Here is a 54912-nt window from a genome sequence, read left to right on the forward strand (position 1 = left end):
TAAATTAAATTCTCCAAAAATTCTCCAAAATCTACAAAAAAATCATAAAAAAGCCAAATATTTTATTTATTTATTTTTTACAATTGTAAACTTTATTATTTATTTATGTATTCATAATTAAATTAAATTAAATTAAATTAAATTAAAAAATTATAACTATAGAAAATAATATAATTCTAAAAATTCATGGAAATTGCAATATTTAAATTATTTTTTAACTGGTTCTAAACTTTATTTATTTATAATTAAGTTAAATTCTCCAAAAATTCTCCAAAATCTACAAAAAAAATCATAAAAAAGCCAAATATTTTATTTATTTATTTTTTACAAATGTAAACTTTATTATTTATTTATCTATTCATAATTAAATTAAATTAAATTAAATTAAAAAATTATAAATATAGAAAATAATATAATTCTAAAAATTCATGAAAATTGCCATATTTCAATAATTTTTTAACTGGTTCTAAACTTTATTTATTTATAATTAAGTTAAATTCTCCAAAAATTCTCCAAAATCTACAAAAAAAATCATAAAAAAGACAATTTTTTTTTTTTTTTTACGAATTGTAAACTTTATTATTCATTTATCTATTCATAAGTAAATTAAAAAAATTAAAAAAAAAATTAAAAATATGGAAAATAATATAATTCTAAAAAATTATTTATTTATTTATAATTAAACTAAATTCTCAAAAAATTTTCAAAAATCTAATCAAGGTAATTTAAGAAATGTGCAAAATAATAAAAAATGTAAAAGTTATGAAAATTGCAATACTTGATTTTTTTTTTTTTTTACCAATTCTAAATAACTATTTATAAATAATTGAATTAAATTCTCAAAAAGCTACAAAAAGCCCTTAATAAATCAATGCGTGGAAAATATAATTCTAAAAGGTAATTGAAAATTGCTCTTTTTTTTATTAATTCTAAACTATAGTTGGTTAATTTTGCCTTCACAAAGAATATCTAGCCTCCAATCTCTACAAAAATATACATATATTTTTAAATTTCCCTCAATTTTTAAAAACCATGGAAATGTATTAATCAAAAGGTGTGAGAGTCAGTCAGTCAGTCAGTCAGTATGTCTATTTTTCACCAGTTGTGCACATCTGCATTATCACTAATATACTGCACTACTGTTCAAATGTTTGGGGTTGTACTATTTAAAATTTTATAAATGTTTTGTTCACCAAGGCGGTATTTATCTTATAAAAATACAGTAAAAACAACAATATTGTCCAATGTTATTAAAATAATGTTATTATTTTTAGATCGTTTTTTTTTTATATATAATTTAAGAATAAGTTAAGAATTTAAAAGTCTTCAGAAATTATTCTAATATGCTGATTTACTGCTTAATAATTAATTGAAAGTTCAAAAGATCAGCATTTATTTGAAATTGCAAACCTTTAGCATTATAAATGTATTTTTCTGTCACTTTTGATCAATTTAATGCACACTTGCTAAATAAAATATAAATAAATAAATAAATCCTACTGACACCAAACATTTGCATAGTAGATAATGGTGTATCTGCAATAATAATAATAATAATAATAAACTTTTTATTTTCCTATGTATTATCAGATTGCTTTTGCTGTTGATAAATTGAAGTAGTAAGCCACTCATGGCTGTGTGTTACAGTGCTTTTTACCAAAATTTACCCCTTTGCATCATGCAACTATCTGTAGACACCTGGCGTTAAATGTCTTGCTGAAGGACATTGAGTTCATAGATAAACCCTTGTCCATGAACCTACAACCTTTCAGTGAGCAGCCTTGATCTCTAGTCACCAGGCCACACCGCTGGCAGATATTTGAGCTGAAGTCAGAGTTGTAACCTTGTGACGTCTTTCCTGCAGGTTCTGACGGCCGAACAGCAGCTGCTGGCTGCTAATAATGACTACAACTTCGACCATCCAGACGCCTTTGATTTCATCTTGCTGGTTCACACTCTCCGCAAGCTCAAGCAGGGCAAGAGCGTCAAGATCCCAGTCTATGACTTCACCACACACGGACGCCAGAAAGAATGGGTGAGTGGAAACACACACAGAGGGTGTGTAAAATCATTTAGATCAGATGAACAAAATATGTGGGTTTGATGTGCCTCATTTTTCTACTCTGATTTGCTTAAAGTGTCATGTTTATGTAAATGATCAGTGTTGGGAAAGCTGCTTTGAAAGCAGCTGCATTATTTTAAAATGGCTCAACTACAGTCGAGATACCTTTTGAACAAATGGCTAGCTATATTTATAAGTCGACTTTTTGTATTCCCAAACTAGCTTGTGATGAAAAGCTAAGAATTATGGAAATTGTTAAAGTGTAAAAATTACAATAATTAATACAATTAAAAAATAATGAAATCATACAAACTTAAAATGAAAAATGTTAAATAGTAATAATAATATAATAATATAAAATATAAATTAAAAAAAAAATGTTTTGTTATATTCCCAAAACTGGGTTGTAAGCTAATAATTAATTCAATTGAAAAGATATAAAAGTAAAATATATTATTTTTGAAAAATAAATAATGAAATCGTAAAAACTTAAAATGAAAAATCCAATGATAAATATGTAAATTTAAAATTAACTTTTTGTTATATTCCCAAACTGGTTGTTGTACTGCTAATAACGAATGAAATCGAAAAAAACGTAAACATTTAAAATAAATAATTAAAAAAATAATGAAATCATAAAAACTAAAAATGTAAAAAATAAATAATTAAATCAAAAATTTAAAATAAACATTTTGTTATATTTCCAAAACTGGGTTGTAAGCTAATAATGAATTAAATAAAAAAATAAAAATAAAATATATAATTTTGAAAAATAAATAATGAAATCATAAACACTTGAAATGAAAAATGTGACAAAATAAATGATTCAATCATAAATATATACGTTTTAAAATACACTTTTGTTATATTTCCAAACTGGTTTGTGAGTTGATGAAAAGCTAAAAATTTATTAATTCTTAGAAATGAAAAAATTAAAATAAATAATTTTAGAAATAAATAATTTAATTGTAAAAACTTAAAATGAAAATAAATGTAAAAAAAAATAAATTTAAAAAATAATTACATAAAAATATATAAATGACAAAAAGGTCAAATTAAAATTAAATCATTTGTAATAAAAGCATAAATTAAAATAATAATTACAAATAAATCAATTAAATCGTAAAAATGTCAACTGAATACCAATTATTTTAAACAATACTTAAAACCATGTCAAAGTAAATAAACCATTTTAAATACAAAACAAATCTAAATAAAATGCTTATTTAAAAAAGTAATAAAAGCATAAATTAAAATAATAATTACAAATAAATCAATTAAATCGTAAAAATGTAAACTGAATACCAATTATTTTAAACAATGCTTAAAACCATGTCAAAGTAAATAAACCATTTTAAATACAAAACAAATCTAAATAAAATGCTTATTTAAAAAAAAAACGTTTACCTGCATGTCATGTGACCATTAACCAACAGAGAGACATGAACATGCAAATATTGTTACATTTTTAAAATATTAACTTAAAATCTTGAAGTAAATATTTTAGGTCAAAGGTTAAAAACTTTGGTAAGCCCTGTTAGATACAAACAAAAAGTAGCTAACCTCTGGTTTTCAACTAACAGAAGCTAATAAACACTGCATCAGCTTTTTAATTAACTATAATATTACATCATTCAAGTCTGAGCATTTCAGCACTCAAGATTTATTTAAAAAAAGATTTATTTAAAAAAAAAGATTGTGTGGTGAAACATGTTTATAATAAAGCAAACGTTCTCTGTTAGAATCAAATGTAACTTCTTTTTTCAAAGTGCAACACAAAATAATTAAAGTAACAATTTTAATTGTTGATCTGCCTGCAGAAAACGGTGTATGGGGCCAGCGTCATTATATTCGAAGGGATCATGTCATTTGCAGATAAAGAGCTGCTGAAGGTAAATATCATCAAATCTGTCATATTGTGGTAATGTCTTGTTTTTCTCCACCATGATCTGATCTGGAGCATCATCTGTCTGCGTTTCAGCTGCTAGACATGAAGATCTTTGTGGACACAGATTCTGACATCCGGCTGGTACGGAGGCTCAGGAGGGACATCACAGAGCGAGGCCGGGACATCGAGGGTGTGATCAAACAGTACAACAAGTTTGTGAAACCAGCCTTTGAGCAGTACATCGAGCCCACCATGAGACTGGCAGATATCGTGGTGCCACGCGGTGAGTTTGCATTATGAAAGACAGCATGCTCTGTTTTGTAAAGTTGTACTAAAGTTGAACAACACTTTCACAGTTCACATATTGCATACTGCAGCAATAGTGCTAGTATGACTTAGTAATGCTTAGTTTGAGTTCCTGCTCTTTATTTCCTGTAGGTGGCGGCAACATGGTGGCCATTGATCTTATAGTGCAGCACGTCCACAGTCAGCTGGAGGAGGTAAGATCAACAGAAATGTTCAGAAGATTTATTGTAATATCTAGCCGTAGACAGCACAGTATTAGCGATCAAAGATACAATAACAATCATTTCATCATGGTGTTTCTGGTTATGAACAAAATGTCAGATGTCTAATATCGCCCCCTTCTGGATGAAATATTTTTTACTTGTAAACTGAATGTAGATCACCTATTTTAACATTTTTAGCAGAAATATAATATATAACTTAATATATAGTTACATTAACTATAATATTTAATTGTAAAATGAATTTATAGAACTGATAATATTTAAAACTACCATTTAAAAAAATAATGAAATCATGAAAATTTAAAAGGACTATAAATGTAAAAAATAATGCAATTAATTGTGCAAATATTAAAATTAAAATAACTGAAATTATAATAGTTGAATCCAATAAAAAACAATTATTTAAATCATACAAATATAACAATTCAAATGAATATTTTTTTAAATAATTAAAATATAAAAATAGGATAAATATTAGTGATAATTAAATTGTAAAAATATAAAAATTAAAATAATTTAAACATAATTAAATCAAAAATGTAAAATAAAATATTAACATGTTTAAATGTAAAATGAATAAATAATTGCAAAAAGTTAAATAATTGTAAAAAATAATTAAAAAATGTAGCTTTAATAAAACAAATTGCTAAAAGTAGTACAATCATCAAATATTTAAATTAAAATAGATATTAAAAATAAATAAATGTCATCCTTAAAAATAAGATGAAAATAAATGTAAAAATAAATCATGTAAAATGTAAAATAAAAATAAAATAAAAACAAAAATGAATCATTAAATCATAAAAATGGAAAATGGAAATAAATATTAAAAATAAATAATAATAAAAACGTGTCAAATAAAAATAATTAAAAATAAACCACAAAAATTTAGCATTAATAAATACTTGCTAAAAGTAATACAATCTGAAAATCTTTTAATTAAAATAAATATTAAAAATAAACTATTTAATCCTAAAAAATAAGATGAAAATAAATAATTTGAAACAACAATTTATTAAATCATGTAAAAATACATAAATCATAAAAATGTAAAATAGAAATAAATATAAAAAATAATAATAAAAAAGACAAATAAAAATTAACCACAAAAATGTAGCGTTAATAAGTAAATACTAAAAGTACTAAAATCATAAAATCTTTACATTTAAATAAATAAAACTGAATCCTTAAAAAAAGCAGAAAATAAATCATTTGACATAATTAATTAAATCATGTAAATGCATGTAAAAGTAAAATAAGCTATTTAAAAACAAAAATAAAATTTTAAATTATAGAATTGTAAAATAGAAATAAATAATAATATAAAATGTTCAAATGTAAAAAATATTTTTTAATTATTAAATAAAAAAATAAAAATAATAATTTTAAAAATAAACCACAAAAATTTAAAATTAATAAATAATTGTAAATTTAGCTGTAAATAAATAATTTGAAATCATTAAATCATGTAAATACATCAAGTAAAATAAACAATTTTAAAAACAAAAATAAATACTAAAATCAATTATGTAAAATAAAAAAATATTAAACCTAATTTGAAAAATGTAAAATACATTTTTTTAAATAAAGAAATTACAAAAATGTAAATTGTAAAATAATTATTAAATAAAAATGTCAAATATAAATAAATGCCGAAAAATGAAGCATTAGTAAATAATTGTTAAAAGTAATAAATTCTAAAAATATTAAAATAAATAATAAAAATAAAGGAAGCTGAAAATAAATCATTTAAAAGCATGTAAAAGTAAACTACCATTTATTATTACCAATTACCATTGTTATTCATTACCTACTTGTTTTTTTAAATATACAGTTTAATATATTTTAGATTATTTTAACAGATAATGAGAGTGTCTATATGATTTTCTCATACAAAGAAGACTCTCCTTCCTTGTGGGACATATTCAGCAATATTTCCTTTATAATGTAGAAATGTGTTTTGTTGATTATGAATATTAAAGTCATCTTCATTGTTTCTCCTATGATTGATTAAAGCAATAATCAGTAAATGCGCACCTCATGAGAAGTAGTTTTAATAACTCTTGTGCATTTTGGATTGGGAATGCTTTGTAGTGAACTAATATTTGACTTGTCATGTGGTTTGTATCACTGACTGTAATATTGAACGGCAAATGATGTTACTCGTTTTCAGGCCCACAGAGAATCTGCATCCAAAATGTCATCAAAATTCGAACACTCGCCCACGGCTTTTGTGTGTTTGTTGTACATTTTGAGAAATTTGATTATATTTTCATCTATCAGTACAAATCTAATAATGCCAGCTCCCTACAATTTCAGATTTCCTCCTAAAAAGGCCCCTTTAAAGCAGATTCTGTGTGGGCCTGTTCATTTTGTGTACTGTTATACTGGTGTGACACGTTTTGTTTGGCCGTGCTTCCTCACCGCACTGGATTGTTCTCTCCTTCCTCCATTCTCCCCTCTTCCTCCCCTCGCGGTGGCACAGCGTGAACTCAGCGTCAGGTAGAGTAGCACTGCTCGTCATCTTCTCACTTCCTGTCACTGCCTGCTCAACCGCCCTTCCAGAAGTTTCCCCTCTGCACTGACCTGAGCCCAGTCTTGACAATCAGATTGAGAACTGATAATGATATTTAGAGCAGGAACAAATGCAGGTATGAGGAAACTGGGCTGGATCAGTCTGTAGGGGTAACTTACGCCAGCCTCTCATGGAATCTTCCTCCTCCTGAGCTCTGCTGCACTTCCTGTAGGGACCAAAAGAGGGCAGTGTCTCTTTATGTTGACTACTAAGTGTCACATTGATATTTATGAGCATTGGTGTGGTTCAGTTTTGTAAATAATGAATCAAGTGAATTTGAATATCACGAAAGACACTTATGTCATATTTCACCTCAAAAAAAAAAAAAAAAAAATTATATTTTTAAATTAATAAGTTAAAAAAATGTATAAGTTCTATATATAGTTATATATATATATATATACAGTATATATATATATATATATATATATATATATATATATATATATATATATATATAGTTATTTATATATATAGTTATATATATAGTTTTAAGTTAGTTGTCAAGGCAGCAATTCTAATTTTGTATTTTTTTTCCATTTCATTCGTTTTGCATTTCTAATGCAATATTTATATTTTATTGCAACTTAAATTAAATTACTGAAAATGAGTTACAGCTAGTTAACAGTTACAACACTGGTTTATTTATTTATTATTTTGTTAGATTTAGTTTTTATATATTTATTTTTATATATTTTTATTTTATTCTGTCTAAGGTTTTTTGTTTGTTTGTTTTTTGTATTTTATTTTTTGTTTTTTATTTTGTTTAGTTTTTTTCTGGTTTTATTTTTTATTTTGTTTTTTTTATATTTTATTTGTTTTGTTTTAAATTTAGTTTTTTTGTTTTTTAATGTTTTGTTATTTTATTTTTTTGGGGGGAGGGGGTATTTTGTTTTGTTTATTTTTTTGTATTTTATTTTTTGTTTTGTTTTATTTTATTTTTGTATTTTTGTGCTTTTTAAATTTTGTTTTGGTTTATTTTGTATTTTATTTTATTTTGTTTTGTTCTTTGTTTTTTTGTTTTATTTGTTTTGTTTTAAATGTAGTTTTTTTTGTTTTTTTAATGTTTTTTGTATTATTTTATTTTTTTGTTTTGATTTTTATTTTTTTATGTTTTGTTTTTTTGTATTTTTTATTTTGCTTTTAATATTTTATTTTTGTTTTGTTTTTTTAATTTTGTATTGTTTTTTTTTTGTTTTATTTGTGTATTTTATTTTATTTTTTTTATTTGCGATGGTATTTTTGTTTAATTTCATTTTATTTTTTGTGCTTTTTAAATTTTGTTTTGCTTTATTTCGTATTTTATTTTATTTTTTACATTTTGTTTTGTTCTGTTTTATTTCGTTTTTTAGTGTTTGTTTAGTTTTTTTTGTATTTTGTTTTGACAATTTTAGTTGGTTTATTTTTATTTTTAATTTTTATTGTTGTTTTTTTCTTTTTTCTGTTTAGGGGTATAATATGACCCAGAAGTGTTCTTGGCTGGTTTTACAAGATCATTCTTGTTTTTCATTAACATAGAAAAAAATCTGGCATTGTCAAAAAATACTGAAAGGGCCAAGCTTTATTACTACACATAGACCCACACTGATATATTCACAGCTATGATGTTTGAGAAACCATAAACCACCACTGCTCAATCCAGTACTGACCAGCAGTAGAGCATGATGGGATGGATGTCTCATGTCATGATATAATACAGGAGGATAGATGCTCAGCGCTGCAGTCAGGAGGGAGGCAGATACCTTCTGTTTTTCCATCCTTCAGTGTTTAACAGCAGACACCCTCCCTGCATGCTGCGTCTAAAAATACTCCGCTGTCTTCCTCCCCTTGACCTCTCTTTCTCTTACTTTCTCTTGCTCTTTCTTTCTTTCCCCTCGCGTTCTCTCTCTCATGGTTGTCTCTGTAGCTATTGTCGAACACGGCGTCTCGCACGCACTGAAGTTTCCTATGTCTACTACAAAGACTTTCATTTTTCCGTTGGGCTAGAAACGACAGCACATGAGTGTGTGTGTGTGTGTGTGTGTGTGTGTGTGTGTGTGTGTGTGTGTGTGTGTGTGAGAAAGAGACAGAAAGGAGAGGAAGAGAGAGAGAGAGAGAAACATGAGGAAGTACAGCCCCCGACACAGGATGTAACAGACCTTTGTGTCAGTGAGAGTGAATGAGAGGATGACAGCTACTACAGGACTCACACCAAAACTGACATTTTCTCAAAAAAAAAAGAAGATGCGTTTGCATAGTAGTACCACAGCTTGCACAGCTTAAAGAAATGGTTCACTTAAAAATATCAATTCATCATTTATTCACTTTAACTCACAATACACGAGACAAATCTTACAATTCTATGCGCTGTGATACATAACAGTAATATGAATGGATTGTGATTGAAATTGAAAAATCACTTTTTTTTCCAACCTGATTTCATGACAAAAGCGGGTCTGTAGGAACTTTTTCGCAAGATGCGAAATATGTATGCATGTTCATTTCGTGACATATTTGATGTGAAATGTCCACTGAGTGGTGCTAAAAGAGTGTTGGTATTTTTCCCCCCAGAACAGATGAACGTACTTATGGTATGTTTTATGTGACGTTGGTTTTGTACATGAACCACAGTTCTGACTTGAAATGTCCACTGAGTGGCGCTTTAACTCTAATGTTCTGTTACGTTTTAAAATAATGTACCATTTGCACTACACCTAAACCTATCCGATAGTATGAACAAAAGTGAATGTGATGTAAAAACACAATCGCAAGCATGCCATTTTACCTTGTTTTTCAATCTCTCATCTTTCAGCTCTTTCATCGTAAATTTTTCACAAGATTCGTATCAATCTGTTGAAAACTGCAATATACAGTCAAGTCAGAAATTATCCATACCCCTGGCAAATTCTGACTTTTCAACCAGCAAGTTTTTTTTTTTTTTTTTAGATAATAAGACGATGTACAAGAGGCATCATTGTGGAAAAAATATTTCTCAGCTTTTTTTGAACAAAGAGTGGCATGTCCAAAATTATTCTCAATAATCAATAGAAAAGCCTTAATTGGCTATTACAGCAAACAAATTCTTTATATGATTGCTGATCAGCTTTTCGCATGTCTCCACTGGTACTTTTGCCCATTCATCTTTAGCGATGAGTTTCAACTCTTTCAGGTTGGAGGGTCTCCTTGCCATCATCCTGATCTTTAGCCCTCCACAGATTCTCAATTGGTTTTAAAGTCAGGACTCTGGCTGGCTCTGGCTAGCTTTTTACTATACTATGGCTGATCTACAAAACACAAATGTTGGTCTTTTTAATGAAAATTGAGAGATTTATGTCCAAAGTGATGACGCTTCAAACAGTATTTTATTTGAGTCAAGTGGATTAATCCAAGATTGCTTTATATAATGAACAGTAGGGGTGTCGCCATACACTGGAATTGATAATAATCGTGATGTTTAAATAATGAAATAGCATTATCATGTTAATTATGGGTGTCGCAATATACAGGTGTAGAGGTTTTGCACTTACGTCATGGATTCGATCAGTTACCTACATGCATTGCCATATTGGTGATACACGGATGTAAACAACAGCATGGATTGCACGGTTAATATACTACTGAATACGTTGTTCTGCTGTTTAAATTGTGGAAATAAACATGTGGAAGCTGCTAAATAACATAGAGAAGGGGCCCTATCATGCGGCTTCAGGCACGACACAAAGGTGTTTTGCTAGTTTCAGTATCATTTTCACGTCCTCGCCACATTGTTTAAATAGCAAAAGCATTTGCACCCGTTTGTGCACCTATGGGCGTGCTGGTCTGAAAACAAGGTGTGTTCAGGCAAATTGTTGGCTCGTTGCTATTTTGAGACAACTGAAATAGACTGCGCCATTGACCAACTGAAACTTGGTCTAAAGTCAATGGCGCAATATTTTTTTTATTATTTATTTAAAGGGGGCGTTAGGAAAGTAGTAAAGTAGTGTTTAGAGAATTTGGGAGTGAGGTGCAGACCAGAGGCACTTTCTTGAGGCTGAGGCTAATTCATTTTACTTTTGGTGCGCAAGGGTCTTAACAGTTGCCAAAAATAAACATTTGGGTTTTTCTGTTTGTTTTCTGTTTTCTCGGTTTGTTAGGACAGGACAATATTTGGCCGAGATGCAACTATTTGAAAATCTGTAATCTGAGGGTGCAAACAATCTAAATATTGAGAAAATCGCCTTTAAAGTTGTCCAAATGAAGTTCTTAGCAATGCATATTACCAATCAAAAAATAAGTTGATATATTTACAGTAGGAAATTTACTAAATAAATAAATATCTTCACGGAACATCCTAATGATTTTTGACATAAAAAACATTTTTGGCTGTTAATATACCTGTGCTGCGGGCCAGGGTCACATATGTTAAACACAAGCACAAACATGTGAGGGTGAATAAAGGATGACAGAATTTCATTTTTGGGTGAACTATCGCTTTAAGACAAAGTAAGTGATGTCAGCCTTCATTGGTTCCATTACTGACGTCAAACCTGCCATAACTCGGCATATTCGAATGTGCATGAAAGACAAAAATTTCCGTCAGCTCCCCACAAAAATCTACCGTAAGGCTTCAGACGACTTGCATCACATAACTTTTGTATGTTGGTTTTTTGCTATAAGCAGATGTGATATTTTACTCCTTTTGTATTCCACAATGACAGAGTGAACTGTACCTTTAAAAGGAGACTGAATGGCATAATCAGTGCAGGCTGATTTGCCCACAGAACATGCACACAGTGTGCCGAAGTGCCGATCGCAGCTGTCACACTCTTGTTCCACTCTGAGTCATGTGACCGCCTCATCCTCCCTCACCTGATAGTGTGTGACGTCTCTTTTCTTTTCCTTCTCTTCCTGTTGTCATTGTCTGTTTTTCTGTTGTTTGTCACTTCCCCCACAGAGAAAGCTCCGCTGGGATATGTGAGGAGATTTGCTTATGATTTATTTATTTTTTTGGTTTTATGTTTTTGCTGTTGTATTACAAGCCATAAGTAGAACAGCAGGGATCTTGGTGTGATTTCCAAAGACTGCATATTGTCACATTTGTCTTTTAATGAAGCGGCTAGTTTAAATGTAAAGCAATGACATTAATGTTCTGCATGAGATTACATTGAACGCAGAGTTTTGTTTGTTGACAGGATGCAGTCCTTGAGCTGACTGATTGTGAAATTGAATCATGGGATACTCCCAAACAAACCTGACCTACTCAGAGCTCATAAAGCTTTCTAACAGGTGTGATTAACAGTTTTTGTAAACTGGAGTGAACAGTGGCTTTAAACAGTATTTGAACACTCTGAATGTTTGGGCTCGGGGAGGGAGGGGGTCTGTCCTCGCCAGCCATTTACATTAGTTAACAACATTTATTGTGATCTAAAAATTATACTTAAAGGAAAATAAAATTTCACTCCTCAGGGGCCCTCCCCCCACTTGGGCTCTGGTAATTTAGTCCCCCTTTTCATCCAACTACAACGCCCCTGGTCACAGTTAAGCTCCACAATTGGTCAAAAATAAAAAATAAATAATTAAACACAATAACAATAGTTCAAAATTTGGTTTAAAAATTAAATAAATGAAAATAAATAATAGTTTTAAAATTAAAAAAAATATATATTAATTTTGTCAAATTAAAAAAAAAAAAAAAAAAATCAAAATAGTTCAAAATGTTGTTCAAGTCATGGTTAAGCCCCAACAATTTGTCAAAACTAAACAATTACAACAACAGCAATAATAATAATAATTAATTTAAAAAAAGTAAATAAATAAAAGTAAAAAGTAATATTGATTAAAATAAATACTAATTAAAAAATTTAAACTAATTCATATTTTGCTCAATATTTGTTAAAAAAAATTAAACATTTAATTAATTCCAAATGTTATTACAAATAAATAAATTAAATAAATTAGATAATGGTTTTTGGAAATTTGTGCTTATTTATATTTTTGTGGAAATTATGGTGACTAAAGGTCAAAAGAACAGCTGAGATATTTGTTATAATTTAAAGGTCTTTACTGTCACTTTTTTTAAAAGCTTTTTTTTTTAGCTTAGTTTTGTTTTCAGTTTTTTATGCTAGTATTTTGCTTTGTAGTTTCCTTTTTTTTGGTTTGTTTTTAATTTAGTTTTTAATTAATAAATGAATAAAAAGTATATAAAAGTAAAAAATTAATTAAATAATTAAAATGAATATTCTAAATAAAATAATACAAGTTTTGTTAAATATTTGTTAAAAAACAATGTTAATTCCAAATTGTATTAAAAATAAATAAATGAAAATCAATAGACAATGGCTAATAATGGTTGTCACCAATGTTGAAAACAGTTGTGCTTAATATTTTTGTGGAAATTATATTTGTCAGGATTCTGTGATGAATCGAACAGCATTATTTAAAACTGAGATATTATTAGAATTTAAAGGTTCACTTTTGATAAATTTAAAAAATACTTGCTGAAAAAAGTATTTCTTTCCAAAAAAAAAAATAATAATTACTGACCCCAAAACATTGAACTAAAATCATAAAATGTAAAATATAGTGTAAAAATACTTTTTGAGGCCACCATATGTATATAAAACACTAATTTATAGATTGGTCAGATTTTCATTTGGAGATTGTCCTTTGGTTCTCTGTTATATAAATCATTCCTGTATGCTTATAAATCCTCGCTTCACGCTTTCCTCTAACATTGCATTAACATCTGTGTGACACTAGTAGCTATAGCATGTGTTTCTATCTGCCTGTGTAGTGTTGGAATGAACATACTTCTTAATTCCACTGCGTTGACGACTTCCTGTCTGTTTCTCTCTGATGATGGTAACAGGGCGGCTCTAGCGTCTGCCCATCAGGCCCAGCCCCTTCCACAGACCCTCAGTGTTCTGGAGAGTACGCCGCAGGTCCGCGGCATGCACACCATCATCAGGTCAGACACACATTCATACTGTATGCCTGTGCCGCAGCAGTTTACCTCACACGTCTCACACTAGTGTATGCATTGTGTAAAACTCAGCAGTACTAACTGTACAGTATCTCATATGGATGTCCAGTGTGTAGTAACATGGAAAGACTTAATAGAAAACTAGAAAAATCATACTTTTCATATCTGTAGGCTAGTACAGTGTTTCTACCTCTATTGGTTTTGCTTTAGAACCCAGAAATGCTACATTTGACACCCAACCCAACTCTGTACAAAAGTAGACAAAATCTCCAACAATATGCCTGAATATTCAGTTTTGTCAATGTGCTATTGGAGATTTTTTTTCTTTAGTTTTGCATAGATTTTTATGCTTTTCTGCTTTTTAATTTTTCAAAGTTTTTTTAAGCCAGTTTTTTTGCTTTGTAGTTTCCTTGTTTTTTTAGTTTCATTTTTACTTTTTGTTGCTTTATTTATTTATCATTTTATATTTTTATTTGAGCTCAGTTTTGTTTTCTCTTTTATTTATACTAGTTTTTTTGCTTTGTATTTTTCCTTGTATTTAATTGTTCTAGTTTTGTTTTTTTCTTTTTTGGGGGTTGGTTGGTTTTGTTTTGTTGTTTTATTTGTTTGTTTGTGTATTTATTTTTTAGCTTAGTTTTGTTTTCATTTTTGTGTTAGTTTTTTGCTTTGTAGTTTTTTTGTTTAGTTATTTTAATTTACTAATTTTTGGTTGGTTGGTTGGTTTTGTTTTGGTTTGTTAATTTTTTTTACCTTTATTTCATGCTAGTTTTTTTGCTTTGTAGTTTTTTTGTTTGTTTGTTTTTTGGTTGGTTAGTTTAGTTTATTTTTTTATGTTTGTTTATTTTATGCTAGTTTTTTGCTTTGTATATTATTGCTTTTTTGTTTGTTTGTTTTTGTTTTTTTGGGTTGGTTAGTTTAGTTTATTTTTTATGTTTTTTTATTTTATGCTAGTTTTTTTGCTTTGTAGTTTATTGCTTTTTTGTTTGTTTGCTTTTGGTTGGTTAGTTAATTTTTTTTTTACTTTTTTTATTTTATGCTAGTTTTTTTGCTTTGTAGTTTATTGCTTTGTTTGTTTGTTTGTTTTTTTGTTTTTTTTTGGTTGGTTAGTTTAGTTTTTTACGTTTTTTTTATTTTATGCTAGTTATTTTGCTTTGTATTTTTCTTTGTATTTAATTTTTCTAGTTTTTTTCTTTTTGAGGGGGTTGGTTTTGTTTTGTTGTTTTATTTGTTTGTTTGTTTATTTATTTTTTTAGCTTAGTTTTGTTTTCTTTTTTGTGTTAGTTTTTAATTTTAATTTACTTATTTTTTTGGTTGGTTGGTTTTGTTTTGTTGGTTTGTTAAATTTTTCTACCTTACTTTATTTCATGCTAGTTTTTTTGCTTTGTAGTTTATTGTTTGTTTGTTTGTTTGTTTGTTTTTTTGGGTTGGTTAGTTTAGTTTAGTTTTTATTTTATGCTAGTTCTTTTGCATTGTAGTTTCCTTGTTTTTGTTTAGTTTTATTTATTTTGGGTCGGTTTTGTTTTGTCACTATTTATTTATTTGATTATTTATTGAATTCTTTTAGCTTAGTTTTTATTTAGTGTATCATTGTTGTTTTGTTTAGTAATTTTAATTTATTTATTTGTTTTTTGGTTGGTTTGTTTTGTTGGTGTATTCATTTTTTTACCTTCATTTTGTTTTCTTTTTATTTTAAGTTAGTTGTTTGTTTTGTAGTTTACTTGTGTTTTGTTTTTGTTTGTCTTTTTTTAGCTTAGTTTTGTTTTCTGTTTTTTATTTTATGCTAGTTCTTTTGCTTTGTACTTGCCTTGTTTTTGTTTAGTTTTATTTATTTTGGGGGTTGGTTGGTTTTGTTTTATGGCTTATTATTATTTATTTATTTGTTTGTTTTTTTGTTAAGTTATTTTAGTTTATTTATTTGGTTGGTTTTGTTTTGTTGGTTTATTTAGTTCTTTTTACCTTAATTTTGTTTTGTTTTTATTTTATACTAGTTTTTTGCTTTGTGGTTTCCTTTTTTTTGGTTGGTTGGTTGGTTTTGTTCTGTTGCTTTCTTTTTTTAGCTTAGTTTTGTTTTCTGTTTTTAATTTTATGCTAGTTCTTTTCCTTTCAGTTGCCTTGTTTTTGTTTAGCTTTTTTTATTTTTGGGGTTGGTTGGTTTTGTTTTATCGCTTATTATTATTATTATTATTATTTTATTTTTTTTAGTTTATTTATTTATTTGATTGGTTGGTTGGTTTTGTTGGTTTATTTTGTTTTTTACCTTGTTTTTGTTTTATGCTAGTTTTTTGCTTTATGGTTTACTTTTTTGCTTGCTTTGTTTTGTTCTGTTGCTTTTTTTAGCTTAGTTTTGTTTTCTGTTTTTCATTTTATGCTAGTTCTTTTGCTTTGTATTTATGCTTTGTTTTATCACTCATTATTATTTATTTATTTTATTTTATTTTTTGTTAAGTTATTTTAGTTTATTTATTTATTTGGTTGGTTTTGTTTTGTTCATTTGTTTTGTTTTTTACCTGAATTTTGTTTTGTTTTTATTTTATGCTAGTTTTTTGCTTTGTGGTTTCCATTTTTGGGGTTGGTTGGTTTTGTTCTGTTGCTTTCTCTTTTTTTAGCTTAGTTTTGTTTTCTGTTGTTAATTTTATGCTAGTTCTTGTTTTGCTTTGTAGTTAGTTTTTTGTTTTTTGTTGTTGTTAGTTTTTTGTTTGTTTTTTGGGTTGGTTGGTTTTGTTTTTTAGCTTAGTTGTGTTTTCTGTTTTTTATTAAACCAATATTTTCACATATTTTTTTTCAGCTTTTTTTGAGGGGGGGGGGTGTTTTGTATCATTTTTTTTAAGCTTAGTTTTGTTTTCTGTTTTATATATTTTTCTAGTTTTTGCTTTGTAGTGGTCTTGTTTTTTTGTTTAATTTTTTTTTAGTTTTGTTTTCTGTTTTTTATGTGTTATGTTAGTTTTTCTGGTTTGTTGTTTTTGTTTAAGTTTTGTAGGTTTTTTTTTTATTTTACAGATTTTACAGGGTTTTTTTCTTTCACAGGTTTTAGTTTTTTTCTTTTATATTGCTTTCGCCACCCTCTAAAGACACACCAGTGACCCACAATTGGGTGGAAATTGTCCCTCCCCCTCATACTACCTGCAACCAACTACCAAAATCAAAAAACAGAAGCCAGTGGCTGAAATTTACTCATTTCGAAAGTTTTTTTCGTTGCTTTCGTCCATGCCACAGGCTGTGCGTGGTTATGCCAGGCTCTAACGTAAACTAACAGCTATTGCATGCTAAAATAAGACAAGTCCTACTATGTGCCCCATGTAAATAGCTGTTAGGAAAATTACATTGGTCAGTTTCTTCAAAGTTCTTAAATGTGTTAATTTAAGTACGTCATCTAAAATATTTTGAATAAAAAGGATATAAAGGTCTTCTATTATGGTAACGTTTTGAACACAAACACACGACTGTTGTAAAAGTAATTTTATCATTCACGCTTGTGTTGCAGAAATAAAGAGACCAGTCGAGACGAGTTCATCTTCTACTCCAAGAGGTTAATGCGGCTCCTCATCGAGAGAGCGCTGTCCATCCTTCCATCTCAGGTGAGAAAAGACTTCACAGAGTGAAGATGGAGGAATTGCTGGGGAATCTTTAGATCGACCTATTAATGTCATGCAAACGGATTTGAGTGTGGGCATGGAGGCCTCATCTTCAACATGGAAACTTGGCTCACTTGTCCACCGCAGTGGAAATTCAGACTAACAAACTCAACGTGATAGAAATCGGCAGCAGCGACACAGCGACCTTTACACTTAAAACGCTCACAGGAGAAGTGCAGTGGGCTAGTGAGCTTCACGATGGTGCTGCTGACATTTTACTGTGGCTTTTAATCAGAGAGGAAGATCAGTTCAGCTACATATGATATGCCTGGACAAAAACAGCTTGACGTTGCAGTTTGTCTGTTATCTGCCGCAGGTTCACATTGTTCAGACCCCACAAGGAGAGGATTATGAGGGCAGGACCTTTTATGGAAAGAGGGTAAGAAAATAATGCACACTACTAGGTGCATTTGGATAATGTCTTTGGTAGTTTGGTGTCACCAGCTCATTAGGGGCTTTTCTCTGTCATACAGAAATGTCTTTGTTCTCTGTTGTGTAGCTCAGGCCCTAAAAAGGAAATCTCAGACTCACCCTTTTTGTTTTGAGCAGATTACTGGTGTGTCGATTCTCAGGGCGGGAGAGACCATGGAGCCCGCGCTTAGGGCCGTGTGCAAAGACGTCCGCATTGGCAAAATCCTCATCCAGACCAATCAGGACACAGGAGAGCCTGAGGTAACGCCCCTTTCCACACATCAGATCAAGTGAGAATGTATTTATTTATTTCGTTGGTAACACATAGTTTACGGACCAGTTCTCACTATTAACTAGTTGTTTATTAACACGCATATCACAAGCTATTGACTGTTTATTAGTACTTATGAACAGTGTTTGGGGAAAGTTACTTTTAAAAGTAATGCATTACAATACTAATTACATAGTTACTTTTTATGGAAAGTAATGCGTTATGTTACTTTTGTGTTACTTTTTAAATCTAGGCAGGGCTTGCTTGTTTGTTTTTAATATAAAAAGTTCTATTTTTGGCAAATGTAAAAGCCTTTTCACACCAAAAGCCTCAGGCTTAGAGAAAAGTAGACCGCAGAAGAAAAAATGTCAACTCTTCAGCAATAAAAAAAAAAAAGGAAAACAAATGTTAGATTATCTTGAGTCATTTTTGCTTATAAGTATGGATGAATTGGATCATCGAAGATCGGCAGCAAAGATATTAATTAATAAAATGGGATTAAATACATAAAGGAAATCTGTATTATTTAACATTTAATTTTTGTAGGTTTGTGTTGAATTTCACTGTTTTTATTCATTTTGAGGAATACTGTATAGTGGGTGAGATGAATTAATGCATTTTCACATTTATTCTAGAACTAAAGTAACATCTTATTCACAATTTCTCTCAACATGGGGACAGTAGAGCTTTTAATCAATAAATGGGGCGTAACTGGCGTTACTTATTTGAAAAAGTAACTTGTCAAGTAAAAAGCAATTAGTTACTTTACTAGTTACTTGGAAAAAGTAATATTGTTACCTAACTTGCGTTACTTGCAATGCGTTACCCCCAACGCTGCTTACGAAGCACATATTAATGGCGTATTCTGCATGATCATATTTTCAATCTCCTAATCTGATCCATACCTATACTTATTCGTTTCTTGAGGCAAACTTTGCAATTAATAGTTAATAAGGAGAACTGGTTCTCTAAATAAAGTGTTACCAACCATTCATCCATCATAAGTTTTATATTCAAGATTTTTGTTTTGTTTTATATTTTTTTCTGAGCAGTATTTTTGTGTAATTTGTTCATTAGTACAATTTCTAGGTATTTTATATTTTATAATTTTTTGTTGCTTTAATGTGTAGTATCAATTTTCATTTTTAAAATTATTTTTATTTTATAGTTTTTAGATTGCCAGTCAGTTAGGTAATTCAAATGATAATAAATCTCAATGTATTCATAGTTAATGTATTCAGGTAATTTCTAGGAAGTAAATAATATAGTAATAATAATAATAATAATATGTGAAATAATATATGATATTAATATATGGCTTAATTGATTTGTGTGGTTGATGGTGTTTTTTTTATTAATATATTTTTTATTTTAGCTTTTGGTTTGTCAATTACAAATTCTGATCAATCTTAATTTATTCATAGTTAATGTATTCAGTTTTTTTCTAAGAAAGAAAACAAAATATGTAAAAATTTCAGCGATTGTGTGGTTGACACGTAGTTATATATAATGTTTATTTATTTATTTTTTTAGTTTTTTAATTGTCAATCAGTTTAATAATACAAAGTATGATAAATCTTTATTTATTCATAGTTAACATATTAAGTTTTTTCTGGGACAGAAAACAAAATTATATGTAAAAACATTGGTTTCAGCAATTTGTGTAGTTGACGCGTATTTTATTGTATTACTTTTTAATTCATTTTTTATTTTTATTTTAGTTTTTGGTTTGTCATCCAGTTAAATAATACAAATTATGATCAATCTTAATTTATTCATAGTAAATGTATTACATTTTTTAAAAATGTAAAAATGAAAACTAAATCATATGTGAAAATCTTAGTTTCACCGATTTGTGTTGTTGACACATTTTATTCATTTAATTGTTATTTAAGTTTAGTGTTTACATTTTCAATCAGTTAAATAATTGAAATGATGATTAATCTCAATGCATTCATAAGTAATATATTCAGTTTCTTTTTTTGTTTCTTTAAAATTAATTTATTCATACTTAATGTAGTAAGTTTTTTTTCTAGGAAAGAAAACTAAATAATGAGCAAATATTGGTTTCAGTGATTTGTGTGGTTTACACACTTAATTTTTTTTATTATGTTTAATTAATTTTCCATTTAATTTTAGTTTTTTAATTTTTCAAATGATGTTAATGTATTAAGTTTTTTTTTTTCTAGGAAAGAAAACTAAATGTGAAAATATTGGTTTCACCGATTTGTGTTGACATGTATTATTTATTTATTTAAAAAAATATATATATTTTTATTTTAGTTAATTTTTGGATTGTCAATTAGTTAAGTAATACAAATTATGATAAATCTTAATTTATTCATAGTTAATGTATTACCTTTTCATTTCTAGGAAAGAAAACTAAATAATGTGAAAATATTGGTTTCACTTTATTTATTTTTATTTTAGTTTACTTTTTGGATGTCCAATCATTTAAATAATTAAAGTGATGATAAATCTCAATTTATTCATAGATAATACATTCAGTTTCTTTTCTAGGAAAGAAAACTAAATTCAGCGATTTGTGTGGTTGCCAGGAGTAGTGAGATATGTACACGTGTGTATATATATGTGTGTGTGTGTGTGTGTGTGTGTGTGTGTGTGTGTGTGTGTGTGTGTGTGTGTGTGTGTGTGTGTGCGTGTGTGCGTGCGTGCGTGCGTGCGTGCGTGCGTGCGTGCGTGCGTGCGTGCGTGCGTGCGTGCGTGCGTGCGTGCGTGCGTGCGTGCGTGCGTGCGTGTGTGTGTGTGTGTATAAGGCAGTGAAAATACAAAATCTATGTGCAACAGTGCTCTAGTCTTACTTGCATCTTTCTATTCTTCACAACAGTGTGGTGCATCAATGCAATTGTGCAATTTATGTTTGGAGTACCACTTTTAACATATTCCCGTTACCTGACAAATACTGAAGCAGCTGTTCTGCACAATATAATATAAGATAAATATCATTTTTAAAGAAATACCATTAAATATTTATATAATTGCTTGAAATACATTTCTATTTTAATTGTATTCATTCGATTGATTTATTTGGGTATATCATTGCTGCACATTTAAGCTGTCTTTTATCTTCCCGTCCAGTTGCACTATTTGCGTCTGCCCAAAGACATCGGCGAGGATCACGTGATTCTGATGGACTGCACTGTGTCCACCGGAGCGGCAGCCATGATGGCCATCAGAGTTTTACTTGTAAGTGTGCATCTGAATCTTTTTTTTCCTGCACACAACTGCAACACCTCTTGTCATCTAATGGAACTGATAATGCGCAGTGGCACAGACACACACGCCTACTCAGGCACCACATGTAGAGCGGCCCAGTTTGTTTGTCTGTCAGTGTAGGCGTAGCAGAGAAACCTCACTAGCTGACAGCGGCCGTACAGCATGACATAACATTACACATTCTCACATATTAATTCTACAGTTGATCCAAGGCTGAGCTGTATTTATCAGAGTTGCTAAGACCGTTTTTGGCATCGGTGGAAGATTAGCAAAGTAAACACTCTCACTAGATTAAATATCATTTGTCTACCAACACTGAAGATACACACTACCAGTCAAAAGTTTTTGAACAGTAAGTCTCTTCTGCTCACCAAACCTGCATTTGTTTTATCTAAAGTATAGCAAAAACAGTAAAATTGTGAAACATTTTTACTATTCAAAATAATTGTTTTCTATTTGAATATATTTTAAAATGTAATTTACTCCTGTGATTTAAAAGCTGAATTTTAGCATCATTATTCTACGCTGCAAAAAAAGCCTTTCTTACTTTTTTTTATAAATATCTAAAAATTACTCCAGATGAGTAAACATTGTCTTGTTTGCAGAAAAAGCAAGTCAAGTGAATTTTTTGCTTAAAACAAGCAAAGTAATCTGCCAATGGGATAAAAGAAAAAATAATATTGTTTTCTGTTTGAAATTAGATTTTTTGCTTACCTCATTGGCAGATTATTTTGCTTGTTCTAAGCAAAAATTTGCCTAATTTTTTTGTATTGTTTCCAGCCAAAATATCCAAAAATTACTCTATAGGAGTAAAAATTATTGTCTTGTTTTCAGAAAAAAAAAACAAGTCAAAACTAAGTGCATTTTTGCTTAAAACAAGCAAAGTAATCTGCCAATGGGATACAAGAAAAATAATCTTGTTTTCTGTTTGAAATAAGATTTTTTGCTTACCCCATTGGCAGATTATTTTGCTTGTTCTAAGCAAAACTCACTTAATTTTGACTTGTTTTTTTTTTTCTGAAAACAAGAAAACATTTTTTACTCATCTAGAAAATCCTTCTTGATTTAAGAATTTTTAGATATTTTGGCTGCAAACAAGATGATTATCCTTCAGAAATCATTCTAATATTCTAATATTATCTAATATTTGCTGCTCAAGAAACATTTACTTCACACTGAAGACTTGAAAGAATTATGCTGAAAATGTAGCTTTGATCACAGGAATAAATTACATTTCAACATGTATTCAAATAGAAAACAGTTATTTTAAATAGTAAAAATATTTCAGAATTTTACTGTTTTTACATTGGATCAAATAAATGCAGGCTTTATGAGCAAAAAATAAATAAAAATCTTACTGTTCAAAAACTTTTGACTGGTACTGTATGTTCTAAAAAAATCTAAAATGATGTATTGTATTTACTAATTCTGTAGTGGAAATGACTTTTTTGGAAACTAAATGCAACACTTTTGTCTCCTTGATAAGCAAGCACACAAACTTTTTGTTTATTGACTTCTTGCTTTAGATAGGAAAGTAGAGGTGGAGAGTGAAGGAACAGGAGTGTGTTTTTTTTTTTTCATGAGGTGTGTGTTTGTGTTTAGGATCATGACGTTCAGGAGGATAAGATCCTGCTGGTGTCTCTGCTGATGGCTGAGATGGGCATCCATTCTGTGGCCTACGCCTTCCCTCAGGTCAAAATCATCACCACCGCTGTTGACAAGAAGGTCAACGACCTGTTCCACATCATCCCCGGCATAGGTGAGACTCTAAACATTACTTTATCTGCTTGACTGTGACTTTTTGTCCTAAAGGTTTTACACAAACAAGTCATTCTTACAAAACCAGCCCAAGGACATGTCTGAGTCATATTTCACCCTTTTACAGACTTTTATCTTTAAGATCTATAGGGCCATTAAGGTTTTGTTTCATAGTTATTAGTTTATTTATTATTATATATTAACCATTTGACGTGGATAATAATGCTGGTATGATTAGAACGTGTAGTGTGTCACATGATCAACTGCTAAATTCAAATCAGCTTTCGTTCAGCGCCGAACTAGCGAGAGACTTGCTCACCACTTGTCATATATCACAACTCTGCAGTATTTTTAACCATGTGATGTTAATTTTAGGTTTTAGACATTTAAATACAATAGTAGCCTACTAAATATATTGTATAGAAGCAGTATGTATAAAGTTCACTCTTTAGGGGGGAAGTGGGTCAGTTTACATGTTTCAAATCTGACAGGCTTTGCGCTGCAGTGTAAAGCGCAGTATGACAGCCTAGAACAACTAACATTGCAAATGTGTTTGAAAGACAAAATATATATATATTTATAAGGATGTAATGATATAAAGTCCACAATACAATATTTATTGCAATATTTGAAGAAAAATGAAGACTTTTTGTACATTTTAAAGTTAAATTATTCAATCTAATGCACTTTGAGAGTTCAAAATTAAGAGCTCCAATCCATGTTGGAGAAACTAAGAAAACTTCAAAAAAAAAAAAAAAGTCAATGAATTGACTTTGAATACCTGACCTTTAAAGGGGACTCAACCCTCTTTTTAGTTGTGATATACTCTCTCTCTATATATATATGTCTAAATGACATATCACGCTGGTGTTTTAGGAAGCCAAACAAATTAGAATATAATAATAATAATAACAACAATTTTATGTTATTCCTATGACAGTAAAAGCCATATATTGTAAAACAACTGCACTGTAAAAAATGAAAATGAATTTTTCATAGGTATACTATTTTTGCTTTACACTACAGCAGGGAAATTACAATACTTCTTTCCTAATTTCTACACTTGAAAGAGATATTTTGCATTTGGACTGCATTAACGTTACTCATTTAAACCAGTAGCTGTCAGTAATTTATACTGCACTTTTAAGCTTTTATTTTGACAGAAATGAGAGTAGAGCTTTTATTTTGAAGGAAAACTCCAGCTTTAGTGAAAATAGGCTCACAAAAATGCATCTCACTACAAATATAGTTGAATCCAATGTTGAGATTTCTCTCAATGTGGGGACAGGAGAGCTTTCAATCAATAAATGAGGGGAGGAGGGGAGTAACTGGCGTTACGTATTTAAAAAAGGAACTCAGATATTTTCTTGTGTATTAAAAAAATGCGTTACATTAATAGTTATTCGAAAAAAAGTAATCTGATTACGTAACTTGCGTTACTTGTAATGCATTACCCCCAACACTGGGGGTGAATCTGTGAATCATTTTAAAACATTTAAAGCTAAGTTAACATGATTACTGTCAGACTTTCAAAATCCTAAATCACTCAAATTAAGATTATAATAATTTAATTTTAAAGCACAGTCACTAAAAATCTGCACTTTTTGTACTTTAAGATTGTTCTGGGGTTAAATACTGATTTAAAATTATAAGAAGATCTAGTTTAATAGCTATGATACTGTTTTTGCACAGCTGTGACAGGAAACATCTGGTATCTAACAATGCTTTGGAAAAAAATAAAGCATATACAGCATATACATTGGGAAAGAAATCAATTAAATCTTGAAAATCTTCAGATGTAACCCCCTTTTAATCATTCACATTTTCATAAGTAAGTAGCTCATAGATGCTGGCGTGGCATTAAAAGCTGTATTACTATTACCAGTTTGTAAATATTTTAAATAAAAAGGAAACTCGAAAAATTCACACAGGGGGCTCAGCTTGATAAATAATCTATTTTAAATGTTGTAAAGGGGTTAATTGTATGTGTGGGTGCATTTACTTAACCATATTTTGGGGACAAATTGGTACCCAAAAGTAGAGATGTTCGATACCCTTTTTCCCTTCCCGATACCGATATCTGGGCTGAGGGTATCGGCCGACACAGAGCACTGATCCGATACCTGGGTGTGTATCTGTATATACAGCTGTAGATACTACTAGCCCTGTATCAACTGATAGGCTCGTGCAAGTTGTTTGCATTGCGGTCCGAGCTAATAAATGGTCAGCGCTGAGCAGCTCAAATGTAGCGCGGTTTAGTTTCGCTTTCGTTTGCCATTTGATGTTTCTCATATTAAACAGAAATGGCAGTGCGTATAAGTTGAACAACGCTCACAAAAATTAGTCGCACCAGCAGAAAAAATGGTCTGGAGCCCTGTAATATTACCACAAGTGTCATGCACGCTTCAGTATGAGTAGTAAACAAAACCACGTGTCTGTGCCATTCATTAACAAAGAGACACACAGAATTCATATTTAAATATTCGTTTTGCGGCTTAATATTTACAAATATTAGTCTATGTTGCAATTTGATTAAAGTGTAATGACTAGGGATGCTCCAAAATGAAAATTCTTGGCCGAAGCCGAACAAAATTAAACACTGGGCCGAAGACCGATTACCAAACACGCCCCCCATGTATTTTGGCGTCCAAAATTTGACAAATTCTGTGACATTCCGCGTTAAAAAGCGTAACTTCCGTTTTTATGACTGGATTTCACGTTTTCTGCATCGCGGAAATCACAGGGCCCTACATGTGAGACATGCCAGCGTTATACTGGCTGGTTGGTCCAGTCTGAAATACTGCCAAACAGCAGACATACTGCTAGCACGTTTGTATTTCTTCTTCGCTGCTCTAAATTATTCATACCCCTTATTTTTTTTCACATTTTATGTTGCTGCCTTATGTTAAACTACATTAAATTACTTTTTTCCCACATCAATCTACACTCCCTACTCCATAATTGCAAAGCAAAAAATAGGTTTTTAACATTTGTGCAAATGTATTAAAAATAAAAAACTGAAAAGATCCCGTTGCATAAGTATTCATACCCTTTTCTGGGACACTCGAAATTTAGCTCAGGAGCATTCATGTTGCTTCTAGATGTTACTACACTTCGAGTGGAGTTAAACTGTGGCAAATTCATTTGAATGAGTATGATTTAGAAAGGCACACACCTCTCAGAAAATGCATATCAGAGCAAAACCCAAGTCCTGAGGTCAAGATAACTGTCTGTAGAGCTCAGTGACAGACTTGCGTTAAGGCAATGATCTAGGAAAGAGTTCAGAAAAAAATCTGCTGCATTGAAGATTCACAGAAGCATTATCCATAATGGAAGACGATTGGAACAACTAGGACTGTAGAAAATGTCTGCCAGCCCCCATCCAAGCTGACAGAGCTTGAGAGGTGAAAAGGTGAGGCAAAGAATGGCAGATAATTGCCAAATGCAGATGTGCAAAGCTTATCATATCCAAAAAGACTTGAGGCTGTAAAGGTGCTTCAACTATGTACTGAGTTAAGGGTATGAATACTTATGCAATGTACTTATTTCAGTGTTTTATTTTTAATAAATTTGTCAAATTTGCAAATCAGTTTTTTTGCTTTGTCATTATTATGGTGTATGGAGTGTAAATTGATATGGGGAAAAACTAATTTAAAGCGGTTTAACATAATGCTGCAACAAAACAAAATGTGACAAAAATGAAGGGGTATGAATACTTTTGCAAGGCACTGTATATATGGTTGCTTATGGCAACACAGCAGAACTTCCTGTGTTTGCGTTCTGAGCAGCGAAGAATTATTCTGATTTGCAGCATTAAACAAAGCTAGCGGAAATGGTATCGGATCGGTACTGATATCGATGCTAAAATTATTTGTGGTATCAGTGGCATTTCCGATACTAGTATCGGAATCGGAACAACCCTACCCCAAAGTGAGCTAAACTTGACAAAATCACCAAAAAATTACTTTTGGGGACATCCTCATTTGTAAAACTGGTATAAAAATAAAGTTTTTTTGCAATTGCACTTGCAAAAATGCTGAAAGTTTTCTGTGAGGGGTAGGGTTAGGGATAGGTTTGGGAAAATGTGCTTAATTGCAATTTGCATTGCATTTGAAAATACTGCAAGCAAAAAAATGTGAGTAATACCCAAACTTATTTTTTCATTTAGGAAATTTTGGAGATCGTTATTTTGGCACGGATGCACCTCCAGACTGTAGCGATGACGACATGGACGAGCCCAGTTGCTGACCGGCCTCTGCTCACCTGAGCGTCCCATCATCTCACCAGCACAGACTGGTGAAGCCACTCTGATAATCACGTCGGATATTTGTACATTACGAAATATTTTTATACTTCTTGGCACTTCCAAACTGAAATGTTTTTATTTGTGAAGTTTTTTTTTTTTTGAAGGTTTATTTCATTGTTTTTTTAATGTCATGAGTTATTTAATATTTACTGTCATTTTCAAGCGTGTAACGTTTGATTCCAAAGCACATGCAGTCGATTCATTGCCTTACGCGTTTGCTGTCACTTTTGGAATCTGCTGTTTTAGTATTTTTGCCATCTGTATGCCATGTGAATCAATTATTATTGTACTCTGTTTCATGCAGCAGACAAGCTTTCAAAGAGTGGAGACTCATAGCGCTGCCTTGTTACACTTCGACAGTGAATTTCTTTGAAGGACCACTTCATCGGAAAAAATGTGTGGGCGTTGCTTTTGTTTTAATCTTTGCTTTCTCTCTCACTCGCTTTACCTGCAGACGGCTGCTGACCAAACCACAGGCTGTTTTCACAACAGAGCACTGCATTGTGTACTTAAACATTGTCACATTTTTCTACAATTTTCAGCAAACGTTTTGACAGTTTGTTTAGATGCAAGACGTCGAGCTCAATTTAAGAGTTTCGAAATGCTCAATTTATCAAACATAAGCATGAAGGAGCAGCTGCTGTTAACATAGAAATCATCCCGAATTAGCGGCCATTTAATTTTTAAGGACTTTAGAAGTTTTGTGTTCGTTATGTGATGAGAATGACCTACACTGACCTGTTTTTTGTTTTCTTGCATCTGTCCAGCGAGTCTATATCTGCCTTTACCATATATGGCTGACGTCAGTTTGATGTTCGCTGTCACATTGAGAACATACAGGATGTACAAGAACAAAACTAGCCCACAGGAAGTGTTGGTGTTTGGCCTGAAATTCAACCAAATGAGCGTAGTGCTTGTTCTTATTATGGATGTCGCGTTGATATCTATTTGTGTGATCGTTGTACCCCACTGAGCACTTTGAGAAAGTACCTAGCATGAAGAAATTATCATAGAAATATGATACGATTATGTGTGTTTTGTTTATTTGATTTGATTTATGCTGACTTGCAATAGTTAACCAAAAAAACTGAAATCCTGGGCTGCAAAAATATGAAAATGTTCTTCTTTTTTAATGTTCGACCGAAAATATGAACAATATTGTATTTATATGGGAGCACTGAGATCTGCAGTGATAATTTCAAGGCCTAGTGAATGTATCTACTGTGACTTTTGTCCCACAACAGGAATGATTTGTGCTTATCTATTTATTTTATTGCATTGTCATTGCACACATTCTGGAATACTTGATTCTGATTGGTCAGTCTGATATTTTTTCACTGTATAATTGACCATTGTTTCTGCCAACTGATTACTCATCCACAGTCTGTTTCACCTTGCATAATAAATTAGTTTGAACTCAAGTCAGTGTTTCATGCTCATTGATTTGATGTAACTTATGTGTGTGAATATGTGCATGAGTAAATGTACACATACATAGAGATCTATTCAAAAGTTTAGGGTCAGTAGGATTTTTTTGCTATCAAAATCTCACAATACAATAATTTTGCAATATGAAGTTCACGGTATGATATTTATTGTAATTATTCATTTGTGGTGTACTGTTTCAATCTAAATTACATTTACACAGGTGTTTTAGGAAGCCAAACAAATTAGAAGACAATAATAATAATAATAATAACAACAATGACAGTAATAGCAATATATTGTAAAACAATTGCACTGTAAATAAATGAAAATGAATATTTCATAAGAAAGAAGTACTGAAAAAATAATATACCTAATATCTACACTTGAAAGAGATCTTTTGAAATTGGACTGCAGTACCGCTTCCCATTTAAACCGCTAGCTGGCAGCAATTCATACTGCACTTTTAAGCTTTTATTTTGATGGAAAGGGCAGTAAAGCTTTTATTTTGAAGGAAAACATCAGGTTCAGTGAAAACAAAAATGCATCTCACTACAAATCTAGTGAAATGCTGTAATTTTCTGACGCGAATATAAAGCATAACGGGTTGCCTTAGCCTTCCCAAATGCGCACTAAACTCACTGTACATGCAATAAACAAGCTTCACTGTGAACTGAGCCGTTTTGAGGCGCGGAAAACACCAGACCACGAGCTGATCGCCTGAACAATATGTGCACTTCGCTTTGAAACGCACAGTAAAAACAGACTTGATGAAGGGATTAAGCCATATTGTGCTTTCGGTTTTAGTTTGTTTGACAGTTCGAGCAATGATGCATGTTACTGCAATACGTAAGCAATTGTGGGAACCAATCTAATCGGTGTATCTGATGTAGGCGGGCCAGAGGCGAGCTAAACTCATGACGACTTCGCTGCGACGTCCGGAATCATTAGTAAACATTGAAAGAGATCGACAGATGAAAACTAGTTGTTTGAAACGGTTTTGGCCGCTACAATGAACGAGTAAGACTTGGCTTTTCATTTAAAAGAGGAAGAGAAAACCGCACTCGAATCGTTCCTTTGCAAGAAGGACGTTTTTGCTGTTTTGCCGACTGGATACGGCAAGAGTTTAATTTATCAGTTAGCTCCACTGGTAGTTAAGCGTTTGGGGCGACCACGAAGAGGAACAGATCCGAATCGGGCAATGCCAGATAGCATTCGGCAGTCCCGAGTCCTGGCTGTTAAAAAAGAAGTGGCGATAAATATATTGGGACAACCTGATCGAGATTGTGGTGGATGAGGTCCATTTCATTTACAAATGGTAAGAGTCACTTGGTAAACTTACTGTAACGAAAAACTGAACTATTCAATAGTAATACAGTAGCCTAACTTGAACAGGACGATATGTATTGCTGCTGGATAAAAAGCTAGCGTCCATCCACATATTAGTTGATATAATGAATAGTTTGATCGGACCTAATTGTTTTATGAGGTTGATTCGGCTGTCGTAATTAATAGTTATTAATCTTGTCACATTGTTTATGTTATAACATTGAAATCCACTCTTATATGTTCACCATCGCTCTGGATGCGTCACATCGTGTATTGTTGTGATTGGTCGTGGCGTTATCCAATTGCGTGCATTGAGAGTTTCAAATGCATGCTTGGTGCCGCCCCTCCAGTTAGGTCCTTTTCATTGCTCGATGCCAGACCCTTAATCTTAATAGATTAGGGTCTGGATTTTCCAGGCTACCTGATAGTATGAACAAAAGCGAATGTGACGTAAAAACACAATCGGAAGCATGCAGTTTTAGCTTGTTTTTCGATCTCTCATCTTTCAGCTCTTTCATCGCAAATCATGTTTTTCGGGATTTGTACCCAAGGATTCTGCATCCTAAGTCCAACTCCGTTTGGAAAGTGAAACATACGGAGCTACTAAGCATCTAGTGTTCATTTCTGTTGAAAACTGCAGTGATATGTACTATGTGTGCAGTGATATGATAGGTACATATTTTGCATTTTCGTCATGAGATCAGATTGGTTTTTTGTTGTTATTTAAAGGGGTCATCGGATGCAAAACTCAAGTTTACGTGTTGTTTGAACATTAATGTGTGTTGGCAGTTTGTGTACACAACCACCCTACAATGATAAAAATCCATCCAGTGGTATTTTTTAACTTTTTTAAAAATAATATACCCTTTTTAAAATCAGGTCATCTTGTAGGTGTGATGACACACAGACAGAGGGCGCTCCCACGATAGCTGATGGACATGAGCGCCTAACCTTAGACCCGCCCCTTATCGAGCTGAAACAGTCCGACTCCGATCGCCATTGTGCGACTCAGGTGCAGTGGAAGACAAGAATGTCTCTGATTGAGCGATTGGGGTGTTCTGCTGTTGGATGTAATAATGAACATAGCAGTCGTCACTTACTCTCGACATCTGAGCCACTGAAGACACAGAGGATTAATATCACTTTCCTTTTGGAAATGAAAAGTGCCGATCCCGATCTATATATGCGTCTATGTTCGTGCTAATCATTCGTGATGCAGCTTCACCCACAGCAGAAGTGAGTATAAGGGTTTTTTAATGCATCTTTGCAAATGGCCTTTCTGAACAATGTGCTAGTTAGCAAGTTTTGCAACTAAACACAGCTAAACGTGGCTAAAGTAAACATTACGGCTCGTCATCCGACAGCAGAGAGGGGCGGGGCGAGCAGAGCTCATTATCATTTAAAAGAACATGCAACAGAATAGCTTGCTCTAAAAAGGGCTGATTTTGACAAGTTAAAAAGAGTGTTTTTTTACACTACCACTGAGAAATTTTAACCAAAGTATGTTATAGACTTCTCATTAAGACCCTAATGAATCATATCAACTAAATAATCCTGAAACAATGTGTAAGCTAGAAACACTAGAATGATTTCTGAAGGATTATGTAACATTGAAGACTGGAGTGAGGATGCTGAAAATTCAGCTTTGATTACAGAAATAAAGTACATTTTACAATATTTTCAAATAGTAAACGGTTATTTTAAATTCTAATAATATTTAACAATTTGACTGTATTTTCAAAACAGACTTCTTTTAAAATCTTACCTCTTAGACTTTCCTATGGAAGTACAGTGTTTGATTTCAGCTGTAATTGCAACAGCCAGTTGATCTTTTTGTCTTCTGAGGACATAAATGAAATCTTCTCTCTAAGAATTCAACCATTAATACATTTTCCATTCAAAATCTGTTTAGGGATTTGAAGTGAAGAATGTGCTAAACTGTTTCATTCTATTTTATATGCATTTTGCCTCCCGAGACGGCGGGATTGAAAGTCATTCATCTCTCAAACGCACAGGAAGGATGCTGTGGTTGTCCTCTAGATATGGAAACTAACCTAGCAATCTTTCATCACTTTCCATAATTAACTCCACTCTGATATATATGACAGTCAACGTTATAATACCAACTAACCACTCTTCTCAATCTAGTCCACACTACACTGCGAGCTTACCTTTTACTTCAACACACGACATGTCATGAATGTTAAAAAACAAAGCTTTTGCTCTGCAAACCGAGACCATTTTCAAGCCTTTTGTAATGTATTAATATAAGTGACTAATGCAGCTTTTGGTTAATATGACTCATCGTAATAATCAGCCTGGTTAAAATGAAAAGGCAGAGATGCTTCAAACTAACTGCAAATGCTCTACCACTCAGATCTGCATCGAAGAATCTATAATCTTACTCTTCCTCTGTCATAAAACAATCACCACGTCACATAAGACTTTTGAAAAAGCAGCGGTTGAGATGAATGAACGTGCTCTAGTGGCCCTCAATATTGAGATGTCATGGAAAGTTTACCACAAGCTTGTTCATAGTGACAAACAGGAAGGAGGCGCTTTGCTGATGTGTGGCAGCTCTACAGCATCTCCAGCAGCTCGCGAGGGCCCTTTAGGTCACAGCGCTGGAGAGAGCGAGTGGGTGAACATCAGCTTGATGGTCCGGCATCTCTACGGGCTGAAGTGACAGCTTTTGAAGGCCTCGAAATCCTCTGTCAGTGTGGAGCGACGAGGAGTGAAGCAACATCTGTGAAGGTAAAGCAGAGGTGAGTGTTTTGCATATCTGCGTGTACCAGCCCACAATGAACGCTGAATTAAACATACAGTGAGAGATCCAATTTTAGAGACCTTTTGGCATCTGAACTACATTTGAGATGATGTTTGTGCACAAATGTTTTATGGTTTATAGTTTTTGACGAGGTCAGACAATGCATCTGTGAATAAATTTGTAAGATTTCATGACTTTGAACCATTCTGGTGTCAAAATGAATGGTAGGAGTGATATTTTATGGCTTTTTCTGATATTCAGAGGGTTAAAGCCGTGGGACGGTGTTGTTCTGTAAAGCCACGAGGCCATTACAATCAGACACCGCTGAGCTAATTGTCTCTAAGTGGCTGTAATGTAATAATTGCATTGGTCAAAACTCTTTAGTTTTGCTTTAAACAATTTATGTTTTATATTTACAGTATGTAGCTATTTAGATAATATGGATGTTGCAAGGTAAAGGTTTCAGTGGCCGTTTCCAGCTGGTAAAGGCGCGAAAGTTGGCACATCATTACAATATAGCATACAGTAAAGCATGATAGATACTGTAAGAACAGTCTCAGAGTACAGTTTATTGCTGGTGATTGAATGTAAAATGATTTGTTATGTCTATTTATTTACTCGTAATGTAGGCCATATGTTAAGTACTTTTTATAGGATATTTCTATAAGATTTCTTAAGATTTGGTCAGTGTGTTTTTGTAAATGTTTAGAGTTCAATTTTCATGGTTTTCAGTATTCCAAATTGGATTTGATTCATTTTTACATACTGGTCTAATGGAAATTCAAGGAGATATTTAGTAACTTTTCACAAGTATGGTTCTAAAACTGATTTTCTGTGTTTTTCCATCTATTTATCATTTTATATCTTCATATGTGACTCTGGACCACAAAACCAGTCATAAGGGTCGTTTTTTTTAATTGAGAGTTATACAACATCTGAAAGTGGAATAAATAAGTTTTCCATTGATGTATGGTTTGTTAGGATAGGACAATATTTGGTCGAGATACAACTATTTGGGTAAAGTTGTCCAAATGAAGTTCTTAGCGATGCATATTACTAATCAAAAATTAAGTTTTGATATATTTACTGTAGGAAATTGAAAAAATATCTTCATGGAACATGATCTTTACTTAAAATCCTAATGATTTTTGGCATAAAAGAAAAATCGATAATTCTGACCCATAAAATGTATTGTTGGCTGTTGCCACAAATATACCCGTGCTACTTAAGACTGGTTTTGTGGTCCAGGGTCACATATAGCTGTAAATGTCCATGCTTTTCCTGCATTCAAGAATGAAAGATAATTTGCAATTATTTTCTTCTCATCATCGAAATGAATACAATTTAATTGTACAATTTACAAGTTACAATTTAGATTTTTTTCTAGATCTAGATTTTGCTGTTAATTTTTTTTCTTTTTTTTTCAAGATGAGGTAGACGAAGCGAGTAATCTGTGGTCAGTGTGATCCGGCCATCCTGGATGAGCAGTGCTTTCAAGGACTGTCCAACCTGAGAATGCTTGAGCTTTGGTCAATCTCAGGTTCGTCAGCCCATGAAAAACTGTCTCGCTGAAACCCACCCGGATGAACCAGTGGTCCTCCAAACCACCTAAATGCCGCATCACACCATAGCTACAGTGAATGCTAAATTATTGTACTTTTATGTATTGCATGGATTGTTAAAGTTATGTCTTCAGATTTTATTTATTTATTATTATTATTAATTGACTGAGTTAAAAGACTATTCAATTCTACGACTTTGACTATTTTGCGATAACTTGTAATTTTACAGATTTACAAGTGTTAGATATTTACATATTATACTTGATTTAGAGATTGGTTTGTTTTTGGATTTCAGAAAACAATGAATTAATAAATCTGTTCAAAACCCAACTAGGTGGAAAGTCATTGGGTCATCAATTCAGTGTCACAAAATGTAATGTATTAATGTATGACCACAGTTATGTTGTGCGAATATGCAAACACTGGTTGGCACAGTGTGAAAAGGCTTTATTTTAAGCCAAAAAATAATATTTTAAACACACACACACACAAAATGCCACTCAGAATGCATACGCTTCATATAATTATTTTGAAAGTAATATTTTAATTAGTTTAATTTCAAGCATTTTTGCATGGTTTTAACCATTTTTTTAATCATTTTGAAGAACCAAATGTAATATATATATATATATTAATTAATTTTAAAACACACACACACACACACACACACACACACACACACATACAGTTGACCGCCATTCTGAATGTCGGCAGGTTGCGGCCCTGTTACATGTGTTTTCTGTATCTGTATCTGTATCTGTATGTATGTGTGTGTGTGTGTGTGTGTGTGTGTGTGTGTGTGTGTAGGTACTGTGCATGTTCATATTTACTATGAATAATCAGTTGTTTTACAGTGTGCCAGCCAACCCCAAAAACAATGTGCCGATTTTACTCGCTTTTCCAATAATGGCCTCAGCTAGCTAGCATTATTTGGTTGCCAAAATTCTTTGAATGTTTTAAAAAATCTTTCATTAAACTGACTGATATATTTTTAGTGTCTTTCTCTACATTTTTTTTCTTTTTTCGCCAGTGTTGGGGAGCAACCACTTACATGTAACGGAATTACGTAATTCAATACAGTATAAATGTAATTGTAATCTATTACAGTTGAGAAAACGTGTAAATAAATTACAGTTACTTATGAAAGTGTTAACGATTACAAAGGGGTCTAACATCTAAATATTTTCACACACATTCAGATTTAATAGATTTTTTTCCCCCCAAAATAGAAAAGGACAGAATAGGACACATGCTTATTCCATAACTTTGCAATTTGGGTTCATGCGCTTTATTTATTTTTTTCCAAGGCATTGTTTCCTGTCATAGCTATGCGAAGATTTGGTTTCGAAGAACAGTATCACAGCTAGTAAACTATTATGATTTTAAATCAGTATTCAACCTCAGAACGATCTCAAAGAGACTGATTTTGTGGTGGCTGTGCTTTAAAATGACAATGTAATCTAAATAGTTACACTATTTATTATATTTTAAATAGGGTCACTTGTAATCTGTAAAGGGGTCTTACATCTGAATATTTGCACACACTTTATTTTTTCAAAATTTCATTGACTGCTCTAAATGATGTTATGACACATGCTTATTCCATAACTTTCCGATTTGGGTTCATGTATGTGCTTTATTTTTTAAATTAATTTTTTTTTTTTTTCAAAGCATTGTTAGATGACAGTGTTTCCTGTCATAGCAATGCAAAGATTTGATTTCAAAAACAGTATCACAGCTAATAAACTATTTTTGTTATGATTTTAAATCAGTCTTCAACCTTAGAACGATCTCAAAGAGACTGATTTTGTGGTGGCTGTGCTTTAAATTAAATTTTTATGATATTAATTGAAGTGATGAAGGATTTTGAAAATCCAACAATAATCTTGTTTGAAAATGATTAACAGTTTAGAAAAAATCTGAAAGGTAATCAAAAAGTAATCTAAATAGTTACACTACTTATTACATTTTAAAATAGGGTCACTTGTAATCTGTAAAGGGGTCTTACATCTGAATATTTTCACACACATTTTTTTTTTCAAAATTGCATTGACTGCTCTAAAATATGAGACACCAATGTTTCATGAGTTTATGACCGAATAGGACACATGCTTATTCCATAACTTTAAATTAATATTTTTTCAGGGCATTGTTAGATGACAGTGTTTCCTGTCATAGTAGCAATGCAAAGATTTGATTTCAAAAACAGTATCACAGCTAATAAACTATTTTTTGTTATGGTTTTAAATCAGTATTCAACCTCAGAACGATCTCAAAGAGACTGGTTTTGTGGTGGCTGTGTTTTAAAATGACATTTTTATGATATTAATTAAAGTGATGAAGATTTTGAAAGTCTGACATTAATCTTGTTTGAAAATGATTAACAGTTTAGAAAAAATCTGAAAGGTAATAAAAAAGTAATCAGTTGCATTACTTAATAAAGTAATCTAAATAGTTACACTACTTATTACATAGGGTAACTTGTAATCTGTAACCTATTAAATTTCTAAAGTAACATTTCCAACACTAATTTTAAATGTATTGATTGTTCTCCATATGTGCCATCACCAGATATAGTGTGTCTTACGCATTTATGAACCAAAAAATTCACACTCGTAACCCACCTTCTTAAAACATGCCGGAAACGTGTAAATAAGACAATCTGTTACTATACTGTAAATACAGTACATCCACATATTTTATTTGATACACTGTTTTAAGTATTTTAGAGTGGTGTAATGCTTCTCAAACACCCTTATCTGCAACTTTTCTGCTCAAATCCGTATTTGAGATTTAAGGCCACACAGTCTTAACAGCGATCGGTGTGGCAATCTGATAAAGAACAAGAGAAAGCCACTTAGACTGGGTCACTGGGTCAAAGGATTTAAACTTCAACAAAAGACCGGAGCGGTGAAACAGCGATCCAGCTGACGCATGTCCCCCTAAACAAGCTTAATTAAAGGAGCTTTCCGGGTGCTTTAAAACGCTTAATGGTATAGTTTTATGCACATTTTCTACAGCATTAACCTTAAGCCTCAAAATCTGTTCGCTGTCATTCTTAGAATCAAAGATAAAGCTTTTTTGCACACGTGAAGGGTGTGGAGAGACATGGAGAGCAACAGTGGATTACAAGACACATTTGACTAGACAAAGTGGTCGCCTAATGTAAATAATCTGAGTAGGAAATTAAAGAAAAAGGCATGTGGAAAATTATCAGATTATTTAATTATTATTATTATTATTATTATTATTATTATTTATAATTAGCTGATATCTGGAATTCTGAGGGAGTTAAAGGGAAGATTTTTTTTTTATGGGATCATGTGTGTAATTGCCTACTGAGTTTGCTTAGGTCTTCAGAAGGTTTTATAATTTGTTAACTCAGGTAGCAAACTGCAGATAACTTAAAGCAGAAGCTTTGTGCACATGTGCTGCATCTGTTCTGCTGTCTGTGTTTCTGCTCGTGGAACAGACACCTAAACCTCATGCGCCACTAGAGGGACCATCATCCATGTGTGATGAGATGAACTCATGCTAACTCCTGAAGATGAAATTCACAAACATTTAAGCCATTTTTCATGGAGAAAATTTATGTTTCTAAGTTGAAAGTGAACAATTATGCTCATATAAAAGAGAAAATTATATGATTTTGGTTGAGGCTTAGCAATACTGACACCTCTGTATAAAAACTATTGTGTGGATAGAACTGAGCTACTGTAACTGCAATACACTAATCCTAAATAAAGTATGTGCCCAATATATATACACTGCTGTTCAAAAGTTTGGGATAAGTAGGATTTTTTATGTTTTTAAAGAAGTTTCATATGCTCATTAAGGCTGTATCTATTTGATCAAAAAATAAATTTGTGAAATATTATTGCAATTTAAAATAACAGTTTTCTATTTTAATATACTTTAAAATCTAATTTATTCCTGTGATGCAAAGATGCATTTTCAGCATCATTGCAGTCTTCAGAAATCATTCTAATGATGATTTATAATCAATGTTGGAAACAGTTGTGATGCTTCATATTTCTGGGACCTGTGATACTTATTTTAGGATTCTTTGATAAAAAAAACAAAACAAAAAAAACAGTGTTTATTCAAAATATACATTTTGTTACAATATAGGCTACACTACAATTCAAAAGTTTGGGGTCAGTCATATTTTTCTTTCTTTTTTAAAATAAATTAATACTTTTATTCAACGAGGATGTTTTAAATGGATAGTGATAGTAAAGTGGTAGTAAAGACGTATATTGTTAGAAAAGATTTCTATTTTGAATAAATGCTGTTCTTTTAACAAAGAATCAAAGAAAAAAGTATCACAGGTTCCAAAAAAAAAAAAAAAAAAATGTGCAACAGCTGCTTCCAACATTGATAATAAAAGTAATAAATCAATATATTAAAATGATTTCTGAAGGATCATAACACTGAAGACTGGTGTAATGGCTGATGAAAATTATATTTAAGTATAAAACTGTTATTGAATTGCAATAATATTTCATAATATTACTTTTTTCTGTATTTTTGATCAAATAAATTTTGATGAGCATGAGACTTTTTTTGAACATTAACATTTAAAACATTAAAAATCTTACCGATCCCAAACGTTTGAGCAGCAGTGTATTTATTTTTATTTTTTATTTTTAGTGAAATTACTTTGATTTGCTAAAGATTGTGGTATAAGCCACTCCATTGTCTTTTACACGTCCCTCTTTTTTTGCCTAATTTTTATCATTACGATCACCTACAGTATATCTGCATTTAGCTATTTACTCTTAATGTGTTGATACTAGAAACCATGATGTTAAAGAGAAATGTTGCTTACAATAAAAACAGTAAAATGGTGAAATATTATTACTATTCAAAGTAAATGTTTTCTATTTGAATATATTTTAAAATGTAATTTATTCCTGTGATGCAAAGCTGAATTTTCAGCATCATTACTCACAAATATTAAGCAGCACAACTGTTTCCAACATTGATAATAAATCAGAATATTATAATGAGTTCTTAAAGATCATGTGACACTGAAGACTGGAGTAATGGCTGATAAAAATCCAGCATTATATTTTAAAGTATATTAAAACAGGAAACCAATATTAGAAATTGCAATAATTTTTCACAATATTACAGTTGTTCTGTATTTTTTATCAAATAAACAGTCTTGATAAGCATAAGATTCCATTAAACACACACACACACACACACACACACACACACACACACACACACACACACACACACACACACACACACACACACATATATATACATATATATATATATATATATATATATATATATATATATATATATATAGTTTAGCACATTCATAGACAGGGTTATAGGAGCTAAATATGTCCAAAACTATAAGTACTTATTTGAAACGAGCTAATCTGTGATTACTTTAAGTAGCTAGCTTTTTATAAAAAAACTAGACGTCTTTATTTAAATACTTAAATGAAATCAGACAAATTTCCCCCATTTAGGGACTATATGATGATATATAAAAAGTAAATACTGTGATTTAATTAACTTTACGTTCAAAAAAATAGAAATATGTTCTATGGCTCTGTTTAGATGGCTAGAAACCAGTCATGATACATCTCACAACAACCAACATCACTGGCGCAATACCGATTTGCAAATACGTTATATATAAAATAATTGTAATAGATTAATCCAGTTGTTCTTTGTGTGCAGTTTCTTCCTCGCCAATGTGTGGCGCTCTCTGTGATGAACGTAAACTTTTTTCGCGTGCGCGCGCCGGAGTAGACTGGTGGAGGTCAAGATTTTAAGTGAATATTTAAGTTACAGTACGCTATATTTTAAACAAACAAAAAGCAATAGTATTAATTCAGAAGAATTAACACACACGTATCATACAGACTTATATGGAGTTACCATCGTTGCATTTCACGGAAGCAAGACAAATAAGGGTGAGTACATGACAGGTTTATATTTTGGGCCACTTTGATTTTACATTGGTTCTGGAAAGCAGTATGAAATTTTCCTTATTTATGATGAACAATTATAATATATATAGTCTTTCTGCTCATCAAGGCTGTGTTTATTTGAATAAAAATACAGAAAAAAAATGTAATGTTGTGAAATATTATTGCAACTTTAAAAAAAAAAAAAAAAGTGTGGTTTTCTATTTGAATGTTTTTTTAAATGTTATTTATTCCTGTGATGCAAAGCTGAATTTTCAGCATCATTACCCTAGTCTTCAGTGTCACATGATCCTTCAGAAATCATTCCAATATGATGATGTATTATCGATGTTGACAACAGTTAAAAACAGTTGCTGCTTAATATTTTTTTTGGGAACCTGCAGGGGTGATAGCGTTCCGGCACCACGCCGGATTTCCGGCGTACTGTGGCTGCGGGGAAAAAAAAAAATCAGGTTCGCGGATATTGATCTGTCATTTCTCTGAGATGTGCAGGTCAGAGAGCAGCTTGACGCTCAACGACTCAAACAAGTCACATTCTAGCCGATGAGCCAATCAGAAGTAGGGAAGGGGCGGGCCTTGTGTCTTTGTCAAATAGATTGATACAGGTTAAGGCAATGCTCCATGCGCGAAGGTGTTTTTAGCTCCCATACTGTACAATTGTCTCCTACTGGCAACTCAAACCGTAATTCATGGATATGTTTATGAAGCCAGGGGAAGACATTAAAGATTTTGATAAAGGCATATTTACAGGGCTCGCAAAATCGCTAGCCCGACGTCCCGGAGCTATTGGGTTTTCCAGTCGGGCTACCAACATTATTTGACCGGCTGCCCGACGGCTATCCTGAAGTAGAGGGCTCATGGGGTCCTTAAAACTCAATTTAGTTGTATCAAATTTAAGGCCATAAAAAGTGGTAAATATTTTAAATAGTAAAAGAAGAGGATTAATTATTTTAAGAGGTCTTACAGTTGGGGACGGAAAGACGAGAATCGCGATAGAGCTGGATTAAACTTTAAGAGGCAATGATTTCATTGAATAAATATGCTCACTGCACTTTCAAAGTCAAAACGGGGCACTGTTGTCTTTATATGAATGTATCTGAAGGGAACCGACTGTCCTCAGAAACGTGTCGTTGGCATTTTCATTTCATGACTGATAAAACAGCGTTAATGCTGCTTTGCTTTCAGCCATTCTTAGGGAAACCGTAATATTTCAGCGCTCCTAAAGCGCCCCCTCGTGACATAGAATTAATTTGCACGTCCAAATTTTTAGCTGTTTTTGGTCAGATTATTGCAAATCTCGACCAATGTTTTTTATGCAAACACAGAGTTGTAAATGTGAAAGAAGTTAATGTGCTTTCTAAAAATCTAAACAATTAGGACATTGTTTTAAATAAATGTTATGCATTATATACTTGATTTATTCATTTTAATGGGATAAAGGCTGAAATGCCAATCTATAAGCTTTTTTTGTAAAAAAAAAAACCTTTATCTGACTGAACTGAACCAACAAGTTATGTGTTAAAAGTGCGTCGCATACATAGTACCTCCACCCCACTCACCTCGGGGGCAAGGGAAAAAAAAGTTCAGGCTCAGGAATTTTTTCCACTATCAGGCCTGAACCTGTGCTACTTTTTCAGGATTTTTTTTTATTAATAAAAAGTTTAAAAGAACAGCATTTATTTAAAATAGAAATCTTTTGTAACAATGTACAATACTATTTAAGGTTTGCGGTCAGTACATTTTTCAGCAAGCATTTATTTAGCAAGGATGCTTAATTGCTAAAAAGTGATAGTAAAGACTTATATTGTTAGAAATGATTTCTATTTTGAATAAATGCTGCTCTTTTTAACTTTTTATTTATCAAAAAATCCTGAAAAAAGTATCACCGGTTTCAAAAAAATATTTAGCAGCACAATTGTTTCCAACTGTAGCTGCGTTTCCATTACAGATTAAATGTCGTTTAAATGTCGATTTAAAAGTATTGCGAAATGACAGTGTTTCCATTAACCAGTGTTGGTTTTTGTGAGATTTTGACTATATTTAATTGAATGTGACCTGTAAATGCGAAAACAACATTTCCATTGCTGTTTTGCGAAATATTCCTTTTTGGAATTGCTTTCGAAAGTAATATTTCGCAAAACAGCAATGCAAACATTTTCTTTCCGCATTTACAGGTCACATTTCAATTAAATATAGTCAAAATCCCACAAAAATCCGTTGGCCATGACTTATCACGAGATAAAAAATTAAGTTTCAGTCGCATAATGGAAACGCGTCATTTCGTAATACTTTTTAATTGACATTTATAAAATAGCGCCAAAGTTTTGTAATGGAAATCTGTAATGGAAACGCAGCTACTGAAGACTGGAGTAATGATGCTGAAAATTCAGCTTTGCATCACAGGAATAAATTCTATTTTCAAGTATAAAAAATAGAAAACTGTTATTTTAAATTACAATAATATTTCATAATATTACTTTTTTTTCTCTATTTTTGATTAAATAAATGCATCTTTGATGAGCATAAGAGACTTCTATTAAAAATATTACCATCTTACTGATCCCAAACTTTTGAACAGCTATATATATATATATATATATATATATATATATATATGCACATAAAAGTAAGAAAATTATACAGGTTTGAATGACATAATTACTTGAATAAATTTGATTGAATAAATGGATATTTGAAGAGCATTAGAGACTTCTTTAAAAAAACATTAAAATCTTACTGATCTCAAACTTTTGAACATAAAAGTAAGAAAATCATACAGGTTTGAATGACATAATTTTCTAGAATTTATATTTTGGGTTAACTATCCCTTTAAAGGAACACTCCACTTTTTTTGGAAATAGGCTCATTCTCCAACTCCCCCCGAGTTAATAAGTTGATTTTTACCATTTTGAAATCCATTCAGCCGTTCTCCTGTTCTGGCGATATCACTTTTAGCATAGCTTAGCATAGATCATTGAATCCTATTAGACCAATAGCATCGCGTTCAAAAATGACCAACGAGTTTCCATATTTGTCCTTTTTAAAACTTGACTCTTCTGTAGTTATATCGTGTACTAAGACCGGTGGAAATGTAAAGCTGTGAGTTTCTAGGCTGATAAGATTAGGAACTACACTTCTATTCCGGCGTAATAGTCAAGGAAGTTTGCTGCCGTAATATGGATGCAGCAGGCGGAGTATTATCAGAAATGAGTTCCCAGCTAGTTTAGCATTTGCACATGTGCTGCGTGATATTACTGCTCCTGCTGCGTCCATGTTACGGCAGCAAACTTCCTTGACTATTACGCCGGAATGGGAGTGTAGTTCCTAATCTTATCAGCCTAGAAAATTGAAGCTTTGCATTTCCGCCGGTATTAGTACACGATATAACTACAGAAGAGTCATGTTTTAAATAGGACAAATATCGAAACTCGTTGGTCATTTTTGAACGTGATGCTATTGGTCTAATAGGATTCAATGATCTATGCTAAGCTATGCTAAATGTGATATCACCAGAACAGGAGAACGGCTGAATGGATTTTAAAACGGTAAAACTCAACTTATTAACTCGGGGGGAGCTGGAGAATGAGCCTATTTCCAAAAAAAGTGGAGTGTTCCTTTAAGACCTAAAAGAAAGTGCAGAAAACTGACAATTTTAACAAAAATAACCCTTAATTATTTTTTTTAAATGTTTGTAATATGTATTCATTCATTCGTTCATTAATTCAAAATTTAACACAACTGCTAATATTGCTTATATTTTTAATTTCAAAGTTGATTTTTGCTTATCACAAATGTTTTTATACATTCAAAGGGGCTGTCAGACCCTCAAAAGGTTGCTGAGAGCACTGAGAAAATAGGTTCATTTATTCCTTAAGAGAAAGCATCAAATAATAAGGGTCACTGAGATGAAATGCTTTTATTTGACTGGTTATGTGATCAAATTGTTTTAAATAGACTGATATGACAGGGGTGTACATTATTTTCTATCTGTGAAACATTTGTTGAACGAGGTGAAAAGTACTGAATGCGCCTTTAAATAAACCATAAGATACCTAAGACAAGGTGCATACAGTATGCCAATTAACTAACCAATGAAATATTAATGAATAATAATACATGTGTCAGGTGGACGTATACAGACTATAGAGGATATGAAGAGCAGTGTGTAGATCCTCCCACCGGTGTTTAACAATAGGCTTTATCCTCAGGGGGAACAACCCTACATGAGTGTATATGTTTATGTGTGTGTGTGTGTGTGTGTGTGTGTGTGTGTACCTGGTATTCATCACGGGATAGGAATACCAGTAGATTTTGACCTTGTGGGGACATTTCTCAGGTCCCCATGAGGAAACAGGCTTATAAATCATGCACAATGAGTTTTTTTGATGAAGTAAAAGTTTGCACAATCTCCTGTGAGGGCTAGGTTTAGGTGTAGGGTAGGTGTAGGGCCATAGAAAGTACGGTTTGTACAGGATGAAAACCATTACGCCTATGGAATGTCCCCATAAAACATGTAAACCCAACGTGTGTGTGTGTGTGTGTGTGTGTGTGTGTGTGTGTGTGTGTGTGTGTGTGTGTGTGTGTGTGTGTGTGTGTGTGTTGATAAAGGGTTGGGCCTGTGCAGCTCATCACAGTATGTTTAGGGTTAAAAGATATTTGGGTAAGAGGTCTGTTCCTAAAATGTACACTTTGGCTTTGGCTTAAGAGAAAGATGAAGGACCATGTGTGTATGCATGCGTGTGTGTGTGTGTGTGTGTGTGTGTGTGTGTGTGTGTGTGTGTGTGTGTGTGTGTGTGTGGGTGGAAGGTTAAACACCATCTGGATAGATACGTTTGAGAGATCATGCATGTGTGTGTGTGTGTGTGTGTGTGTGTGTGTGTGTGTGTGTGTGTGTGTGTGTATAACAGTGACCAACATTTCTACTTCTCTTTCTTCACTTCTCTGAGCTCCGCAAACGGCCTCCACAAACCCATGTCGAGGGGAAGAGATGGCCAATGAGTCTTTTGTTCTCTGATTTTGAAGGTCTTTCCGCCAACTCTTTTCATCTTGCCTCTCTACGCGCTTTCACATGAAGGCAAAAGGTGCTCTGCGTCTCAAAAGGATTTTTAGGTCATGGGTGCCTCTTCATGACAGGCCTTGTCTGATTTCACATCCTTCTCCCTGATGAGAGAAAGAGCGTTTTGTGTTATAAGGGCAGCTGTTAAAGTTTCTGTCGGTCGTGAACGGCTGGAACATGAGCTGCTTGTGAACCGAATACGTGCACAAGTGGCAGATAGTGTAACTGTTGTGTAAAATTGATTTTTGTTGCGTGTGTTTAGGGCACAACAGGTTTAAAAGGCCCTCGGGGGGAGGACCCTTTTAATTTTACTTTCTCAGTATAGCAACAAAAACACCTTTTCTAAATGGCTGTTTGTTACTATGAACTGTTAAATTCACTGCTCATCATGTACAGTGACAAAATCCTGAATTTGAAATAATTTGATTCAATATTTAACCATAATTGAATCCTTGACATTTTTACATTTTACATTCTCAGAATTGTGAGTTATAAAGTCAGAATTGCAAGATATAAAGTCACAATTGCAAGAAATAAAGTCACAATTGCAAGTTAAATGATCTTGCAATTCTGACTTTTTCTCACAGTTGCCTTTTTTCTCAGAATTGTGAGATACAAACTCGCAGTTGCGTGTTTTAAAGTCAGAATTGAGATAGAAACTCACAATTCTGAGAAAACAAGTCAGAATTGTGAGATACAAACTCGCAGTTGCGAGTTATAAAGTCTGAATTGTGAAAGAAAAACTCGCAATTGCGAGTTTACATCTCACTCTTCAGACTTTTTTTCTCAAAATTGTGCGATACAAACTCGTAATTACATGTTTTAAAGTCAGAATTGAGATGGAAACAATTCTGACAATTCTGAGAATTTAGAATTAACTCAACTGCAAGTTATAAAGTCAGAATTGCGAGATATAAACTCACAATTGCAAGAAATAAAGTCAGAATTGCAAGATAAAATATCGTGCAATTCTGACTTTTTCTCACAGTTTACTTTTTTCTCAGAATTGTGAGATACAAACTCGTTATTGCGTGTTTTAAAGTCGTAATTAAGATAGAAACTCTCAATTCTAAGAAATAAAGTCTGAATTGTGAGATAAACTTGCATTTGTGAGTTATAAAGTCAGAATTGTAAGATATAGTCATATTTCTGAATTTTATTCTCAGAATTGCGTGATATAAACTCAGTTGCAAGAAATAAAGCCAGAATTGTGAGTTTTTTCCTGCAATTCTGACTTTATTTCTTGTAGTTAATTTTTTCTCACAGTTGCTAGTTTGTATCTTTTCCCTCAGAATTGCGTGGTACAAATTCACAGTTCTGACTTTTTTCTCAGAATTGCGAGATACAAACTTGTAATCACGTGTTTTAAAGTCAGAATTTAAGAAATTCTGAGAAATAAACTACAGTTGAAAAGTGTGTGGTTAGAAAGATTCTCAGTCCTAAAACTCGGCACATATGCAGATAATTTCAGGTTTGAGACTTATTTTAGTTTTTAATGCAGTGTGAAGAAAAAAACCTAAATTTCAGGTTGATTATCTCTTCTGGGGGACCAGATTGGAAGCTGAAATTGTCACAGATACTAGTCCACTATGGCAGTATTCAGCTGTAAAATGATGAGTTTGAGATTCCACTGGTTACATACCTACTGTATAGAGCTAGCAGAAACTTTGCTTTGTTCACGTGCTTTGAGAAATGAACAGATGTAATTTAAGCATAACAAATAATGAATAACAAACAGTATTTTACAGTAATTATGACATACAATAGCTTATGCTTGAGAGGTTTCAACCACTTTAGGGACCTTTGCAAAGGGGAACATAAATAAAATCTAATTAATTTTATTTAGTTATATTAATATAATCTTAATTAAAATGCATAAATAAATTAATATTAAAATTAAGGGACATATGTTTAATTTCATTTATTTTTATTACAAGCAAAATGTAAATATTAGGACCTTTGAATGTTGTTTTGGACAGAAGGGGGCCAAGAGTCATTTACACCATTTAAACTTTTTATATCATTTTAATCTTAAGGTCTTAAGTTCTGAATGTGAACTACTTACTTACCTAGACACCCTCTAAAAAGATTTAGGGCATGAACCAATTATGAACTGACCCTAAAAGAGGAATCCTGAGCAACCTTAATCATTACATTTGTACTTAAAATTCTAAGGAACAAGAATACGCAATGTTTCTATATGTAACTTGAAATGTGTGGCCTTTTGTTTACATCCAATAACCAAAGTTTGCTTTAGGCCATGATACAAATACAGCAATGGAAGTCCTTTTCGCCACTGAAAACTTTTTTCTCACAATTGCGAGTTACTTTTCACTATTCAGACTATTTTTCTCAGAATTGTAAAATACAAACTCGCAATTGCGTGTTTTAAAGTCAGAGATGAGAAATTTGCAATTCTAGGAAATACAGTCAGAATTGTGAGATACAAACTCACAATTGCGTGTTTTAAACTTGCGTCTCACAATTTGCAGTCGCAAGTTATAAAGTCAGAATTTGCGAGAAATTGTCACTGTTCAGACTTTTTTCCTCACAATTGCGTGATACAAATGCGCAGTTCTGACTTTTTTCTCAGAATTGTGAGATACAAACTCGTAATTGCTTGTTTTAAAGTCAGAATTGAGATAGAAACTCACAATTCTCAGAAATAAACTCGCAATTCTGGGAAATAAAGTCAGAATTGTGAGATACAAACTCGTAATTGCGTGTTTTAAAGTCAGAATTGAGATAGAAACTCACAATTCTGAGAAATAAACTCGATTGCGAATATATTAACTCAATTGCGAGTTGTAAAGTCAGAATTGCATAATATAAAGTCACAACTGCAAGAAATAAAGTCAGAATTGCAAGAATTTTTCTTGCAATTGCGAGTTTATATCTCGCAATTCTGACTTTTCTTATAGTTTACATTTTTCTCAGAATTGTGAGATACAAACTTGCAATTGTAAGTTATGAAGTCAGAATTGCAAGATATAGTCACAATTCTGACTTTTTTTATCTCAGCATTGCATGATATATAAACTCAGTTGCAAGAAATAAAGTCAGAATTAAGATAGATCTCAATAGAAGATAGTGTCAAGAGATAATAGCGTCACAATTCAGATTTTTTTTTCTTGAACTTCAGAGAATTGTGAGATACAAACTTACAATTGCATATTTTAAAGTCAGAAATGAAATTTGCAATTCTCAGAAATAAAGTCAGAATTACAAGATATAAACTCACAATTGCAATTCTGACTGTTTTTCTTGCAAATATCAGAATTGTGAGATATGAACCTGCAATTGCGAGTTATAAAGTCAAATTTTGAAGGGAAAAAAGACTGAGATGTTGACAGACTGAGAAAAAAAGTCAGAATTGCGAGATATAAACTTGCATTTGTAAATAATAATAAAAAATAGTAAAATAAAAAATGGTTTTAAAATAAAAAAGAAATAAATTAAAAAAAATATTTATAATCAAGAAACCTCCATTGGACTTTTATTTATTTATTTATTTATTTTTACTAAGGAAAGCACCACTCATTTTTCCTTAAAAAAGTCACATATATTTTCTCCATTGCCATTGGAATAGACCCTTAAACAGTATCAAAAGTGCCACAAGCACACACACAAAACACAACATTATCAATCTCACATAAGCCAAGTGGGAGGTAAATCTGTGTTTACACAACTAAATTACGCTAAACATCTTCTGCTCCCATGAAATCCATTTTTGACTCAGTTTTGCAGTGTGTTAGAACAGTTGTGCTCAGCTAAGCCATTAAGACATAAACACACTGGGTCTCACAGCCACTGAGCTGACTAGAGGCGGGATGCATCCCACAATGCATTGCCTAGAATCTCCCAAAAGTCTCAGATGAAGCCATCAGGGGTTGTGGGTCTTGGATAGGTAGTCAACAGGGGTCACAACCTCCTCCTTCCCTCTCAGTCTCTCCCTCGCTCACTCCTGTTCTTCTGCCATTCTTTGACCCACTTTCCCTGTGTCTGAGCTGACTGCTCATAGAGACTGTATTGATTGGGATTTCTATTTGCTTCTCCCTCTCAGCATTCTTTTTCTCTGTTTCTTTCTTGCTCCCCTGTGAGATGTGGTGCTCATTTCTGAAGTTTTTTTATATATGACGGGATGAGACAGCTGCGTCGATCTCTTTCTCTCTTTTCTCCTTAAGTGTTGCTCTCAGTTCCTTGTAACTTTTTTATTTAACATTGCTCTCTCTTTTTTTTTGAAGAATTTGCTGGGCATGAGTAATCTAGTATGTGCATGTAAAAAGTGATAAGTTGAGAAAGTGAGGATCAGAAGTTTTCAACATTAATAATAAGAAATGTTTCTTGAGAAGCAAATCAGCAATGATTTCTAAAGGATGCTGGAAATTCAGCTTTGAAATCACAGAAATAAATTACGTTTTAAAATATGTTGAAATAGAAAACAGCTATTCTAATTTGTAATGTAACTGTATTTCTAATCCAATAAATGCTGCCTTGGTGAGCATAAGATACTTCCTTCAAAAACATGAAAAACGTCAACAAATAGGCCTACAAAATTCTCCCTTTTTGTTGTACACTATGTCGTCTTTTAACTCGTTCATGGGTATTTTTTCTGAGTTCTTGGGAGAGAGAGGTAGGAGGGGGGATGAGTAGAGGTGAGAGAAGAAATGAAAAACTAAATTAGAGGAGTTGGTCAGGCGAGAAAGGGAGGGATGGATAGAGGAACCGAGAAATGGAGAGATGGGGGAGGAGTGACCTAATGAGGGAGTGTTTGCGTCTTCATCAGCACGAGTTTGCTGAGAGGACAAGACAAAGACATGTTCTTCTGTTTGTGTGTGTGCTTGTTTATGTTGGGTGTATCCATGTGTCTTCAGATCATTTGACGTGCCTGGTTTATACTGGGGGTTTGGGAATTGAACAAAATCCCTAATAAACACTGTGTTCTGTATTAAATCTTTGGTGTGTAACTAGTCCCTATGTCACTATGTGCTATAGACGTGAATAATACCTTAAATCATGCTGCTTCTGCAGCATTTTCAAGGGAATTTTTATCTGATGTATGGTAAAATCCTGCATCCAAAGTTATGTACAGTTCTATACCAAAATCTTATGTGACAATATGAATAATTTTAGTTCACGGTAATGATATGCATCACAAAATAGTTGTTTTTCCGTTAAATGAGGCCTTTATTATATCAAAATGTTTGATACTATAGAAATTTCATAAGTTTTGTCACAAAAATAGTGCTTGTTGTTCTTGTTCTACGATCGCAAATGCAGACATAGAGTCAAGCCTAAAATGATTCATACCCCTGGCAAATTCTGCCTAAAAGTTATTTTTATTCAACCAGCAATTTTTTTTTTTTTTTACCGGAAATGACACAGGCTTCTCCCAAAAGATAATAAGACGATGTACAAGAGGCATCATTGTGGAAAAAATATTTCTCAACTTTTAATTTACATTTGAACAAAAAGTGGCATGTCCAAAATTATTCGTACCCTTCTCAATAATCAATAGAAAAGCCTTTATTGGCTATTACAGCAATCAAACGCTTCCTATAATTGCTGACTAGCTTTTTGCATGTCTCCACTGGTATTTTTGCCATTCATCTTTAGCGATGAGCTCCAGCTCTTTCAGGTTGGAGGGTCTCCTTGCCATCACCCTGATCTTTAGCTCCCTCCACAGATTCTCAGTTGGATTTAAGTCAGGACTCTGGCTGGGCCACTGAAAAATGTTAATGTTTTTGTCTGCTAACCATTTCTTCACCACTTTTGCTGTGTGTTTTGGGTCGTTGTTGTGCTGAAATGTCCACTGGTGCCCAAGGCCAAGTTTCTCTGCAGACTGCCTGATGTTGTTGTTGAGAATTTTTATGTATTGCTCCTTTTTCATGGTGCCGTTTACTGTGATTATGTTCCCTGGTCCACCGTCCTTCCGACCACGTCCTCTGAGATTTTTCACAGTGCGGAATGTCTTGTCATTTTTAATAATACTTTGCACTGTAGCCACTGGAACTTCAAAACATTTAGATATGGTCTTTTGCCCTTTCCTGACTTGTGAGCAGCCACAATGCGCAGCCGCAAGTCCTCAGTGAGCTCCTTTGTCTTAGCCATGACTGTCCACAAACCAACAGCAGAGAGCTTCTGTTTTTCACCTGTTGAGTTGATTAAAACAGCTGTTCCCAATGAATCAGGGTAATTAGGATGCTTTAGAACAGCTTGGACTATTTGGAATGGTATAGAACTTTGGATTTTCCCATAGACTGTGACAGTTTGCAAAGGGTATGAATAATTTTGGACATGCCACTTTTTGTTCAAATGTAAATAAAAGCTGAGAAATATTTTTTTCCACAATGATGCCTCTTGTACATTGTCTTATTATCTTTTGAGAGAAGTCTGTGTCATTTCCAGTCAAAAAAAACCTTGCTGGTTGGATAAAAGTATCTTTAAGTCAGAATTTGCCAGGGGTATGAATAATTTCGGGCTTGACTGTATGTTTACACGATGCAACGTGATGCGTAAAAAGAAAAGTATGAGTCATTATAATCAGTGATTATGTCACCACTGGATGAAACAAATGCCTCGTTTATAATGGGGCATAACATTTCTGTTACACGCTTGAGATATTCGGCCAATCACAATGCACCGGATAGCTGGCCAATCAGACAACACCTCGGTTTCCATCAATGATGAGTTTTGTAGAAATCGAAGCGTATCAGAAAGGCGGGGCAGAGAGGAGCAACAATAATGTACAGTATGTGGAAAGTAATATGGTTTTTGAACCTCAAACTGCATAAACACATTGCATTACAACAAATACACAAAATAATGCTCTTTTTAGCAACATCATATGACCCCTTTAATTTTAGAAGGGTATGTCATCTCAACTGGAGAACCTAAATGTATTTTACTTCAAAGAAATGTGCTATTTTCCCTTTGAAAGAAAAGATATTTCAAACACATCTGCCGTTTATAATACTCGCTGCATTTTTCCCAGACTTACATGGAAGTTTCACCCATGGAATTCCACCGAAAGCGCCACACATTTCCATATAACTAGAATGCCTGTCATTTATAATATTCCTCGCATTCACTGTTGATTCTGTGTTTGTTGATTCAATATTTGGGCTAATTTAAATGTCCTTTCAGTCATCAATAGGAGTGTTGTTTCAGTCCATTCAATGGAATTCCATAATTTTCCCTCAGAATCAGGACAGTAAATATGAAGTGCCTCTACAGTAGGTGCTGTCTTTTTTGGCGTGTGAGCACGTTTTGTGAAGATGATGCCCTACCCTTCAATTATGTTGTTTCCCTCCCTCTGTTTCTCCCTATCGCTGTTCCCCCTTTACTCCTCCGTTTCTGACCTCACTTTTTCTTTGTAACCGCAAAACAGGCCGGACGGATAGAGCATCCCACGCCTTCCCATGATGCCTCTCCCTTTGCGTCCTTTAACCCATTCCATCCTGTGGGAGTGTGGAAATGATTAGGGTGGGTCTTTTTGCACAAGACATGGGGTTTAAATCTCTCATCATTACACACACGCACACACAACCCAGCTGGATTCACTGTTTGACCCCCTAAAGTGTGTTATCCGTCACTCTGACGCCTTCACTCTGGATCTTGTCTTCATTCGTTTTAAGAAACAAACAGCTAAACAAAAAGACACATTCACAAATTAAATTCAATATTCATTTTTATTAATTGTTAATTAATTGTTAATTGTTTTGGATGGTTGCCAAGGCATTGCAGTTGCTTAGGTGTTCTGTGAACTTTTTAGATTTTTACTAAAATAGTTGCTATGGTATTCTGGGTGGTTGCTAAGTGGTTGCTTATTAACCCAAGCTCAAACAGCCCATCCACACGTTTCTATAATATTCAGATCCCCATATGTGAGTCTTGAGTTACAAAAATTGTAATTCCGATCACCTCTTTTCAATAATTTGAAGTCTCTTTCATGTCACAAATGTGGGTTACGCATCAAAGTTACTTGCAGTTAAGGCTTGAACCAAGAACAATATATTAAAGGGACAGTTCACTCTTAATTTAAAACTGTTATTATTTACTCACTGTCATGTCGTTCCAAGCCTGTATGAATTTAATTGAAATAAAAAAAAAAAAAAAAATCCATACTATTGAAGTCAGTGGGTACCATCAAAACTGTTAATGTCATTGACATCCATAGTATAGTTTTCCATACAAAGGAAGTCAGTGGCTACCAGTAACTATTTTCTTTAAAATATCTTCTTTTGTGTTCAGCAGAAGAAAGAAATTGGTTTTTGAACACTTTGAGGGTGAGTGAATGATGCCATGATTTTTATTTTTGGGTGAACTACCACTTTACTACTTTTACTACCTTTACTACAAAAAAATCACATTAATTGAATACAAATACTGACTGGATTTGAAAATGAGAAATATTATAAAAATCATTTACCATCAATAAAACTAAAGTTAACTAGTTGGGGCCTACTTCAGCCTTTCGAATGTTTTTATTGCTGTTTTTAAAAGGTTGGATGCCACAGAAGTTATTTGTGGAGTAGGTGGTGGAATTTTTAGATGAATTAAATGTATTCACACAGTATATTCTTTATTCTCAAAATATTACGCAGATAAATCTTGTATTGCTGCGACTTTAATCTTGTAATTTTTCTTTATTCTCAAAATTCTATAAATTTAATCTTTTAATTCTACAACTTTATTCTCTTAATATTACAATTTTACTCTCAAAATATTACGACTTTAATATTATATTGCTACGACTTCATTCTTGAAATATTACAACTTTGTTCTCAGAATAGTACGACTTTATTCTCAAAATATTACAGCTTTACTCTTAAAATACTATGACTTTTGTCTCTTACTGCTATGACTTTATTCTCAAAATATTACAACTTTAATTTCAAAATATTACAACTTTTGTCTTTCTGCTATAACTTTTTTCTCTAAATATTACAATTTTACTCTCAAAATATTACTACTTAAATCTTATATTGCTACGACTTTATTCTTATAATGTTTCAAATTTACTCTCAAAATATTACAACATTAATTTAATATTTATACAATTTTATTTTCAAAATATTACAACTTTACTCTCAAAATACTATGACTTTTGTCTCTTACTGCTATCACTTTATTCTCAAAATATTACAACTTTACTCTCAAAATATTACAACTTTAATTTCAAAATATTTTGACTTTAATTT

General features: G+C 32.4%; 1 protein-coding gene across 1 annotated transcript; it reads left to right on the top strand.

Annotated features, from left to right (window-relative positions):
• The first annotated feature begins 1858 nt into the window (after positions 1 to 1858).
• LOC141290969 (uridine-cytidine kinase-like 1) lies at positions 1859 to 28657 on the top strand. Its single transcript, XM_073823118.1, has 12 exons — positions 1859 to 2035; positions 3883 to 3954; positions 4044 to 4233; positions 4389 to 4450; positions 6966 to 6982; positions 13882 to 13980; positions 17477 to 17570; positions 17944 to 18006; positions 18177 to 18299; positions 21409 to 21516; positions 23149 to 23305; positions 27473 to 28657. The coding sequence occupies exons 2-12, from the start codon at positions 3925 to 3927 to the stop codon at positions 27550 to 27552; spliced, it is 1023 nt and encodes a 340-aa protein (XP_073679219.1). The 5' UTR covers positions 1859 to 2035; positions 3883 to 3924; the 3' UTR covers positions 27553 to 28657.
• Positions 28658 to 54912: the final 26255 nt, after the last annotated feature.

Source organism: Garra rufa, chromosome 18 (genome assembly GCF_049309525.1).
Source record: "Garra rufa chromosome 18, GarRuf1.0, whole genome shotgun sequence".
Lineage (NCBI taxonomy): Eukaryota > Metazoa > Chordata > Actinopteri > Cypriniformes > Cyprinidae > Garra > Garra rufa.

Excerpts from the sequence above, each read along its gene's own strand:
- LOC141290969 (XM_073823118.1), top strand. The coding sequence starts at position 3,925 with ATGTCATTTGCAGATAAAGAGCTGCTGAAG. Across the intron at positions 4,234-4,388 it reads AGATATCGTGGTGCCACGCG|GTGGCGGCAACATGGTGGCC; the intron begins GTGAGTTTGCAT and ends TATTTCCTGTAG. Across the intron at positions 21,517-23,148 it reads TGGCCATCAGAGTTTTACTT|GATCATGACGTTCAGGAGGA; the intron begins GTAAGTGTGCAT and ends GTTTGTGTTTAG.